This window comes from Macaca mulatta, chromosome 2 (genome assembly GCF_049350105.2).
Source record: "Macaca mulatta isolate MMU2019108-1 chromosome 2, T2T-MMU8v2.0, whole genome shotgun sequence".
Classification (NCBI taxonomy): Eukaryota; Metazoa; Chordata; class Mammalia; order Primates; family Cercopithecidae; genus Macaca; species Macaca mulatta.
The window spans coordinates 50,367,204-50,438,422 of NC_133407.1; the positions used below are offsets into that span (position 1 = coordinate 50,367,204).

Genomic DNA, 71,219 nt, shown 5'->3' on the forward strand with positions numbered 1-71,219 from the left:
AACTGGGGAAAACCCGAAGAGCTTGGCTCATCCTCAACCTTACACGCTCATGGATCCTTCCCTTTCCTGTAATCGCAACTGCAGATCATTGTATTCCTGGCAAATTCATCAGCACTTCTCCCCATAATTTTCTTAGAAGTGAGGGACACACAAACTGAGGTGATCACAGTGGATTCTCAGATTTTGGAATGGGAATTAAGAATTTAACATGCATCCTATTTGAGCCATTTTCTTGGAGTCGGATGTTGGCAAAGCAGAAAAAAGTGGAGGGGGGAGAGTGAGGTAAAGAAATTGGAAGTTTACTTTGAAAGTCTGAACAAAGATCAAACTTAGACCCTGAAGCCCTTCCTCTGGAAAGGAAGCAGGGGAGAGAGGTTGGGTGGTGGTGGGGGGGCATTGGAAGCCACCCAGGATCCCACTTTTCAGCACCAGCCCTGACAGGATTTAGTCTGGTGTGTGAGTTTGGCTGCCACTTCCAGGAAGTCCTCCGAATGAACCCTACCCAAAGTAACCACAGCTCTGCAGGCTAAGGAACAGAGTGTGGCAAGGGCAGGTTTTCAAAAGGATTTGGCAATTTGAGGACTCTCAGCCCAGAAGACCACTCCTCGCCAATCACTCACTGGCAAGGATTTGGGGGTATGGTGGGAGTGGGGACCAGAGAGATCCTGCAGGTTGAAGGTTAACTCTAGGGTGATACTGGCTTCAAAGAACCTACTGCAGTGAAAGGGGAGGTAATCACTCTGAACTGGATTTTCTGAGCCCCAGCCTTTCTACGCGGGGAGGCGGGTGGGCAGGCAGTCCAAGGAAACAAAACAGTGGACCCTTTGGCAGTGCACTGCTCCAAGTGCCTGCTCTGTTACTTTCAGGCTGAGTGACTCCAGCAAAGTTTTTTAACCACTACCTCAATCCTCCATTTTCTCATCTGTAAAATAGTCATAAAATAAAATCTGTTTCAAATCAGTTTTTTGTTTGTTTTAAACAGGGCTGTGAGTACAAAGCATTTCCAGCAAATCCACAGTAAATACTGGTGTGTTGTGGGTGTTGCCACTTGTTGTTTTGATTATAAATGCTGAAGTAGGTTTTGCCGCGATACTACCACAAAATATAGGTTTCTAACGAGCGGTTCGTTGGACCCATGCCCTCACTCTATTAGCTCTGAAGATTGAAAAGTGTCCAGAGTTGGACACCGAGAGCCCTTCCTGCACTTCTACCATTCTGGAATCAAACTCACAAGATAAGAGCCTCTCCCCGACTGGGATCAAGCCCACAAGCTGAGAGGTGTGAGCCGCGACCCAATCGGGGTCTGGGCAACTCCCTCCTTTCCCTGCGCTGAGCTGCAGAGCTCCCTAGAATACCTGAGGGTATCCCCAACCTGGTCTCTCAAAGATGCCCCGACACTGGAAGAAACCTTTAAAGACGGACTGGAGAAGCTCTTTTGGAAAAGATAAGGCGCTCACTTTTCTACTTTTGGGAAGTAAAGTAAGAGAACCAGAGGAAGGCGTCACGGCAACGGAGAGGCTCCCACCAGCGCACACAGCCTACTTCAGGTTCACATCACCAGTCTTCCCACTGAAGTTTTTTTTTTTTTTTTTTTTTTTTTTTTTGCAGAGAATGCCGGGAAGAAACCTCTTTTTCCAGGAGGACTGCTGGGGGTCTGGGTTGGGAGAGTTTGGTTCCTGAGTGGGAGTCGCGACCTCCAGCTGCCCCCAGACCTGAGAAAAGGAGGCACAACTGCAGCTCGGAACCCAAGACACACCTTTAAAATACACTGCCAAAATTAATGACCTCATATTGTAGGACAAAGGAACTAAACAAAACAAAAGAAAAGAAAACCCACAAGATTTGGGGGCCGGTTTACTTCAACTAGCACTTAGTGACACGTAGAGGAGAGGTGCTTTGACTGCTGCTTGGAATTCCCCCACTTATTTGTAATGTTTGAAGTGAGAATGGTTTGAAGTGCAGAATGGTATCTACCAGAACTCAGGATTCAGTGAGGACTAAACTTTCTGTCAATATTTTCCCAATCTTGACTGCCACAACGACTCCCAGGATGTCTCATGCCTCAGACTCAAAATGGAGCCCTGCCTGGCACCCAAGTTAGAAATTGAGCAGGTACTCAGCGTCCTCAAGAGAAGGGACTATCAAGAGTCTAACACTACTAGCCCTGGTTTTTGACTCTCTCACCTGCAGCAAGCTAGGGCCAAGAGCTGCTTGCTTAGGCTGCAGCAGTTCGTCGGCTAGCCACCCCACCCCTACTGCTAAGGCTCCTGACCTTGTAGATGATGGAATTCCCAGGAAAGTGTCATCGGAATATTCACACCCTGAAGAATGGAGATAGAACAGAGAGAAATTCATGGACAGAAATTGGTGTCTTGGTTGTTTGTAGATAAAGAAAATCCCGAAGGTTCCCATAGTTTAAACTCAGAAAAAACAATCTGTCTGTGCCCAATAGATGTGTGTGGAAGTGGGGTGAAGCTGACTTAAATATCTGTCCTGACAGATCCCTGAACTACTGAGCTGAAGATTTCTCTGACTAATGAACTTTGCTTTGTGCTTTACAATTTTCATGGAACTATCAGAAACTATACCCACTTAAATACTTGACCAGTTTTGTACTTCACAAATTGTGGTATATCCAAAGCACTCATTTGCTTCACCTCAGCTTTTGTGGCACTCCATTTAGACAATTCCAGAGACCCCAAAAGTTTGCACAAGACAAATCATGTTCCCACTCCCAACCCACCATCTCTCTCTTAATTCTCACTTGTTTGTGGCTTTCTATGTTGGGCAGTATCAATGGAAAGGAACTTGGGCATTGGGTGGCTAACATTCCTGCCCACCAGAGCTGGGGTCCCGGCGTTAATTGTCCCAATAAATTGAGATATACTGTGCATAATGCAATGGAGCAATATGGTTATAGTCCACATGTATGACTTAATTAAGCTATTTGCAACTTGATGTTGCAAGTCAACGGGTGTGCAAGTGGATTAACAATTGTTGGCTTCCTTATCCTCAGAATGGTGCATAATTACTTTACTAGTGGTACATATCAATTTTTGATGATTGTGGAAGCCATGTCCCCTGCACCAAGAAGCCGTTTAATAACTCTCCATTGCGTATTAAAAAAAAAAAAAAAAAAAAAGTAGTGTTTGGAAATATTTTGAAGTCCCTCCCAACATTTGAATACATTCTTATTGTGGCTTTTAAAGGGGTGCTGTTTTATTCCTGATGTATTTTTTATAAAGGGGCAAAGGCTAAACTCTAAGTCCTTGCTCTGAGAGGGAATGGGAGTTCTCTTGCCTTCCACGCAGAGAATGCCTCTCACCTATGCTCGATGCCAGGTTGGCAGAAGAGGATGTAGTGCACCAGAATAAAAGTATGCAGCTGAGCCGCTGCCTCTAAAATTGTCTGTCTGGCTCCATCTCTCTCTCTTTCTAGATAGATAGATAGATAGATAGATAGATAGATAGATAGATAGATAGATAGATAGACAACACACACACACACACACACACACACACACACACTTTCGCTTAAAGATAAGTGAGGACTGGAAATGCTCTGCTCCTTCCAGCACCCCTTCCAAATTTCACCAATGCTACAATATCCCAAATGCTACAAAACTCCTCATGGTTGAGGCTTAGGAAAGCACGGAGTCTGGCAGCCCCACAGGGTAGTGTGTACTAACACGGGTTGATGAAATTTGCAAGAGAGCTAATAAAATTACCCAACCTGATGACAGAGACATCGACATTCCTACTTCCTGGGCTCCTTGCCCTTTGTTTAGAGTCAGATGGCTCCAAAACCCCAGCTCACTTCCATCCTGTCTGGGGATGGGTGGTGACGATGTGCATTTGTTCCATGTGATTAACTATTTAAATCTTAAGTCAAGGTTGATAATTTGACCTCTCTGGATTGAACTAAATTCATCACCTATAATTTTGTTACAAAGCCCAGTGGCCATCAATCATAATGGGAGCATGGGGAGCCAACATTTTCCAGGAAAATGTGTCATCTTCATTGGCACATGGTGCTTCCACCATCCCTTTTCTATCTTGAGTTGAGCAGGCAGGTACCTGGGGTTTCCTCTGAAGATCCAAGGTCAATGTAACACCCAATGGGTGGTGGCACTTGGGAGAAGGGTTTTTTTAGTTATTATTTTCCTTGACTGGATGAGATGGTGTCCCACTGTCTGTTTTAAACCAGTTCTAAACTAGTTCCCTACCTTTGGACTAGTGAGATAATTTGGCAACTGTGTGTCCCAGCCTTAATCCAAATGATATTTCATATAATTCCAAAAGGTGAAATCAGGATCAGGGCTGATCTTCACCATTTCTGGTAATGCTGTTGTAAATCACTTTGAAATCATAGTATATCAGCCTGTACATATGCAGAAGTATTCATGTTATTGCCTGCTGGTGAAATAAATATAACAACACTCTCATTAAAAAATTTAAGAAGGGTAAAATTTTCCAGCGATCTTTTAAACCCAACTCGGCATTAATTCTGTAAAACTAAGGTTGCAGAGTCCCTGTTTTTAATGTTTCCTGGTCAAAGTCAATTTGTTCTTATACCTGAAGCAGGTGATGTTTCTGTAGAGACATCTGAATGACAGCGGGAGTGAAGGACAAATCTAATAAAGCCTAATAAAGCGTGAGCGCCAAAATGTCATTAAACTTACAAAGATGAGACTCAAAATCACTAAAAAGGTAAATGTCTTCATTAGTCTGATCTCTGAAGACTGTGGAACATTTCATTAATTTATAATTTATGATTGTTTGACAAATATTGAAAAGTATGTAAATATGAGCTGGATAATGTCTTTTCTGCAGGAGATGAGGAAATGACCCAAACTGTACGTGCCTGCAAGATTACACACAGGACCTAGCTTTCTGTTATCAAACTGTGCCGCCCCTTTAGCCAACATATTGTGCAAGTGACAAGTGAAATAGTGCAGATAAACCAATGGTTTAAAACGTAATAAAGACAACAGCCATTTGCATTTTTTACATTTTATTACAAAGGTAATTTACTATGACACATTTCTGAATGTAATTTATGAAAACATGTTAAAGCAATTACATCGTGTATACAGCCCTCAGAGCTACAAAATTCAGATAAATAATAATATTATAGATCTTTAGAGACTTTCACTATTGAAAACATATCATAAAGGGAATCTTTTATATAAAAAATGGTTTGTACAGAAGAAAATAAGGACATTAAAATTAAAACTTTAGATAAAATCTTGAAGAACAATAGTAAATGAATACTATGCTGGAGTTGCAAAAATAAATCTTCATGATGCCAATTTGCTTATTTCACAGGGTGTATTTTCAATTTTTTTTTTTTCTTTTCTGGAGTTGTTAGGTGAAAAGTATTAAAGGCTTCTTGGGAGGGAGATACAAGATGAATGTATGTTTCCTTTTTCAAATTTGTGAGGTGATTCCTTCTCTCCATTTCTCTTTTCTAAAGTACAGGGCTGTGCTAACTTTGAAAAGTAAAAGAGATATCTATTCCATTATGATCAGTATTGTGCGAACCAACCCTTCAAGCACACTAGCCTGTCAGGAGTTATCAAAATGGGAGAAAATTTGCTGGAGGAAGATGAAAGGAAAGTTTGCATAATAAAGCATAAAATGAAAACTAGAAATATTTCATATCTCCTCCTACTCCCCAGATCAAAATTTATATTGTACTGTTTCCTTAATATGTTCTAAAACTGGCAGTGCATGATAAGATACTATAGATTCAGTCTCAAACTGTTCTTAACAACTTTTTTTTTGAAAGGAGAGAATCTTCCTTTCTTCTGTATTTATAGGTAAAATACTTTTCTTAAATATTTTAGCTTTAAAAATCAATCCTAATGCAAGCCTGAAATGGGACCTTTTCCTGCCTATGGGGCACTGCCCTGAGTTTATTTCATAACCTTGAGACAACCTACTGGGCCTTCTGTACTTTTATCTGAAATATCCCTAGGGAACATTACCTGCTGTGACAGACTTAAAGCCACAACCCCCTCCCACCTGTATTAAATATCTTCAACCTAAAAAACAGGCCCTAGACCCAACTTAGATCCAAATTACAGTGGCATTGGAAGTATGTGACAGTTGCACTGGTTTCTTCTCTTTCAGTTGGCTCTCCTAGCAACCCACAGTAAATGGCCTCCAAAGCTTCACCTTCCTCTGCCGTTCAAATATTCAACATCCTCAAGTGTGGGTGTGGATGCAAAGGTACTGGAGCCTTTGAAGTATGTCCGTGCCCATAGAGCCCTTTCAGCTACCAAAGGTGGGCCATCGCTAAAGTTGGACCATCGCTAGGTTCAGGTAGCCAACTCTTTCTTTGAAAGTGTGGGCAGGTGAGTCCCAGATCTACCGAACCGGACTCCTGAAGTCCTTACTATAGACTCTTGCTCTAACCCGCCTTTTCCTGCTAGGTGTTTTGCGACCCAACTGGCCATGCTGCTCACGCTACTATCACCCTCAGGCAAAGCTAGCGCCCCTCTCCTATCAAGGATCAGACAAGTCGGCATTCCTGGCGGATAGACAGGCATCTCGAAAGGCTTGAGCTCCAAGATGTGATCACTGACCCCCTTTCTTGCCTTTCATTGGCGTGGGTCACCCTTCTACTTTGCATTGGAACCTATTTTCACATTGCCACCAGAAATTGCCCCACCACCGATCCCTAGCCCAGCAGAGGCAGGGGCCTAAGTAAGTAGGAGAGCTCCTGACCCTAGGAGGGTCTCAAAGCCCCCACATTACTCTGCAAAAGCTCTATCGGGCAAGAGGGTGAGCTGTGAGTTAGTTTTAACCAGGGTTAAAGTCAGTCCTCGGCTCCAGCCTTTGTCTCTCTTGGAATGTTTAGGGGCTGCATATGCTTTTGTGTTGCAAACAGCAAGCGGGGTCCCCAGGAGTCCCTGACCCCATGCCTTGGCTGGAGCGCCGTTTCCCTGGACGACTGTGGCTGAGCTGGCCTCCCGGCAGTAATCTTGCGCAGACACACTGCCACGCGCAAGGACGCCAGCTCAGACAGGCCGTGCCCCGCGCATACAAAGGAAAGTTCCCTCTTGAAAAGAAAGAAAGAAAGAAAGAAAGAAAGAAAGAAAGAAAGAAAGAAAGAAAGAAAGAAAGAAAGAAAGAAAGAAAGAAAGAAAGAAAGAGAGAGAGAGAGAGAGAGAGAGAGAGAGAGAAAGAAAGAAAGAAAGAAAGAAAGAAAGAAAGAAAGAAAGAAAGAAAGAAAGAAAGAAAGAAAGAAAGAAGAAAGAGGAGGAGGAGGAGGATGGGGGAGAGGGAGGAGGAAGAGGAAAAGGAGAAGGAGAAAAAGGAGGAGGGAGAAAAGAATAATAATAGATATAAGAATGCATTTGTCAGATGGTAAACTACCCACGAAGGGGGAAATGTAGTGGGGAGGAGTGTTGAGTAAAAGGAGAAGACGAGAGGGGAAAAATGATACCTGCTGAGGTGTCAACACCAATAGTCAAATAATCTCCTAATAATAAATGAAACAATGAAATGGCTGCATTGTTTCCTATTAAGCTTTTGTACGTGACCCCACCTAAATCTGCACCTCCATGCTTTGATGATTTACAGTATATGCAAAAACAAAGTTTCCCTCAGTGTTTCTTTTTTCTTCTTCTTCTTCTTCCCCTCTACTTGTCAATTGTTTCCTTCCAAACAGTCAGATGGTTTTAGAAGAAGGAAAAGGAGAGGAAGAAAAAACCCTCCACCATCATCACCACCCAAGAAATGATAAATAGCATCGCATAGCTAATCGCTGGAGGGCGCATTTACCAATTCATAATCATTTACTCTTGGTGATGTATGGCTCTTACTCCTAAATCTGAAAAGCTTCTATTTGAAGGTGTAAATAGCTTTTTTTTTTTCTTTCCTGCAGTAAACCTTCCTGCATTAGCAGTGATTGATCTCATGTACAATTCGTCCCAGAGTGCTATTTTACAGGGGGAACACTAGCTTTTGGAGATTAACTGGGGAGTCTGTTACATATTAATGAAGCCGGGAGATATACTAACGTTTTGGTAATTTAGTTATTTGTGTCTATAGCTATCGTCGTTATTTTCTTTTAGACCCCTGTGGTTGCTATCCATCGAATTAAAAAGTGGTCCTTAGAATTTTTTTTTCCACTGGCAACTCATGCCATTTAATGTGAAAAACAAATGTTGACTCCTCTCCTGAAGGAAGTGTGTTTCTTGGCAAGACATCAAAGTGTTTTATACTGTATTAGTAGGTTATGTTAGTTTTCTTCCCAGAGCCTGATCTAAAGTAATAACCAAGGAGGAAGAAAAAAAGAAGTCTTAGACATCTCATTACTAGAAAAATTATTTGATCTTCTATGATAAAGGGAGGAAGTTAAAACACTAGGAGAAAAGTGTTCTTGGCAAGAGGGTCCTTAAAACATGTGAAAATCCAAACTGAATCAATGTTGGGAGTGGAGGTGAGGGAGGAAGAGCAGAGGTTGCTCATTGATTTGCAACCTGATAATTAATATCCCACCAAATGAGACATCAACGTCATTAATGTCCCTGTGTTCCTAGAGAGAGACTGAGTGAATTCCCATCCGAAGTGAAAGCCAGATCCAACAGAGGTTGCTTCTCCACCCAGTATAAAATCGTATTAATCCTCTGTTTTCCTGTAGGATTTGTATGGGGTGAGAGTTTTCCTAAAATACTCTGTGGCCCCCCACAAAAGATCTGGGGTATTGTCTGTGGGCAGGAAGCCCCTCCATATGCCCCCACAACTCCCTTGGCTCTTTGGAGAATGCAGGACTACAGCCAATTGAGGGAGTGAGGTGAAGTGGGAAGAAAAGTTTGCAAAACGCTGTGGTCAGAGTGCAGTGAGCGCCAGCACCTGCCTTGTGTAAGAAAGGTGGATTACTCCTTTCCACTTTCATGAAGTCCAGAAACTGCCTGATGAGTTCCGGTTAGCCCAGGAGATCTGCCTCACATTCCTAAAAGACACATCTTCCCCTGGGTTCCTAGTATATGAGTCTTAGCCCCATTGCTCTTCTGAGTGTCTACATCCCCCACCCACTAAAAAGGAGGCCCCTCTACTTTCCCCTTTAAGGGGCCCAGTCGCCATCATCCTCCCAGAAGCCCAGATCTGGAGCTCTGGAGAACTGGGGCCTTCCAGCCCAGTGTTTGCTGAGATGGAAGCCTCAAGAACCAACAATCTTTCTGGAGCCCTGAAACGCTGAAGCGTGATAGCGCCAGTTGGCCAGGGCGCGCCCCTTTTGTTTTCGGGGGGCGATTTATGTCCTTTATAAAAATGTGGTTTGGAAAAATAGAAAGGGCCTTGAAAACGTTGTTACAATGAAAAAGGGACAAATTAGAAGACATTTTCCGTGATCAAAGGAGAGAGGGAGAGCGCGCATGGACATTCACAAAGCTTGACTTATTCACTTCCCTCCTTTGCAAGCCAGGGCAACAAGCGTGTCCCCCATTGACAAGGAGCCCTATTCAGACTGCAGGTGCGAAGTGGGCCGGCGCGCCCGGCCACATTATGTCAAGGTTGTTGGAGATTAGTGTTCGGCCCTAATAACTAAAGCGCTTGATTTACATTGGAAAAAAGCCCCCTCAGCCGTGAAAACAAAATCGTTGAACGCGTGATCATTGCGAGGGCGGCTGATATCCTAATACTTGCATTGTCTGGGCCTGGCCCAGGCGCGCCCAGCCTCCTTAAGAAGGGCAAGGCCTGGGCTGCTGGCAGTGGACCAGGTCCCCAATCACACACCCTGTCAGGGTCTGAGAAGAAAAGGTGATGGGTAGGGCCTGCTTTAGTGACGCCCAAGGAAGGCAGAGTGCGGTCTTCCCTGAGAGTCCCGATCTGGGATCCGAACTGTGGCAAAGCCGGAGATAGGAGAATAGTGGGGGCTCCAGGGCCTCCACAGGTCTAACGCAGTCAAGTGTTCCAAGGCTGAGGCAGCTCCAGCTTTACTACGGTGGAACAGCTGGGGAACTTGCCTTGAAGTATTGTGAGTAAGAACAATTTTACTCACAGGTGAAGAACACTTAGGGGTAACTAAGGAGCTGAAAAACTTACAAAGGACTAAGCCACCCCCATTGGGTTTGGCTGCCTCCAAAGCCACTATGGAGTGTTCAGGCCAAATTTATTTCCTGCAAGAAGAGTCCACTTCAGAAAAGCCAAGAACAGCCTGCATCCCATGACTTGGGTGTTTTTTTAAACTTGTTTTTGCTGTTGTTGTTTTGAGTTTTTTCTGTTTAGTTTTCTCAGGAGTGGAGGGGTGGGGGTGTTCATTTTGGCCTTGGTTCTGTGTGCCCCTGTATGCCTATTTCAGGGCAGATTTTATTCCCTCATCTGCTTTCTGTGCCTCCTAGACACCACCCTCCCCCACCCATGAGAAGAGATCCAGAGAACAAGAGATCTGTAGTTGGGACTGAAGAGCAGGCATTTCAATATGGATATGTATCCATTCTATCCATTCTAACTGCAATATCTTTTGTGAAAGTGAAGCTACTTAAGGCAATTTCCATAAGATCCGTCCTAGAAGAAAAGGTTCTGTGGAGACAAGGTGAGAAAGCTGTTAACTATTGTCTGGCCCTGAAAAGGTCGTAAGTCAGAGCCTCAGTAGCTGACCTGTCAGGGCAAGGTATAAAGGCTTTATTCATGCAGTTGCTGCAGTGTTCTCAGCTCTCACAAAAGTGTTTTTATGATTCGATTTTCTTACCTCTTTTCTTAATTAAAAAGCTGAACCGTTAGAATAGCACCTGCATCGGTCTTGACAGTGCCTGCATACTAATTCCAGAGTCTTTACAGCTTGTAATTATAACATAAAATCAGAGATTGAATAAAACAGAAGGATTTTGCTCCCAAAGCCCTGCTAATCCCCTTTTAAAAGGGTCTGGTGAAATAATTCACAACAGTTTCCGGAAGTTGGATTACCACTCCGGTTTTTTTTTTTTTTTTTTACTTTTTACAATGAAATGATATTTCACATTTTTAAAAAGGCTGTTTTTCTACAACAGGTTTTTATTTATTTATTTTTTTTATAAAAGAAAGTTTTCCAGCCTTGGGGGCAATAGAAAACATTTCACTATAAATTTTTTATTAAATGCAGTGGCAGGAAATGTAGGGAAAAATTTGTGGTATGTTTGAAACTATTTTCTCAGGTGAAAGTGGCTAAAGTGTGATGAGGAACTGCTTATGTGCATCAGGCAACTCAATTCTCTCAGAGGAAATAAATAAGCAAATATTTTGGGGGCAGATGCCTATTTTTCATAGCTTAGAAATATGAACATTTCAGGAAAAACGTTTTTCACCAAGATGCTGGGTGTACTCTTTAGAAGATTAATGAATACATTAATCAGTTCAAAAGCTAGAGGCCTCTGTTAAACCCTAAGTAAGACCTTGCAATGACACAAAGCAAGGACCTTGAGGTGTCTGCAGTTTCTCCTTAGTTTTGGCAAAGAATACTATTCTCATGTGGCTAATCTGGTCTTGCATGGGCTAGCCTTCAGTCATAGAAAAGGGAAAACTAAATCATCCTTCTGATAGCCTATATACATCATCTAATGTTATTGGTGGATTATTTTTTCTTATTTTTGCAATTCTACAACTACATGTCACAGCTATAATGATAGATAATTCTCTAATTTTGCTTTATTCTCTCTGCAGACATTTCCCAAGGCTGTTCTGATTCAAGATCATGTACAGCCTTGCTCACCTTGTTTTGCCCTGCATTTTGGCTCACGTAGTCTACACTGGCTCTAAATGAGGGAAAAAAAGAAAAGAAGAAGGCAGGACAAGTTTCAAAGTGTATCCTCATGGTCACATTTACACTAGATGGACCTGTACCCATGCCCTAAGGTATTTTTTTTTCGTTCTCTTCTTATCCACGCAGTTGCTTTGGATGTTTGCAAAGCCACTAGACAGTTTGGACAATTCAGGGACAAAACTCAAGACCTCCCCAAAGTGTCTACTGAATTTCTGTTTTTCCTGAAGGACTTTGGGTTCTGAGCCCCAAAACATTCCTAGGAAACTCCCACTTGTTTTTCTCATTGGAGATATTTGGGTGAAAAGGCAAACCTATCCTTATTCGTAGAAATGAAGTTGGTAAAGTATGTAATTTGGGGATCTTCAGTCACTTGTCGATCAAGATGTTATTAATTTTTCTGAAACGAGGATTTAGTAAGAAAAAAATCATGATTGTGAAAAAGGTCCCGATGTCTTCTTGGGAAAAAAGTACTTTTGTGTGACTTTTGCCCAAACACCCTGTCCTCAGACCCTTAGCTGCCTGTCCCCTCTCTCAACTCACATTTTCCCACCTTACACACCCAAGACTTGAAAAACCCAAACCGCACAGGCTTATGATAAGATAAATTGACACAAGGCAGACTGAACCATTGTGTCTACTGCAATGCCAGTCTTAACAAGTCATAGAGGTGACATTAAGGCAATTGGTTTCTTCAGCTTTGTTCCTCTCCAAAATAAACTCAATTCTTTCTAACTTTTCTTGTATCTTTAAAAACTAATTTACATTTTTGCCTCAGTGCCTGGGTGCCCTGGGCTCTGGAACTCTCAGATAATAAACTTCTCAGAGAGTTGATCTCAGAAAACAAAGTGACATCGGGGCTTTCAGTTATCCTTCCGACTGCCTGAAGGAGGTGCACACTGCTATGGAGTTTAGGGTCCCTGAGAGCGCCACTATTTCTGCTAGGGACCGAAAATATTCACCTGATTCAATGAGGAGCTAGGGGAATGTTTCTGAAAGACAGAATCCCAAGATAAGTAATAGTAATAACAACTAGCACTAGCAAGTACATTCTAAATGTTTAAAGGATTATCTCATTTAACACTCAAAACAAGCTTGCAAAGGAGTTTCATTTTAATTTCATTTTACAAATGAAGGAACTAAAGCACAGAGAGGTTTCATCATTTATCCAGGGGCACAGGGCCAGTAGGTGGACAAGTGGGCAGACTGCCTCCTCTTATCCAAGATCTTTTCACCAGGCCAGCAGTTTCTACCTGGTGCTCTAACGAGGAATAGCGAAGAAGAGAGCAGGATGAGGTGGAGGGATCATTAGATGACTAAAGCGCACCCAAGCTTCTCTGAGCATTGTCAGTTCAGGGTGGGGGGTGGGTAACTTCCCCAGAGAGCAAGTGAGATAATTCTAGGGTGAGGCTAGCCAAGGGCACTTGGGGACCAGTAAATTCAACCCTCTGTCAAAGGTTACACTATTCAACTCTGCCAAACAATAATGACTCAAAGGAAATCTCAGCTCTCCTAGTGGCTGGGGCACTGAGGTGTCTAAGAACACTTTCTCTTTCCTCTTCTACTGCCTCACAGTTCGAACTTGGAAGTTTTGAAGACAGGCCTTTCTTTCTCCAAAACCCTTTCACGGAATGTCAAGGACAGCAGAGCCTCCTGGGCACCCTGTCTTTTCTCTGCATTCTAGGGAATGATTCGGACCTCAATTCCTGAGTGCCCTCTCATGCCAGGCTTTCCTGGGAGGAATGGGAAGGTGTGGGTAGAAGGGCTGGGATCCTCTCTGGAGCCATGGGCAGGAACAGCTGTGAAGACTCCAGGCAGCAGGATTGAGCAGAGAGCTCCGAGCCCCAGAAAAGCCTTGACTGGAAGTCCCGAGTTCATTCCTAATCCCCACTTGCTCCTCACCACAATGCTCAGTCGGTTAAAGGGCTTTAATGAGTGCTCTTTCTCAAAGAGGCCGGGTTGAGGAGAGGCCCCTCTAATCCGTCCCTGAGACAGAGGAAGGGGGCCCTTCCGCGAAAGGAACGGGAGGGGGCGCTAACTCCAGTGTTAACGCCCATGGACCTCCTTTCTCAGGGATCCCATTGACTGGGACACGTCTTGGTTTCCCCTCATGGCCGCCTTTATCACACCCGTGCGTCTCTCTCGCACCTTTGCGCGCTGGGGTCCTTTCTCCCAATGTTTTACCCAGGACTGCAGCCCTTGCCCTACGAATTGAGTCTACAAGGTGTTCTCTAAGGAGACTCAGCATTCCCACCCCAGGAGTCGTTGTCTTCCCACTCCATCCAGCCCTTTGCCCCAACCAAGCCCACGGGAACCAACTTCTCAGAAGTTAAAAAAGTGTCAGGCGAAAGCCTCCTGAGCGGTAGGTGCAGGGGCAACAAGGTATGCGGGTATCTAGAGGTCTAGTGGCCACACAGTGGAGGAAGGAAAATGGCTCTGGTGATTCATTTGAAATAAGTTTCCCAGCGGCTGGGCCAGGTAACAGTGGCGTGTATCAGATGCTGAAACTCACCACATATCTCAATCGCGGCCCAGGAAAGTGTCATGTGGGCTGTAGCCCCCCAGTCTTCAGGCATAGAGACCTTCGCAGGTATCTGAAGGGAGCCTTGAGGTCTGAGCAATCACTTCTCTCAAATGGGGCAGAGTCCAGCTAGGAAGATCTCTGTGGGCAACTGTGCCTGAGACACTCCACCAGCGCTTAGTCAGGTCTTAGAGCGGAACTGTCCTGTCTTTTTCTTTCCTTGTTTTCATTCCCACCAGCTATTGGACATTTCTCTGGGAATTCAGACGTGGTTTATTAGATGTTGCTGTGAGCTGGAAATGCAGAAAGGTAGCCTTTCCTGGCAGACACTGAGAGCATCCTTCCAACTTTTTCCATTCTATAATGTATTAATAAATTGGTTGATGATGTCAGGGTCATTAGGGTGAAATTGGGATGAGAGAAGTCTTTCTCATAATGGCTTCTTTAGGGAGTCCCTCCTTTTTGCTGTCCTGAGACTAGGCCCCCAGAGATATTTGTGTGAATCAGTGAAGAAAGACTGAGGAGAGAATTAGAGGCTTCTGGAGGGCCTCAAATCTCTCCCAAGAAGAAGAAACAATAACAGGACACCAGGATTCAAAAGAGGAAGGGGAACATCACATCATTTATTTCCAAAGAAAATAGCCAAATGGAGTGCCATGTACACAAAGGCCTTTGGAGGGAAAAGGAATCACAGATTTAATATCATTTACATTTACATATTTACAAGATCAAGCCATGGCTTTCAACTTTGTTGTTCATTCAACAATCACTTTCAGTCAAACAACTTTTTATTTTCAAGTTAGTTCATAATTTAACTGACACTAAGGAGACAGATGATAAATCACAAACAGTGTGGGTAGAGAGGGTACAAACAGTCTAAGGTTTCAGCCAGGCTTTTGTGTATATGTGAATTATGATTACAAAATGTTTGCCTGTCTGTATAATTCACATTCATTGCGATTATTACATTTTCTCATAAATTAGCAATATAAACAAACATATGGAGACCTCCAGTTAACAAATAAAATCAATATCAGAAACAACATTTTGCAGCAACTATAATAACAGCATGGGTTACAGCTCGGAAAAACTTTACAAGTCATTTATTCAGCACACACAGTGTAGCGGGACCAGCACATCCTTATTTATTTAAACCACCTTTAAAACCACAACAGGAGTTTTGGGGAAACCTGAACTGGGTGAAAGTTTCTTTCCTGGGCACAATATAAAATGAACAACTGCACATGTGAATGAGGGGAAGGATGGGCATTTGCATGCATTTTCGATCACTATGTTGTAGACCAAATCTTCTAAGTTTCAACTGCCAAGATTCTGAAGGAAACAGGAAATTAATAAAACATCTCTCTCCTTCAGCTATTCTCCTTCTTATTAATGGCAGAAAGGGCTTGTTGATTGCTGCTAGTGAGAAGAAATACACAATGGGTCTATTTTTAGCAGAGGTGGCTTTGAAGGAGCAGGAGATATTAACAATTGCTTGGCTGCAATCTTAAGTTCCAAGGATCCTGGGCAAGAATATTAGCAGCTTGAGGGGTACCCAAAGGAACCCATCCAGGTGAACCAACTTGGGCTGATTGAGTGCAAGTCGGAGCAGAAGAAAGCAGACATACAATTATGGGCTTAGGGTATGTATTCTGCTTGGACCCTCTCTGCATACTTTTCCTCATGTCCCAAAGCTTGTCCCGAGGGTCCCCCAACTTCTGCATACTTCACCAGGCCAGGCCCTGACCCTGATGTCTAGGCATTGCTTTTGTTTATCCCTTAGCAAGACTTAGTCCTAAAGTTATGTATTGGTGCAGTGTGTGGATATTTTTTTAAAAGAAGTTTGATTTTTATCTCTTTAGAAACGGTTTGAAACTAACGGGGCAGAGGGAGTTTGACAGAGAGGAGAACAAATCGCTGACAAAGAACCTTTTACGTTTCATCAGCGTTGTTAGGACGACAAGCAGGAATGTCTCAGATAATAACTCCCACTTCAAAGATTTCTCAGCTCAATAGAAAGCGGACCATCCTTTTTATTCAACCACAAGGACTGGCACTAAAGAAGACTCCACTGTTTGATTTTTTTTTTCACTGTGTTTATTTTTCCCCTATTCACTGGGGTACTTGGATAAAATAAACAACAAGACAATTAAGGGAACATGGACTTCTAACTTTCCTGCCATCTTCCCCATATCCCCTTGGCCTTGGGCTCTTGAGTTTGCATCTAGGACAAGTCCAGGCCTAACGGTACCACACACCCTGCCTTAGAAAGAAACAAGTTTGAGGGGCCGCAAGAGACTTATGGGATGGAGAGGAAGAAGAGTGGTAAGGAAAGCCAGAGTGGAAATGTCCCAAGGGCACAGACTGAACTCCTCAGACTCCCCCAGGGTGGCTCCCTTCCCCACAAGTCCCCATTAAACTTAAGCCTCCATCCTACTCAAGAGTCAGAAAGGCGATTTGCACAAAACTGAGTTTGGAATGCTCATTTGTTAAGCTTCGGAGGCTGCTTTAAAATCTTTCACTCCTGATCCTGGAGCTCTTTGGTGCGCAGTCAAGATGCACAGAGTCCTTGTGCTCCTCCCTTTCCTGAAAGTGTCCCCTGCTCCAAAGCCTCCCACATCCGGGTGCAGGGTGAACCCCTAAACGCGGGCAAGTCGGGTTCTAGGAAGGAAGTATATACTGGAGAGCGCAGTGACAGTATTAAATGGCGTGAAAGCAAAGGTCAGCGCAAATGTATCTTAATAGAGTGTCTGTAGTGAAGTGTGCCGCCTTTGAAGCGGCCGCTCCCCGCGCGTATTTCCATGGCGAGCCTAACGCGGCATGCTGATGCACCGTCAAACTCACACTTTCAACCCCAAAACCCGACTCTTTGAACAACCCAAGCTTGATTAGACCTTTCTCCTTTTCTTTCCCCTCTTACAAACCATTTCCTCGCCTTTAGAAACTCGCCATCAAACCCAAATGCGCCCTCTGATCACCGCAGAAAGCAGAAACAAAGGGGGCTGAGCGGCGATTCAAGCGGCTCTTTTCTTCCTTCACATTATTATCCATTTTTATTATGATCGGGTACAAGTGCCCATTCGCGTGGGTTTTGTTTACCGGAAATTAAATGAAAATGATTTAGTCCGCGTCAAACAAAAATATATACTTGTATACACAAGAAAAAAGGTCTGTTAGACGTAAATATTATGTCCTTAATGAAAAGCCTGGACGGGCTCCAGGCTTGGCCTTTCAGGATTTCAGTGAGACTTGCCCATTGCCATAGAAATCCTAACTTACCATGAAGATGCACCGTGGCGAAGAAACACTGCTTTGTGCGCGGGCCCTTTGATGTAGCAGGCGCAAGATGCGGGGCGCTCAGCTGCGCGGAGCGAGATTACCTTGCGAGCAACGCGATGGACATCTGTAACAAGCAAATGAAAAATTAAAGGCGATTAGTGGCCGACCAAACATTTTTGTTTTGTTTCATTATTTTAGATTAGGATAGAAGGCAAAATGGGGGGGGGAGGGGCTTAGAAACAGAGGAGAAAGGAAAGAGTCCTACTTCAGGAAGGGTGACTTTTTAAACATAGGCAGAAGCAGTAAGTTCCGCAAATGCCCTCTGCACCTTAGCGGTGGGGTTGGCGTTTGACTATGGGAAAGAGTTGTTTGTTGCCGACTGCCCGCGCTGGGTCAGGCAGCCTCTGGGCCCTATTGTATTAGGGGGAGGCAGGAATTTCAGTCTCCCTTTCTCAAGGACGGATTCACTAAGGGTGTATTTGGAAGATGGCATTTTTTATTTGGAGTCAGGAAAATAGTTCCACTCCAGTTAGGACGTTATTTCATCTGATGAAAGTTGTGGGGACTGTGAGCAGGAGTGCTAATTGTCTAATGCTGTCTGAAGAGGAGAGAGCAGAAGAAAATTTATTAGTGGCAGGGCCAGGACTTGTTTGTTGGGCTCAGATTTTAAAATTGAGCTCTTTTGTGGGGCCCTCCCCAAAGAGAAAACCCACCTCCCTCCCCAACACACACACTGATTTTCAAATTCTTAGGGAACTGGGATGAATCTGCCATAGCTTTACTATTTTATTTTCTTTTACTTCTTCTTCAAATCGTAGCTAGGATTTTGGGGCAGCCCTATTCTCCCTGCAGAGTGGGGGAAGGGGGGGAAACAGGACCTGAGTTTTTCCCTTTGGCAACAATTGCAAAGGTCTTTCTCGCCCCCTCCTTCAACATCTGGTTCTTTTTTTCTGGAGACTTCATACGCAGCATATCAAATACACATTCCATCTAGACTCGCTGGTTTGTTTGCCTTTACAATATTTATTATTGTTGATCATTTCTCTAGTCTCTCCTACACTTTTTAAAAAATAAAACCAACATTGTGCAATTACTGACAAAGACCGTCACCGAATTGACGCGATTCACCCAGACACGGCCGCCTAGGTCAGGTCCCTCCACTTTAGAGGCCTCGACTCAGTGACGTCATCAGCTCGCTCTACACCCGGAGCCCAAGAACCTAGAAGACTTCACAGGCAACGCCTCTACAGGGGCTGGGGTGGGAAAAGGGCCCGGGGAGGCCTCACAGCATTGAATCCTGAAGCCTCTCTGGCGTTCCTTTGTCTGTATTTCTTGTTGTTTTGAATTGACTCGCCACCCCAAGTATACAATGTATATCGAGTCTGTGGACGACAGGCAGATATCTATCTGTGTGCCCAGGCCACTACATAGGGGTGGCAGCGTGTAACCACCACCCACACACCCCCTGCTGAAAAGACAATGAATCTCCCTTATCTCCTTTATAGAGGAGGTCGGAAAAATTAAGACTTGTGTATACTTTGTTTCAAAGGATACCTAGGGAAGGGGAAACCATAGGCAGGCAAAGAGGAAAGAAACTGGAGTCAAGAAAACGGCTCTGGAATTCCCTTTGCCGCCTTCTGTTGATCTGAACTTCTGAGGTTGGAATTAATGTGGGGGAGGGAAGTATTAGAGTGGGGGTGGGAGAGGCCCAGTTCTCGAGAAAAATATTTCCCATCCTGCGAAGCATGCGGGAAATTTGTGGCTTTACTTTTGTCATCTGAAGTGGCCAGGATTGCACCTAAATTCTCCATTTTTTTTCCATCTCCCTATCTTTTCACCCCTAACACTGGCTTTATGATAATCATGAAGGCGCGTGTAGGGGTGATGGTGCTGAGTGTGACTATAGAATAAATAGGGAGACCATATTTATCTTTTAAAATAATGGACATTATATTAGCGTATTCAGTGAGCTCTAGCAACTATTACAGGTGGCCGGCCTGCCTTCCTTCCTTCCGCCCTCTCCCTCTTCATGCCTCAGAAACGTGGCCTACTCTGCATCCGGTGTGTGCGGAAGCAACAACCACAGAGGCAGCCCTAATACCGGAGGCGGCGGCGGCGGCAGCAGCAGGGCCAGGTGGTAGCTCTTGGCTGAGGATCGCGGCGGGGGCAGCCGCGGTGGGGCCCAAGCCCTGACACACATACCATTCGCTCAAGTCGGCACTACGCGCCGCCACCGCCGCCGAGGAGGCCACCTGGGACTCGTGGCCGCAGTCTGACGAGGGCGACACGAGGGCAGACGGTGTAGCCGAATCGTAGCCAGAGCTGGGCGGCGGCGAGCGCCCGTGCACCTTCATGTGCTTACGCAGCGAGCTGGGGTGCGTGTAGCACTTGTCGCAGCCCCGCACCTTGCACGTGTATGGCTTGTCGCTAGTGTGCACGTGCGAATGCTTCTTGCGGTCGCTGCTGTTGGCGAAGCGCCGCTCACAACCCTCGAACTCGCATCTGAAGGGCTTCTCGCCTGGCGGAGGCAACGCAGAGACATTAGTGCTCGCCACCCTCCCTCTCCCCCCAATTCGTCTCTCATTTTCTGGAAAAGAACTACAAAAGATTTTCAGAAATCTCTTTCCAGGTGCTCAAGTCGAGCACCCCTTTCCCTCGTGCAGAGAGCGCCCCCGATGCACTCTCCTGAGCGCCTCCATCCCTCCCGCCTTCCTGGTCTGGGCTCAGGGGGAGGGTAGGGAGGAGGAGCGACAGTGACTCCATCTTAGTCGAGTTTTCATCCTCGAAAATCCTGATCCACTCTGATTGTTTCCTCCAAATTTTCTCCACTTGGAACCAGAAGCACCTCTGTTTGGAAATACATTAACGGAGGAGCTCACAATATAGTTAACGGGGAAGCTCACATCTGCTCGATTTAAAGTTGCTGTTTCAGCCAAACGTCTCTGCCCCTACCCTGCCCAGCCGTTCATCTCCCCCCCACTCCCAACTCCCATCCTGGCCCAAATTGTTTACTAAAGTAGGTTTTGCGCAAACGCCAAAGCGATGAAATAATTTAAGGATGCGCAGCCGATGCACATGATGTGTGCATAAAGTGGATTCGTGCTGCAGGGAAAGGTATTCTGAGCAATGATTCACTTCAGAGGAGATTTTTACAGGATGTGGAGCCCCCTCCCTCTTCCCTTCTACCCCCCGAGGGCAAACATTTAGCAGCATTCTTCAAATATTGCCTAAACCGTCCGGGATCCCTCCAGATACGCTCGCCAGCAATAATATTTTATTACGCTGCTCCAGAGGCCTCCCGGAGACCTTGCTGTGGGCAGCTGGCCCTCCCAGTCCGAACTGACTTGCGATGTCGACCAGTCTCCCTAGACCACCCCCACCTGGCTGTCGGGTCTCTCGGGCCTAAGACGAGGGGTTGGCGCAGTAGGGTCCGCACAGGCCGAGTGGGATCCGAGGTCTCTATCGCAACCACGCCCTTGAGCGCTGAGGCTTCGGGAAGAGAACAGCTGCAGCTGTCAGGGCAGGCCCGGCTCTGCAGACTGGAGGGCGACCGGGTGGCTGGGATAGGCCCGGGAGGGGCTGGGATCGGTGGCTGCGATGCCCTGTAGAGCCGAGGGAAGGCGCGAGTGCACGTTAGAGTGATAATATTGGCCGGACTGAGCCCCAATCGGGGAGCTCACGGCCACCTGAACTCGCTGACGTGTGGGAGAGGAAAGGATCCCGAGAATCCGGAAGCCTAGATTCCTGCCGGAGCTGCTAGTGCTGCGGAAATGGGGGAAGAAGGTTCCTGGGCGCTTTAAACAAATGGCTGCCTCCCAGCGCTCTGAGTTAAGGGACCGGCTACCTAGCGTCTAGCTAAGGAGGAAGACGCACAGTTGGAGAACTGCTGTCTTTGTAGTTGCTTCTCCCGCCGCATCCAGGAAAGACAGGCGCTTTCCTGGGGCTGGTTAGAACAAACAAAGCCCCAATTCCCGAGCCCTGTGGAGGCTCGGACAGAGAGGTTTGCGCACAATCCGCACTTCTGCGCAATCAGCGCCTCCTGAGCCCGGGTCTCCGGCACCACCCGGTTGCTGGATTCCCACCCTACAAGAGCACAATTAGTACACTGAACCCTCTGGAAGGTGTTGGCACCTGCCATTTAGCGGAACACCGGCACCATTTTATAAAACAGTGAGAGAAAGATGCGGAATAAATCAGTGTTCCTATTTGCCCCTCGTTTTATCTCCTCTGATTCCTGCCAGCATTTGCAAACCCAAACTTTCTTCCTTCTCTTTCAAAAAAAAAAAAAAAAAAAACAAAAAAAAACCTTACAAAAAAAACCGTACAATTCAGGGCCTGCAAAAGAAACCAAGGTTAGTTTGAGAAAACAGAGGTGAAATGGAATTTGAGGTTGGTGCCCCTCCCCAACAACCCCTTCCCGCCCCCGCGCCACAAAAATCCCGCCAAACGCTTATCCGATCTCGTGAGCGCCTCGCTGGACATTCACGTAAAACAAAAACAATTATTTCGCTCCAGACGAGGAGCAGAGGAGAAAACAGCAGTGCAATGAGTGATACCGGCAGCCGGGAAGTTCGCAGGCCCCTTGGAGGCCAGGTGAGGCTGCGCCCCAGCTTGCTCCGGAGCTGCAGGAGGCGCCCTGGTCTCCGCGCTTGACATCACCCCCGCCCCCCGCCAACTCCCGGCCTCCAGTCCTTCCCCCTCCCTCCAGCTCCCTGCACCGCGCCCTGGGTGGGTGGGTGAATGTGAAGAGGCAGCGTTGGGCTAGGCCCCTGCAGCCCTCTCGGAGCGTCCTAGGCCTGGGGCTGAGCTGTGAGAGACCCAGATTGTCATCCCAGAGGCTCCGCAGCCCGGAAAGGCCTCCTCTCCGACCCTGCGCCGGGTCCGCGGGACAAAGTTCGGAAGCTCGGGGCAGCTGGGCCAGCGCCATTTTCTCGCACTTGTGGCTGGATCTGGTTGTCCCGGCGACTGCGCCCCGGCGCGGTCTCTTCTCCTCTACCTCGGATCCCCAGCACTGACTCGCCCTCAGAGGCCGGGGAAGGTGTGACGAGCTCCCGGCCCCGGCCGAGGGGTCCCAGGAGAGAAGCTGGGTGGCGGTGGCCAGGCAGACCGCGGTAGCTGGCCCTCGCCTCCCTCCTCGAGGCACCATTGTTCCGGGATCGCTGTGACCGCCGCAAAGTGAATGCTTTCGGTGCGGACAGTCGCCTTCAAAGCCAGGCCCGGGATTCAGGTCAGGGAGAATCTCAACTCCTGAGAAATTTGCTCCTGTTTGCCACTTCCGCGACTCGAGGAAATGAAACGCCATTAATATTTGAAAAGGCAATTATTTTCCTGTTGAATCGAGAACTGTCTTCATGAATAATTTGTACTGAGGTCTATTGCCATTTGAGAAACATTTTTTTTTCTCTCTCTCTCTATCTCACTCTCTCTCTCCTCTTTTTATTACTTAGGAGGCGGATTTGAGGGAAATGCCCGAGCAGGCCAGACTCTGTAGTTTGTTGTTGATAGTGTGTGTTTTTGTTTGTTTGTTGTTGTTGTTCTCCCCACCACCACCCCCACCGGGAATGAATCAGGGGATCCGAAAGAACGCACAAAATTCTGTCCTGAAAAGACGAAAACCTGAGCCAGCCGCGGGCGCACTGAACTTGCTTCTCTGCTGTAGGTCGACTGTGCTAAGAATTTAACCATTTTCTGCTTCACAGACTTCAAACAGTGGGCCGGCAAAGAGCTGTAAAAGTTTGTTTGTTTTAAAAAACAACAACTCTGCCATTAAAGATGAGTTCCTTCTCCAGCTCAGGACTGCGAATCTACCTTCCGGGTGTCCGCCGCCAGCTCCCGGAGTAGCAGGCCTGGGACCAGGATTCGAGAGTGACCTACCGCCCCTTCCCGGAGCTAAAACTTCGGGTGAGGGGGTGAGATCCTTGCGACATTGTGGGAAACCCTGAAAAGAGCTCAGGGAAACTGTACACTTCCAGACACGCTTTAGAAATAAAGTGCCAGGTTCCAAGTGGACTTTGGTCTGGTCTCCGCGTGTGCCAGTGTCCGGGCCATGGACCTTCCCCGGGAAGGGAGAGTTTGGGGAGAAGATAGGCTTTAGCACAACTAGCCTTAGTCAGTTCTTTGACTCCAGCAATTGTCGATGTTCCAGCAAGAATAGGGGCGAGTAAGGCAAGGCACCGGGCAGTAGGAGAAGTGGGGCACCAAGCTGGAATTTATTTTATTTTCTCCTGTCCCCACTAGTCCCCTTCTCCTGCCCCCAAAATGGGGGAGGGGAGAAGATGTTGATTTCTTAAACTTCCAGGGAGGAGGAGCGAGAAAACCCTAACTAAGGAGAGTACAAACAATGGCTGCTAAACTAATTAATGTAACTTCACAGGCTATCCTGGAAGTGTGAAAACTTTCTCCTTGCAGTTGCATTAATTAGAGATGCTCTGGCCAGAGGAGTTCAATTTTGCAGGCTCTTAAACGGGACTCCTTTTTTTCTGTTAACTAGAAATAGCAGATGTAGTTGACACATGTCCCCATTTCCCTTAACAACTTGGTAAATGATATTTAAGGTGGCTAGGTCCCGTTAGGTCTGTGCTAAAGCAAAAGTGAGGGTTCACCAAACATCCCTAGTGTCTGGCCACCTAGGCTCAAAAATAGGTACAAAGTTAGCCCATTCGACTCCCAACTCCTAAAGAAGGCTCCAGGGCCTGGTAAACCCTCAGACCAGGTGGGCCAGGTTATCAGGAGGACAGGTGGAAGAGTTCTGCCCCGCAATTCCAAAGGGACCAGGAAAAAAGTTAGACAGCTGTTCTTATGTCTTTACGACTTTGGGGAACAATGCTGTTTTTAAATATCTCAAAATCAAACTCTTAAGCAGAGATCACATGTCTGCACACACAGGGTCTTAGGCACGTTCACCCTTGTCCCCCCAGAACGGAAATCCCGCACTATCCTCCCTACACACAGCCTCCGGAAACTTCTGTGATTCTAAGAATAGAAGCGCATAATTAATATTTTATGGCCTTGGCTCATGGTAACAACACCGAAATATCTTCCCCCTCCCCTCAGTTGGGACTTGAGGAAATCCAGACCCGAGGGCCTGCTTCCCCAGAGGGTCCGCACGCGACAGACAGCGCCGAATACTGACCTGTGTGAGTTCGTTTGTGTATTTTGAGATTTTCTGATCTAGCAAAGACCTTCCCACACCCCGGGAAAGGACAAGGGAAGGGCTTCTCGCCCGTGTGCACGCGGATGTGATTTACAAGTTTGTATTTGGCTTTGAAGGGCTTGCCCTGGCGCGGACACTCCTCCCAGAAGCAAATGTGGTTGGCCTGTTCCGGGCCGCCGACGTGCTCCACGGTGACGTGCGTGACCAGCTCGTGCATGGTGCTGAAAGTTTTGGAGCAGAGGCTCGGGGGCGCGGTGCCGTCGGCCGCCAGCCACTTGCAGATGAGCTCCTGTTTGATGGGCTGGCGCATGTAGCGGAAGAAAGCGCCAGGACCGTGGGGCGCAGCGAGGTTCACCGTCAGGTTCATGCCCCCGTAGCCATGCAGAGCTGCGGCAGCTGCCAGGGCGTCGCTGCGGGCCGCAGGCCCTGGCGGGAAGGGTTCTGGCCGCGCGTACATGTCTCCAGGGAGCCCCAGACGCAGGAGTCCATTCAAAGGATGGCTGTGGGAGGCCTGGGGAGGCTCCTCATGGAGGGTCGGGAACACCGAGGGGCTGGAGGCGGCGGCGAGCTGGGGGCCATGGTGTCCAGAGCTGCTACCTGTTGTCGAAACAAATAGCACGCATGAGAACCGGTGGGGTGGGCTGCGCGCTCTTCCCTGGGCCCCGGGGGGCAGGCCCAGCCCAGACGCACTACGGACTCTGCAGTCAGCCGTGGAACTCAGAGCCAGACCGCGCCAGCAGTGAACCCGGTGGACAGAGCAAGGCCAAACACCTCCGCTGCCGTTGGACCGGATTGCTGTTCGGCCAGGTCACCTGCGGTGCCATGAGCTGGAAAGGGATGGTAGCCACACAGTAGATGTAAGGGGTAATGGAAGGCGCAGGGCTGAGTCTGTGGGTTGCTGGGGGTTCTGCTCCAGAGGGGTAGGACCTGAGCCCTAAGCGCACTTTGGCAGCCAACACCCCGGGGCGCTCCGGGGCACGGTGCCCTGCCGGGGAGTGGAGGTGATAGAAATGATGGTGTTGGAGGTGGTGGTGGTTCGGAAGCGCCCCAGCCATATATATTTTCAGTGCCCCGCTTGGCTAGGAGAGAGCGACCGGCTGCATGCCGGCCCAGGTTCCCCGGAGCTCCCTGTACCGGGCCACTAACACCACTGCCACCTGACAGTGGGGAGGGGAAAGGAAAACCACACAAAAAACTTCTGTAAAGTTTTTTTTTCCCTTTCTTTCTTTCTCTCCTTCTTCTCAAGGTTTGGATTTGGGCGCGCCTACCCCCTTGGCTATTAATGCCTACGCGAAATCCTGCACACTACAGAAGTAGCAGCAGGGCGCGTTAGGAAGTCAATAGAGATTCAGGGCTGTGGCCGGGACCCACAGAGAGGAACAATTGCCTGGGTCGCCCATTGGCCAGCGGCCGGGTCCTACGTCAGTGATGACAGGTCCTGCCGCACGCGGACGGTCTCTCTCTCTCTCTCTCACTTCCTCGCTCCACCCCCAACCCCCTCACACACCTCTCCCTCAAACACACACCCTCCTTCCCTCCCTCACCCCACCCCCACAGCATCTCACGCTTCTACTGCTCATGCGCTCTGACCTGGGCACAAATCCTTTTCTCTCCCCTTGAGCCTCCTCCCCCTCCTCTCCGGAAAGCTGAGTGCATCAGTTTTGACTCAGGGCTCCTGGAAGTACTCGGGACTGGGTTATGCCACCCTTCACCACAACTTTGGGGAGGGAGCATTGCGCTGCGCCTAAAGTCCTCTCGGGACCTCAGTCGGGGCTGATGGCTAGCATAGTGTGCGCAGAGATGGCGGTCTGGTTGGGCAGTTTGTCCCTGTAGACTGCAAGAGGAGGGGGTCGGGATCGAAGGACCAAAGGAAACTGCTGACTCGGGGGCCAGGAGCTGAGAAACTCCTAGGCTAGCAGTCGTTGAGCCTAATTTTATTTTTTGGCTTTCTCCGAAATGTCTCGTTTCCCTCATCTTTCGGGTTCTTTTCGTCTCTCTTATTTTCCCCGAACCCTCTACCTCACTTCGTCTTCCTTGCTTCTCCCCTCCCCCTCTCTTTCCTCTATACTCTCTTCCCATTTAGCCTTGCAGGCCCCTCCTCCCCGGTGTTGGAGAGCTCAAAGACGCGCGATACCCAAGGATCTGCCCCTTACCAGGGACAGGATTAAGCGGGAAGTGGTGACAGCCTGGAAAGGCTGGGCTCGAACCCATGCCTTCCTGAAAGGACCCGCCCCGCCACAAGTCACACCCACCGGCGGGCCGGCTTTCCAAAGAAACAAAGGAGTCTGGCGTGCATCCAGGAGAAACAGGTTTTCGCTCCGGAATCTCCCTGGGCCAATCAGGGATGCTGAGCGCTATACCCTGCCGTCGTAAGGAGCCTCTGGGAAAGGGGATTTAAGGGTGACTTCCACTTTCAGCTTCGGCTACTTGTTGCCTGCCGTCCAAGCTGCCTCTGCTTCCTCCTAGCTCGTGTTAGGCCTCTTTAGAGAGTGCACGCCGCGTTTCCCCGTCCAGGCTCTGAGAGGGCCGGCAGGCTGCCTCCCACAAGATGCCCTCCAGTGTTAGGGGGGCCACTTTGGTGCGACGGGGGTCGATCGGTTGAAAAAAACTTAAGTTCTGGCCCAGTCGAGTGTGGCAAAAGCCGAGAGGCGGGGGATTGGGGGGCTTTGGGGGCAGGAGGGTGTCCTTTGTCTGAGCGGACCGGCTAAGATCAGCTGCGTCGTCCGGGGATTTAAAGGGCTGCTGGCCAGGACTCCTACCTTGTCGCTGCAGCCGAAAATGCCAGTCTAAGTGCTTGGACTTCCCTGGCGGCCATAAATAGTGCCCCCCAAACAGAGAAAGGCTTGTATTTTTAAGAAAAGTTTTAAAGATTGAGTAAAATATCCCATACCCCTTAGCAGAGGCTAGAAGTTCCGGCAGATTACCAGCAACGCTGAATATAAATGGAATGAATTGCCCCTCCCCCTATCCCCAGCACCAAGGACTATTCTTTTACATTTCCTGGTCGGTAAATAAGGGTTAAAAAAAATTTCTTTTTTTAAATAATTAACTGATGTATAACAGTTGGCAGATTCTTTGAGACCTTCATTTAATACATTGTTCCTCCCCTGGGTGCACTTTAGGGAGGGATTAACTTCCACAACAATTTCTCTCCACTTAGACACGTCCAAGTCTTTCTGCTCCTCCTACAGGAAGAGCTTGGATAACTCTACCAATAGATACTCTGTCAGTATTAAAAACAAAACAAAACAAAAAACAGAAGAGTATTTGACTGCCAGACCCCCACTCCCTACTCTCAAAACCAAGGGCTTCCACACAGCAGTTTTGAGACCAGACTCTCAGGATATGCCTCCCTGGCTTTCACCTTCTCCCACGGTTTACTCCTCCACCAACAGCCACCAAGTCTCTGATCCTTCCCCTGTCTTCCCTTCATCCAAGCAGTGGTGTGGCCAGGTTTCCAGCGAAAGGTTTCCACATCTCAATGAGTCATTTCACATCTCCCCACCTCACAGGTGTATGTTGAATGATGCAATTGTCTAGGCAACTCTGGACTGAACCCATGAAGGGCTCCGAAAAGCAAAACAAAAGCCAGAGTGCGTTCTTCTCTGAAACCCCTTGCCCAGCTGTTTTTACTATCCACATCTTAACACCGAAAGTATTCAGCTTCTGTGGTATTTAGGTTTAAGTGCAGGGGCACTTCTGCAATTGTCTGGCAATTAAAATATTTTTTCTTCCCTGGAACCTAGGTAATCTACAACTAACAGTTCAGAATGTTTGTCAAACTCATTCACTTTAGCTTTAAGACTCTGATTTGCACAAACATGGATTTTTTTCTTTCTTTCTTTCTTTTTTTTTAGAGAGAGTCTCGCTCTGTCACCCAGGCTGCAGTGCAATGGCATGATCTCAGCTCACTGTAACCTCTGCCTCCCAGGTTCAAGTGATTATTCCACCTCAGCCTCCCAAGTAGCTGGGATTACAGGCGCCCAACATCATGCCCAGCTAATTTTTGTATTTTTAGTAGACACGGGGTTTCACTATGTTAGCCAGGCTGGTCTTGAACTCTTGACCTCAGGTGATTTGCCCGCTTCGGCCTCCCAAAGTGCTGGGATTACAGGTGTGAGCCACTGCACCCACCGGATTTCTTAATATATACACTGTGACCCCACCTCCATCAAAAGCTTTGAATAACAGTATGGACAGACAGGAGAAGAAGGGATTTTGGTTGTTTGAGGCTGTGGAACCCTTAGGAAGCTTGGTGAGTCTGTTGAACTCCTAATAGTCCAGTATTTGCTGCACATATTCATCATAGAAGAAAACACTAACTTTCTAATAGAAGGTTGTGAAAATAAAGATGCGTTTTTTTCTCATTCAAGTTTATGGGCCCTCTGGAGTTCTAACCACTGACTCTCTGGACTCCAGGGATAAGAAACAGAGGTTTTATACACATAGTCTGCTAGCATACTACACACTCTCTGTTAGTCACTTTGCCTTTGAAAAGCTTTGAACTTGTGTATGACTTTTTTGTGCCAGCAGCAAAAAGGCAAACATATCTGATTCAGCCAAAATCATGGAGAGTAGGCTGGCCCCATGGAGCTCCTTCCCAGATGCAGCTTTCTCTTGAAAGCTGAAAACATCTGGACCTATTTTGGGTAGCTGCTTCTTGCTTGAGTAGCCAGGGGTCAGTAGGCCTGCAGGTCACTGAGGTTGCCTGATCTTTGGAAGTTCCTTAGAGGCATATGGTCTATATCTTGGTTGGCTAAACCCAGCAACGGGACCAGACATTCTCCTAGAAGGGCATTTCCCCAGAGACAGCAATAAGGGAAAACCAATTGTACAACTAATATTTACAGACAAGGAACTTTGGGCAATTACATAGGGGTCTTCAAGGTCTATCTTTGAAATAAGCCCCAAAGCAGTATCCAGTTAAAGGTGATAGGGCATCAACATCTGAGAGGCAGAGTGTAGTCTTTAGAGAGATTATTTTGAGTCTTCCAGAGCCTGGGAAGCAGGGAACCCAGACTACAGATATTATCAATTGAGCAGGCTAAGGAATGGTGTCTCCTCAATGGTCTTCAGAATTTTTTTTTTCCAGAAATATCTCACTATACATGTCCCCAACACCAAATGCTTGACTGACACATTCTATTCCTACCCATGCCTGGAGCTATAGCATTGTTAAGTCTACTTTTCTGCTTCATTTGTAGAGAAAAAGAATATCTCACAACCCACAGATCTTTAGCAGATGTCAAAATGAAGCACTGGGAGCTTGTTTTCATGGGGACCTATTTGGAGCGTATTGCATCACTAGACCCCAAGTGTCTCTCAGTCTTCAGAGCCTCTGCAAACCAGTGCCCAGAATCATGCCCTAAGCACTTTTGCTCACCCTACCCAGACAAATATAATGGCATAAACAAGTGATTTCCTAGTTCTACTTTCTAGAAATAGAACATTTGGTGGCCCTAGCATCTGCCAGAGCTCCTTAAATCGCTGGTTTGAATGTCTGATCTCACTCTCTTGCAAAGGAAAAAAAAAAAAAAAAAAAAAAAAAAGGAGGATATTTCAAATCAACAGCTCGGCTATTTTTCCATTTTAATGTTTTAAGCAATGCTAAATTAAATGATGATTATTAGTTGTAAGTTATGCCCAGATCAGCAGCTGGGCCCTACTCATTTGAGGGCCACTGTATAGAACCTGGCTAGAAACAAGTCTTGTCATTTAAATGTTCTGCATCTGAATCAATTGTCACTTGTTCAGTTCTTTCTTCCCTGTTTCTGTCCAGTTGCAATCCTAAACAGAGGTAAATTTCTTTAAAGGCTAGTCACAGACAGACTTCAAGATTCCTACAGAGGGAGGCTGTCTCTATTTTTATGCAAAGAAATAACGTAAGCCCTAGGAGCCCATCCATATTTCTAAGCCCAAATTGTGCAAAGGAGATGAGATCTATTAGGATTTTGGCAATAAAGGAGGATATTCTTTTCCTCTGCTATGGAAATTTGAGTTTTAAACATCATTAATGGAACTGAGTATGGAAGAAAATATGCTTGGATTGGCTTTAATTTCCAAGCAAGGATTCTACAAAGCATCCTGTGACAAAAGCTTAGGAAACATTGCTTTTGGACCTTCCAAAACAGCATTAAGGAATCGAAATAACTGAATTTACATAATAATTCATACCTCTCTTGAGACTTTTGCCATCAAATAATCCCCAAATAATATAGAGAGCCATTTCCTGAGTTGTCTATTTGACTTTGGTTAAGAAGGTTCCTTTGCCTACCAATGAGGGAACATCTTTGGAGGCAACCATCAGCTAGTGATATAGTTGAAATGAGGAAAACTAGACGCCTGGAAGGGAAAACACCCAACCCTAAATCATATGCTTATTCTAAATGGAATATTAAATTAAATTCTTCACAATGAAGGTATTCCTGACAGAGCAGCTGTCAGTCACTCCCTGGTCAGACACCACATTGTGGGAACCTCGTCGCTACCACATTGCACAAGGCTGGTATCCCTGGTAAAGATGATGTATATCATGTAAACCCCATCATTCAGATCAAAGTCTGCTTCTTTCATGGAAGCCAATACATGTCAAACCTCATTCCAATCAAATTGTCTGGAAATGAATTCAAGATGAATATGTCATAGAATAACGTGACAGTGGAATTGCAGAAGGTCAGGGGTGGTAGTTTCAATGAGAGAATCGTCAAATATTAATTCTGGAACGTCCAGATGAGTAGGCATTGAGGGGGATTAGCCGGCTGCTGGTGGGACGTTGTGTCATTGATTTGTGTGCAAATGTATTGAACACCAAGGTGTTCTAAGTTTCATTTGAACTCAAGAAACTCCACCCAAACTCTCAACCCAACATAAACGAAAGACAAAACAAAACTTCCTACTTAAAAAAAAAAAAAAAAAAGAAAAGAAAGAAGAAGAAAAGAAACTAGCAAACCAATATTCAAAGGAGGATTTTAACTTACTTGACTCTTTCAGAGTGTTTCGGTAAAGCCGTAATCGTTTCCTCATCACCAAGGATGTCTTGTATCTCATTTTCTGACTTTGAGCCTGTTTGGGAAGAAAAGAGTGACAGTCACTAGTTAAACAATTTTATACATCTGTGTGGCAACATTCTGTGGCTTGAATGTATGAACGAAAGAAGGTGTTGATCTGAAGATCCTTCAGTCTTTCTTTGATCATTTTCAAATTTTGAAGCTAAAGAAAAGGATTCTGCCGGGAACTGCCCATTTTGCAAAATTATATATCTTTGGTGATAAAAACATTGAAAAATTATAATTTCCCAGCTAGGTTTTTATTTGAAACTCCTTTGTTGTTCTGCCTTGCAATCAGAAGTAAGCTCTCTTTTAGTCAGTGCTCAAAAATCTGTAGCTTTTCGAATTTGAATTAATTGTATAAGAAATCTTATTATTTTTCTGAAGTTTATTAACTGAAATTTAGTGAGGTGTGGTGGGGAGAGTCTACTGAACTCTGAGAGGTTAGCAGTTAAAATTTGATTTATAACTGTTGGAACCAAGAAGAGAGGAATTTCTTTGCAGGTTTTCAAATCCTGCTTTGCCTGTGGTGGTGCAGAATTCCTTAGCCTCACATTTCCCACACCCCAGACCCATTTGGGATTCATCACCGGTTGACTTTTTAAAGTTAATATAAAATTTGTCAGATTAAAAAGGTATAATTTTAATCATTTGGTTCAAATCATCCACATTTCATATTTGAGAAGGGTAGAAATAACACCTCCCATAAGATGCACACATTACTTATCAGATTCACTTTGCAGTTAAAACTACCAAGCCATTGGCCGCCTTAAATATTTAAAGCCATCCTGAGGACCTCTGCATCCTGTCAGGCAAGGCTGAGGCAGTTGAGCAGCCAAACAGAAGCATCTACCCGGCCCCCACCCTCAATTTGGCCTAGAAAGAAAAACAGTCATTGAAAAGGTCTCAGGCTGGACAAACACAGCAAGTCCTCTGTCAATGGGGATGTCTGCCCACAGAACAAGCAGTTGTTTAACTTGTTGAACCACGGGCCAAATCCAAGTGGGACTCTGTTATCTTAAAGGGTATCCAGTTCTCTGTGCACAAAGATCTCTCTCTCTCTCTCCCCCTCAACCTCCAACAAGAATTCCAACTAGCTTGGCAGCTTTTACCTTTCTATCTCCCCTCTTTTCTAGGTCCAGGCCTGGGAGGCAGGGGGGTAGACTCACCTTTTCCCACAGGGTATTATTATTTTCAATTATTTCTAACCAAAAGGCATTCTTCCCCAAAGGTAATAAGCTCCTTCCAGTGCAAATCAGGAAAGAAAGGAGGCCTAACTTTGCATTCCTACAGAAGGGCGGCATGCTGGGCGTCCTCGCTCTGAAATTTCCTCATGGCAGGATGTCTGGCATGGAGAAGTCCTGGTTGGTTGGCAACAATAGAATTTACTCTTTTGCTTCTGGGGGAAATGGGTGTGAGGTTCCCTAGAGATCTCTGTCCACCCATAAGGCTGCTCCAACCCAACTTCTAAGAGGTATGGATCACTTCTGCTCCAGGTCTTGTCAGCCTTTTGTGCACTGCAGACCCATAGACACGCAAACAAATGTTGCAGAGGTCGGGCTAGGGCAGGCAACTGGGACCTTAGGAGTCTCTCTGTAGCATTTCCATCACCCAGCCTACACAGGGAACCAGGGTAAACATCTCCTTTCGTGCAAACTCTGACACCGCTTAGCAAACAAGCCAGTCATCTTGCTGAAGGAGAGGTGAGAAAATTTGGGAGCAATCCTGAGGCCCCTGGACCTGAGGTCTCAAATAACCACGGCATGTAGAAACTCAGTTTCGTTTTCCCCAAAGGCTTGCTCCCCACCTCAACCACGGCCTCCTAATTACCAGTCCATAGCACATCCTGGAGACTTTTTGGAATCTGCCCTTCTGCCCCCACCTTGAGAAGAGGAACTGGTGCCAGGGAGCTCCAGTGATTGATAGTGCCGGAGGAGAGCCAAAAAGGTGGGACAGTGGGTAGGTGCAAAAAGCACCATTTTTATTTGGGGGAGCCTCGGAAGCTGCAAGTTGTGGGGCCGACCTAGCCGGCGCAGGACTACCCAAGGTCAGAGGTCAGCTGCAGTTAGAGACTTCAGTTCCCGAGCTGCTGCTTACTGATTAGCCGGCAGCGGGAAAGGCATGCCCACCTCTCCGCTGTAACTTGTCGCTGGCGGGCGCAGAGCAAAAACCCTGAAAGCTGGCTGGGAGCTCCGAGCCAGAGAGGAACCTGACCTCGGCCTTTGCCCGCTGCCTGATTTTCCCATCTGCACCCCGCACCTTCCTGGCTTCCCTCCATTCGACCCTCAAGGGCCAGGAGTTTGCTGAGACTGGATTGTGCAGGGGCTTTTACTCATTCTCCTATTCTCTAGAGGGAGAAGCTTGGGTTTCCCAGCTCGGGGCTGAAGTAAGTGTGGGCAGCCTCCGGGTGCCCAGAATAGAGTTTGCATCAGTAGATCACCTGCAGGATCAGGCTTGGCATTTCGCCCTCCTTTTGAATCACCCCTCCCCCAACCTGCAGGCGGGTAAGAGGAGAAAAAAGAGCGGCGTGCAGTGGTGTGGGTCGCTGCCAGGCCAATACTGTCGGAAAGCGGGGAAAACATAACCTTGGAATCCAAAGAGAGTTTCCTGAAGACGGTGACGGTCGAAGTGCAACCCTCCAAAGCCCCCCCGCTTTCCTAAGACTTTGCCATGGGCCATCCATCAGCCCCAACTTTCAGGTCCAACCTTTGAGCCAGTCCTAGCTTTCTTTCACAGCTCAGCTCTGTCTCCTCCTCACTTGCCCCTAATTTCCAATGTCCCTGGGCCTAGGCTAGGGGCCAGAATCCTAGGAGCTGCGGCCTGCTCCCCAGAGAGCTAGTTGCTGCTCTTGATCGCACTGGAGATAAAGAAAGCCAAGTCCCGAACCCACTGCTGGCCGCGCGCAGAGAGCAGATCCCAGCAGTCAGCTTCCTGAGGCAGGACCAGGATGAGGGAGGGCTAGGAGCCGCCCGGAGGTGACTCAGGCGGCATCTGCCGTCAGGTTGGGGCGGAGAAGTTCCGTCGTCTTGCTGCCATCTGGGCTAACTTGGCTCTTTGACCCTGGAGAGGGGAAGCAGAGACCCTCCTAGCCATCCCCTTGGGGGCAGAGCAGAGATACCGCCTGTAAAGCCCCCCTCCCGGCACCCGCCTTGTTCATTTTTCGCGAGGGAAGCTCTGGGCCACGACTTCCATTCTTGTGCCCACGGTGGGGCACCCAGGCAATTTACAAGGAGAGAAGGGAAGACAGGCAGGCAACAAACTGCTCCTGGTTCCTGTACCAGTGGGAGCCCCATTTCTCCCCCTTTTCCCTCCTCCTGGGAAGAAGGGATGGACTCATCCTCGGCGCTGCCCCTTTGCAGAAGGGCCCCCCTCCTCCCCTCATTGTCAGTGGGGTGGGGCCTGTATCCACGGTTGTGGGGGGGGGGTGAAGGAGGAGATGGGGCAGAAAGACTGGCTGGGCCTCTTCCCCCACTGGGGTTTGGGTGCCAGTGGCCCGCTTGAGGGCACTTGCTACCCGGTCGCTGGAGGTACAGGTCTCATCTGTCTGCCCCCTGGACTCACGCACTTACCCCACTCCACCTGTTGCCAGGATCGCCTCATTTCTGCACATCATTTCGGGGTGGCTGAGAGGGGACCACAAACCCCTCCAAGCCTCTCTTTTGTGGTTCCAGCGAGGCGGTCATCCTTCATTTCTCCTTTTCCAGCTTTCGGGAAGCAGTTAGGGAATGTATGATGAAGCAGAAATGAGCCGTCAGGATGATATTTTAATGGCTTATATGTCACGTTGGTGCATGTGGCTTTGAACTGGAGCCGCTCGCGTTTCCTGCAGAGAGCGCCGCAAATCCCACTTGATAACTTCTACAACCCACAACTTTTTTTTTTTTTTTCTCACATTCACTCTTACCCCTGTGTATTTGGATGTGTTTCCTAAAAATATCCTCTTGTAAACGTCCCCGTTGGATTTTCCACAGACTGGAGAGGAGAAGACTGACTTTTCTTTTTTGAAGAATTATTTTCCCTCTCCCCCTCCCAACAGCTACCCTTCCCCCTTAGGTCCCCTCCCTTGTTGTGTGTGTGTGTGTGCGCGCGCGTGTGTTTCCTGAAAGGCGGACGAGGTGGGTTCAATATATGTTCTCCCTAGTGAGAGGAATACAGCCTCTAGAGAAAACTTCTTGCAGATGAGGTTTTCTCAACTCTAGGGGAAGTAGGATCCAACTTCCCCTTGTAGGTAGAAAGACTTAGTTGCTCCGATATATCTTTTTTTTTTTCTAACGAAGTGTATAATAATTTTTGAAAATGCCTCAGTCCTTTCCTTACCTCCACTCCTCATTCCATTCCACTCAAAGTTGGTGGGAAATGCTGGGCTGCTAGACTCAGACTTGTTGATGGGAACAGGACAATTTTTTTTTTTTTTTTCTCGAATTTCTATTTCCCAGCACAAGCACAAATGCTCAGTCAGGTCCCTTCAGGCACCGGGAAATCATCTCGGATACCCAAGCCGACTTGTGAGCAAGCACAGCCCATGGAAAGGGCAGTCCGGCCGGCCAGCCCCAAGCGAGAATCTAGTCGGTGAGAAGACCAGAAAACCAGACAGGCGAGGAGCGGCGGACGCTGACCCTGCCTTCCTCCAGCCGGTGCAGTCAGCGCTGGCGTCAGGGCAAAAAATATATTCATTTTCATTTTCCTCTCGCTGGGGCACTGGTGAGTTTCCTAACCGGGCCGCCTGTGAAAGGATGAGTTGAGGTTTCTTTGTCTGGAAAAAGAGTTTAGGGCTTTGATTCAGCTGCAAAGAAGCCAAATGAAGTTAGAAACAAAGGGTAAATTGAAGGATTCCGACTCTTGGCTTTTTGTGTTTTCCTTACTAGAAAATAATTAGACCTAATGAATATGCAGACGCTTCAGCTAAACCCTCGGCCAGGACTGTTGGGTTTTAAACAGAGCTGCGGAGAAATGCAACCTTCATCCCCACAACCCCCCCGCATCCGCGTGCATTTTTTGAAATGCATAAATGTTGCTCGGCTTAATTGATTGAGTCACAGGGATTTTTTTTTTCCTGCTTTTAAGTACCATACTCCCCTACCTTTCAACAATCATTTTAATATATAGTCAATGGCTCTTTGTGGAAGGGACAAAAAGAAACTACGCGCAGTTGTTGAATAGACTTTGCGCTAGGCAAAGACAGGTTAATCGAGGGCCGCATCGCGAAAACAAGCGAGTGTTGTATGTTTGCACTGAATCCAAATGTCTGCATTTTCCTAACTAAATCAAAGGGAGTGTTATTTCTTTTTCTGCTCACTCATCTGAAGGTAAGTAAATTTTCTCTGGCGATCAAAAGCCTGGTCGGCAACAAAGACCGCGCCCGCTTTTTCCACCGTCCTGGTGTGGCGAGTTGCGGAATTTCAATAACTGTGACAAGGGTGACTGATTTGTGAACTAGAAAAGGTTTGAATGTCACAAAATTTACATTGGTCCTATCTACTGGGGATTTAAATACCAAAAAAGTATTCGGGGATCTCTAGGGAGCTTTGGGCAGCCCAAGGGAACAATGGCGCATTGGGAAATTTACAGTTTTACCTGAATGAAAGGGGCCCAAGTAGGGAACAGGAGTGAGGAGAGACAGGGTTAGCGGGGGCAGTCGAAGGAGACAACGGAAAGGGAGAAAAGAGAAAAATAATGCAAGACAGGGAAAAAGTAAAGGAAACTGACAACAACATTTCAAATTTGCCATTAAAAAACTCAAACCTCAATAACCTGGGAACTTAAGCGTTCATCCACCTGTGTGTGTGAATGTGAGTGTGTGTGTGTGTGTGTGTTTTGGGAGGGGGTGCGGTGGTGCAGGAAGTCTGATTAGATAAAAGCGAGAAATACAGAGGCTACCGGTTACACTGAGAAATTACATTTCTTGTAAAGAGAGCATAGTGCCCGTGTGCTCCCAAGATCTTAAATTATAAACAGGAGGGGGACCAAGCAAGAGGGAAACAAACTTCAAAAGGAGCAAATAACAAAAGCCTCTTTTGCTGCCCTTGAAGCGGGGGGGAAGGGGGAAGAAAGAAAAGAAAGTTGCTGAATCGGGACATTCTGGAAGTGCCTTTGCTGTGTTTACCAGCCCCATCCCCGCCTCCTGCACCCGGAGACGTCCGAAATCTCTAATCGCTCAGGGAAGAGCAGGTTTCGGGAAGGGCCGCGCGGGGGTGGTGGGGGCAAGGGAGAAGGAGGAATGTATATGACTGTGAGAAGGAAAAGACATCGTGGCAAAAAAAAAAAAAAAAGAAAGAAAGAAAAAAAAAAGAAAAGAAAAGAAAAAAGAAAAAAAGAAAAGAAAAGAAAAAAAAATTTCCGTGAGAAGAGGGAAAAAATTTGACTAAAAAAAAAGTTGCTACTCCTGGCAGCCCTGGTTTGTCAAAAGGGGATGTCAAGCGCTTTACAATACCTGGGATTGATGAGGCGGGCGGGCCAATGAGCTGCGCGCGGCGCCTCGGCGCGCCCTCCGTTGGCGCGGCAGCTGCGGGCGGGGGGAGTGCAAACGCACCAATGGGCGCCAGCGTCGGCAGCACGTGACACCTCCCCCTGCTCCCATTCATCAAGGGGGGGACGGTGTCGTCCTTTCAATTCATTTATCTGCAGGAATGATTGCTGCTATCAGTCTCGCGCTCACCGCCCGGCTGAGGAGGTGAAAGTTTCTCCCCAGGAAGATAAACCGCAAAAGACAATATTGTGCATGATTTGCGCCTTTTCTTTGGCTTTTTCTTTCTTTCTTCTCCCCCCACCCACTTTTTTTTTTTTTTTTTTTTTTTTTTTTGCAAAAAGCAGAGAGGGAAAAAAGGAGAGTGAAGGAGCGAGGAGGCGAGCGTGAGAGAAAGGAGAGAGAGAGAAAAGAAAGAGCGAGGGGCTAGTGGAGAAGTGAGGAGGGGCGCGCGGCGCGAGGCGGAGAGAGAGCGAAGCTGTCGCGGCTCTGGCGCTCACATTCCTCTATGCTACAAATCCAGGAGGAAGTTTTTTTGGGGGGCTGAGATGCTCCATGCCTTTCCCCGGGCAGCCTTGACGCGCGGCCCTCCCGGCAGAGACTAAGCGGCGAGAAAGTGCGAGCCGGGCCGGCAGGGTCTGCCTGGCGGGCGCTGGAGCCTGTCTTACTCGCGGCCCGCAGCCGTCCGGCTACTTTGCGTTTGGCCGGGCCAACGCCCGGGCGCGCCGCGCCGTTGCCTGCAGGCTAGGACTTCGCGAGGTGGGTCGACTCCCCCTCCCTCCTCCTCTTCTTCCTCTTCTTCCTCCTCCTCTTGTTCCTCCTCCTCCTCCTCCCGATTTTCCCTCCTCGGCTGGCGAGGGTGGGGGGGGCGGGGGAGGCCGGGGCTCGCCCCGAGCAGCCACGATGCTCCTGGACGCCGGCCCCCAGTACCCAGCGATCGGCGTGACCACCTTTGGCGCGTCCCGCCACCACTCCGCGGGCGACGTGGCCGAACGAGACGTGGGCCTGGGCATCAACCCGTTCGCCGACGGCATGGGCGCCTTCAAGCTCAACCCTAGTTCGCACGAGCTGGCTTCGGCCGGCCAGACAGCCTTCACGTCGCAGGCGCCAGGCTACGCGGCTGCTGCGGCCCTGGGCCATCACCATCACCCGGGCCACGTCGGCTCCTATTCCAGCGCAGCCTTCAACTCCACGCGGGACTTTCTGTTCCGCAACCGGGGTTTTGGCGACGCGGCGGCGGCAGCCAGCGCACAGCACAGCCTCTTTGCTGCATCGGCCGGGGGCTTCGGGGGCCCACACGGCCACACGGACGCCGCGGGCCACCTCCTCTTCCCAGGGCTTCACGAGCAGGCTGCCGGCCACGCGTCGCCTAACGTGGTCAACGGGCAGATGAGGCTCGGCTTCTCGGGGGACATGTACCCGCGACCGGAGCAGTACGGCCAGGTGACCAGCCCGCGTTCCGAGCACTATGCTGCGCCGCAGCTGCACGGCTACGGGCCCATGAACGTGAACATGGCCGCGCATCACGGCGCCGGCGCCTTCTTCCGCTACATGCGCCAACCCATCAAGCAAGAGCTCATCTGCAAGTGGATCGAGCCCGAGCAGCTGGCCAACCCCAAAAAGTCGTGCAACAAAACTTTTAGCACCATGCACGAGCTAGTCACGCACGTCACCGTGGAGCACGTAGGTGGCCCGGAGCAGAGTAATCACATCTGCTTCTGGGAGGAGTGTCCGCGCGAGGGCAAGCCCTTCAAAGCCAAATACAAACTGGTTAACCACATCCGCGTGCACACGGGGGAGAAGCCCTTTCCCTGCCCCTTCCCTGGCTGTGGCAAGGTCTTCGCGCGCTCCGAGAACTTAAAGATCCACAAAAGGACGCACACAGGTACGGAAACAGCTGCAGGACCCCTACCCATTCCCACTTGGGCCTGGGACCCAAACCGAAAGTCAGCGGCCAGGTCGCCCAAACGCAGCCTCGGTGGGATCCCGGGCGTCAGGTTCCGGCAGGCAGGCAGGGAAATTGTGCGCTGATTTTTAGTTTGGGGCTTGAAATTACGGGAAAAAAAAATCATATATGTGTATATATATATATCCACACAGAGGGCGGACGAGAAGGATCTGGGGATACAGATTGTTTAAATGAGAAACATAAAAGGTCGGAGAACAGGAAGCCAAACCTGGTTTGGCGGAGACCTTGGTGCTTTCGAAGCCGGGGAAAGTGGCTGGCTCCGGGCAGCCACGGAGGCGCCAGCTGCTCAGGCTGCAGACAAATCTAAACGCTTGCTTGCTGCCAACATCTCTCTCCGTGCACTTCACTGAGGACTTTGCCAAAGGAATGAGCTGAGGAAATTGAGGAGGCCGGATTAAGGGCGTAGAAAGAAACAAAATAGAGACAGAAAGAATTGAGACAGAGTGGGGAAAAGAAATAATTTGGGATTACGGAGACTTTTGGAGATTTATGCACATTTGAAGAGTTCAGTTTTAGTAGTGAGTAGTTTTAAGAGTGGGCTTGAGGGGTGGAGAAAGTCCGAGGAAGGCAAGGAAGACCTTTTTGTCTGTTAGACTCCGTGAGGGTGGTTTTCAAAACACCGGATTCCCCGTTTTGGCCTTTAAAAATAATTAAGACACAGGTCCGGAACAGTTAAAGAAAAAAAAAAAAAGTTCCCGCGAGCTCAGGGTTGTAGCCTGGCATCAGGCAAAACATTCTGGGCCCCCTGCCCCCACGAGGCCAGGAATTGGGTCTGCTTTCCTATTCTGATTTTCCCGGGTGAGGTCTGAGAACCGTGCTTGGGACTTCGGGTTTAACGCCCGAGTCAGGGAAGAATTTGCGGCGTTGAGTTCTCTACCGCCCAGATTACGCTATAAAATGCGAGTGTATGTAGGGAGTGGGGTGGGTTGGAGGAGGCGACGAGGGGATGCGGAGCGTCGGGGAGGGGGCAGGGGGAGGAGAGAAAAGCAATAGGGCAGGAGAATAAGCCGCAAACGTGAAAACTAGAAATCGGGAGCCAGGTGGAAGCAATTCGAAATCGTGTATATAACTCTGGGTAATACGAGTTTCCAGACCTGATGCTAAAAACTGACTCCTCCTCCTCCTCCTATTTTTTTTTTAAACCTAAAAATAAAATGTAGATCTAATTGTATTAGGGATTAAAATAGAGTTAAAATATTTATAATTCAACTGCAGATATAAGAATTTATTGACGTTCCAGGTTTTTAAACTTGCAAAAAGCGCTAATCCTGGGCTGCTGGCTTTATTTATTTATTTATTTATTTATTTGTTTTATTTTTTTTTTTACATTTGTTTAGTTTTTGAAAAACGGCCGCGGGATTTTTTTCTAATTAGACCCCTCTCATTCTACTTTCGCACCAGGGGAGAAGCCCTTCAAGTGCGAGTTTGAGGGCTGTGACCGGCGCTTCGCTAACAGCAGCGACCGCAAGAAGCACATGCACGTGCACACGAGCGACAAGCCCTATCTTTGCAAGATGTGCGACAAGTCCTACACGCATCCCAGTTCGCTGCGCAAACACATGAAGGTAATCGCCGCGCTCTCGTCGTCCCCTTTGAGGCAGGAGCTCTCTTGGCTCTCGGCTTGGGGTCGAGCGGCGAGTGGCAGCCAGGCGGTGGCGGGAGCCAGAGGAAGCAGGAAGGCAAAGGTTCCACTCAGTGGAGCTGGGCAGAGAGGGTAGGGCGGGACCTGGAAAAGGGGATGGGAGTGCCCAAGGCCGTTTTAAATTCTTGGTTTCACAATAAAAGTTAAAAGAGGCGAGTACGAGCAATGGCCGCCACTGAATTTGGCCCGGAGCTAGGGCTTTTGCTGGGGGTTGACGCTGCCGAAACTGCGGCCCTTGCTGCTGGCCGGTGAGACTCAAGAGTTGGACTCCTGCGCCCAGGCCTGAGCTCCGGCTCACCTAAACACGGGCAAGCAAAGTTCAGGGAAAGAAGGTGCAGTCTCTAGCCTCAAATCCACGCTCCCCCTTCCGAGACCTATTTTTCTTTTGTGAGTCTTGGGGACGCTGACTTTCCCGGGAGCACGGTGTCTGCAGGCCTGTGAAAGGGCACCAAGCCCAAGGTCCCGCTGATCGGGCCTCGCCTGTGTTCAGGGGGCTCCAAGAGGTCCAGGAGGAAGGGCACTCGCGGCAGTCGCCACTCTAGGCGGCCGCCACACTGGCTCTTTATGTCCGTAAAAACGCGACTTTATTCCTGCAGGTCCACGAATCCTCCTCGCAGGGCTCGCAGCCTTCGCCGGCCGCCAGCTCCGGCTACGAATCCTCCACGCCTCCCACCATCGTGTCTCCCTCCACAGACAACCCGACCACCAGCTCCTTATCTCCCTCCTCCTCCGCAGTCCACCACACAGCCGGCCACAGCGCGCTCTCTTCCAATTTTAACGAATGGTACGTTTAAAATCAGAAACAAAACACCGAACAAAACCCTATTTAAGAGACTGATCACACACGTATACACAACATTACTGAAAGAACCCTGCGAATCAAAACAACCCCCCACACAGACCCCGCAATCCTTTTTAAAAAATCTGCCAATAGACCCAGGACGAGTAACAGAGGAAGTATCAACCTTTAAAAATTTCCTTTCGCTTTCATTATTTTTCCTTTTTTGGCGAAGGCTTGGTACCCAAGGTGCGGTAGGGGGTCTAGGGGGAGGAGGCCACCTGACCAAATGCCGCCTACCCCGAGGGCCAGTTTCTTGTCGGATCCGTACGGGCTCTCTGGGGCTTCAGCTTTTTTTTCTTTGTTTTCTTGTAAATACAGAATTATTAGCTTAAAACTGTACTGTTGAATTCTGTAAATAGTTATATCGCGGTTGGAGCGGGTGGGTGGGATTGTGGCGTTGTGGTCTTTGCATTGGGGGAGGGGGGAGGGGCTGGGCGGGTGGGGGGAGGGGGAGGGGTGGGCGGCCGAAAGCCAACTGTTTGTACTGAATGGCAAGAATGTTCTAGTAAATGTGTACCAAAATGTGAATTACTTTGTACGATTACAGTCTCCACGTCGACCTAACCGAATATTATTGGTATTAATGTGCTTTTTTTGTATAAAGTGCAAACATTTCGTCCAAAAGTCTAAGTACTTTAGTGCAGTAAAATGTTGTTTCCCGTCCTGTCAAGAATTCGTATAGTACGAGCCTGGATCTGCGTGTCAAACTGTTCCATTTGTTTATGTAAAGTGATATTAAAAAAGATATAAACTATAACTGTCCGTTACTTTTGGCAAAAGATACAACCACATAATGTATATAATTCCTAGTTTCCATATTTATCCGCATGTAAAGGGCCGGTTTATCCATGTTACAGCTCTTCAATATTTATGGTTAGAAGAACTCGTATGTACACTTTAGTTTCCAGAACTGTTTGGTAACCTTTCGTACCTTATTAAAGATTCTTAAATCTCAGTGATTGTGGTAGGAATTTCTTCTTCACCCACCAGCAACCTGCTGCCTCTTCTGCCAGTCTTAAAGGGTCTCCGGAAAAGCTCTGCAGTCTCCCTTGCCTTCCCTTTCTGTCATTGCAGGTCGTATAAACGTGATAAATGAATGCTACCCTGCTGGCTCTGCGAGAGAGTGTAATTAGTATTTATATCAAAATTTATGAAACAAATTTTCGGTCGCGGTATAATTTAAATGACCTTTGCAGATGTAGAATAACAACCATAAAAATAACAGAAATAGATTGCACAGGCGACATCAATATTAATGTAGACGAATTGTCAGAAGCTCAGGGGCTCGCTCTGCAACATTGCAAATGAACTTGCAGCCGAGGGTTCCGCTGCCCCGTAGATTAAATTCCCCTGGCTGAAACCGAGTTGCAGATTTACAATATCACATTTTAAATTGCTGTCTTCAATTAAACCGTTTATGACCATAACTAATTTTCAGGATGTCGATGCATGCTTTTCCAGGCCTTCCTTCTTTGTACAAAAGTAAATGTCCATAAAGCGTTTCACTTATATTCTTCAAACATGATGCTAATTTAAATTAATTACTTCCTATGATATGTTATTATTCCTATGATTTTGCCAGTGTTATTAGTTCTCTCAAAAATACATCTAGGGAAGAGGATTATTTTAAGTAATTTGATTATCTTTCTATCTCTTTTATTTATTTCTCATTTACTTAAGAAATTCGTTCCATTGGTTGGCGTTGATACAGTAAATTTGTAAATGAGGAGACAATATAAAAAATCTAAATTACTTGTGCTTAATGACTGTGGCAGAACGCCTTTTCTCTAAATCAGATTGTCTTTCTTGCAGTTTAGTTTGATAGATTTGCAAGCTATGCTGCTTCCATGAAGTTAGCTGCGCTGGTAGGAACGCAGGCTTCTTTGTCTCTGGTTGTAGCTTGCATGATCGCCCCATTAGGCAGACAACGTAGCCGGAGATCACAAATCAGGCCCTTGGCTGTAGCTGCTAGGGTGTGGAGGTGCAGAGCAGGCGGCAGAAACTGACCTCACTGGGCAAGGAGGGCCGTGGACCTGATTCTTTAATATACTATATGTGTTCAGGAAGCCATAGACCATATTTGACTCTGAGAAAGAAAACAAGAGGAAAAACCCCACAAAGTATAATAACCCCTTAGGATACATCTATTTTAAAGTGAAATTAATTTTTCAGATTAAACCATTGGCCCATTACAAGATAAAAATGTTCAGTTCTCTTTAAGAATCTTTTGTTGACTTGTCTTTTCATGTCTTACTATTTATATTTGTCACTGTTAGTCAACAAAGTCTTATTTGCTGAGTAAGGACTTTGCTGCACATCAAACACTGGGGAGGGTGGTGTTTAACTTTTTAAAAATGTTATTCTGATTATAACAATAATATTGGCTTTTTCATGAAAAGAGCGCCACCTTGCAAAGTTTAGTGAGATTTATGGAAGTTGAATACCTAAGCAGGAACTGCTGCTAGCTCCAAAAATTTGTGAAGCAAAAGCTAGCCCCAGTTGGTTTGGAAGTTTGAAATTGATTAACAGAGTTGCATTTGAAGTGACTCCAGACATTAAGTATAATAGTTAAAAACAGAAAGAGGAATAAAGAAATCTCTTCTCTCTAGAAAAGATAACACTGCAATTAATAATCCTTCCCACTTTCATTGAGATCAGGTTGTCTGATAACCTGATATGAGTGTGATAATGACAAACATGGTAATAATGGTACTTTTGTAATTTCGCTGGTTTTTAAAAGAAAATAGTAAATGATGAGTTCGTCTTTTCTTTGAACATTCCTATTCCTAAGTGTAGTTTACCTCAAATTTGGAATTATAAGTGTCTAATTTTTGTTATGTATCTGATGCCCCTTTTGCTTTAATATCATAGTGTAATAATTAAATATCACACTATGACATATGATTTAAGTAGGATATTTTAACGATACATTTTAGGGGTAAGTGTGTACCTCAAAATGACTTCATATTTCAAATATCTATTTAGACTTTGAAGGCCAAATAATTTTTAAGAAAACATTTGAAGAGTAGTGCGTTAGCATTTGTGAATAATCTCACTCACAGCAAATAAATGTAATAGAAGCCAACATTTAAGGCAACCCTCCTGTGCATTCTCTTTTCCAACACCTATCACAAAGAAAAAGTCATTAATGATGTAGGTGGCCTAAAATAATGCTTCGAACTTAAATGTAGTCTATTATTTTGCTGGCACTTTTAATATTTGCTTCTTGAGATGTATTCTTCATACTTTTTTTCATGGACTATTAGGTTTTGAAATACACAAATGTGAATAGCAAAATATATTCTTAGACTCTGTTTAGCAGGAGCTGAAGATGCTGCAAATGGCCTGTTTCCTGTTTCTAGATTCTGACTTAGGCAGAATGCTTTCCTGGTTCGTTTTGTAATTGCATTGTATTCTGAATAATATCAAATGATTAGAACAGCTAACAAGTTATTAAAAAGTTATGTTGTGTCAACAGAAAATGCCTGAGTACAAGCAATCATATTTGAGAAATGAAGAGAAATGAGTTGTGGTATGTGTGTATGTGCATTTATAGAGCAAGCATATAAATATACAAGCACCATTTATGTGGGGGCTAAGTAATTTTCAAACATTTCAGATCCTTTGTTTTCTTCTTCAAAAGCTACCCCCAACTGCTTTAAGCGTTTGCAGCTGATGATTTTGATTTTTTAAAGTCAAGCATTCAAGTTAACCTTTAAAAAGCAAACCACCTCCAAAAGAAAGATGTAACCTTTCAATTGCCCCATCTGCTTATCTTTTTTTTTTTTTTTTTTTTTTTTTTGCTGACAATGAAAGTAGCACTAACCTTCTTTGCTGATGGGCCTGGCATTTAGATGCTTTTATTGTGAAGTTTTCTCAGAACTTTTAAAGGGCTGGCCAGAGAATTATACCCTCAAGTACCTCACCTAGCCCCCAAACCTTCCAGAAGTTTTCTTTTTGAGGCCAACATTAAATCAGTGTCTGGGACCCCTTGTGAGTCAGTGCTGTTGGAGTTGTTACCTGAGCATACTGCTGTTCAGGAAGTGAGTTAGAGAAGGCCCTAGACCTTAAAGAGAGGATTTAGTTTAAGATGTTATGAGGAGTTACTCTATGTGGTCTGGCACGCTCAAAATAAAGGCACTTGTGCCCTTGGCTGTGGACTAGATATAAAGACATCAGCTCTTACACATTCCTAACTTCCATTTCTTTTATTTTTCCAACTTAAAATACTGATTACAAATTTATCTCCTCCTCTCTCAGTACAGAGTTCTGTCTTCCTTGTAGCATCAAATGTAGTTAGTTCTTAGAATTATGTGTTCATATTTGAGGGGGTAAAGCGTTTTCATAAAGATAGTCACAGTTGATATCAACTGTTTTAGAATTATTGAAAATAGTGTGGCAATGGAAGGATTGATCTTGTCTGTGCCTCAAGCCGCTAAAGGTACAAGTTACCCATGAGAGTCTCTCTTTCAGCTTTTTAACCACCCTGTCCATCTTCTGTAATATGTACCATTTAAACTAGTTAAATATAGAAAGTAGGGTTATTATGGGTAAGCATACAGCAATTTTTAAAAAAATGATAACCACTATTTTGGGCCAAGAAATACAAAAAATGTTAACTTCCTATGTCACAGTCAATCCTTTTCCTCAAAGTTTATTGCAAATATAATGGCGTAATAGGTGCAAATTATGAATACTGTTCTCCTTAAATCTATGCAAGGCTGGTTTGCTCCAGAGTCTCTTCCTTAGCAAGAGGAAACACACCAGGCCAAACCAGAGGCTATTTTTACTGTGGAAGCTGGGATCTGTCATCAGTTCCTAAAGTTGATATCCATTTTAGAGTGAAGAACTAAAACAGTATGAAGTTTCCAATTGATGTTATATACTAAAGGTGAGTTTTTAAAAAACCGGACTTAGCTATCTAGAGTGGAAATATCATTTGGCAGTGAAGATGCTACAGACTGTGTGTCAACTGTTCACAATACTTTGGTTGCCTCTGATGGTTGTGAGACATCTCTGTAAGCATGTGCAGGAAAATTCACGTGTTGTGAAAGTTACACAGTGACATTTTCACCTACAGTACACACAAGAATCAACTATTGAACATGGGTATAAACATATTGGAATCAATCTTTAAAAACAACAATAGCAAGCAAACCCAAGCCGTCCGACCTTAGCAAACTTTAAAAACCTGTTATTTTACATCTTTCTTTTGTGTATCAATGTCCATTAAGTTACAGAAAGCGGGAACGTAAACGGCGAGAGAAACTTGCATCGCGATTCCTTTCTAAACGTGTTCCGTTCATCCGGGAAAATCTAGCCTCTGACTAAGAAAACTGAAAGTTGTGGAGAAAGGACAGGGGTGAGATGAAGTGCGAAAAGGGAAATTTTTGCATTGGTGGATTTATTGAAAGCATGGAAACAGTCTTCGGGGGTAGGTGTAGGGGGTGCAACAGCGAGACTTCCCCACAATACCTCCACGGAAAGCTGGGTCGTCAGCATTTGAGGGACCCTCCAGCCACCCGCAGCCCGGCGGGGCGCTTTCCAAATCGTGGCGGCAGGCTCTGGCCAGGCAGGGCGAGATGTGCGCATGCGCGGCCTGCGGCCCGCGGTTCCACGTGCTGATGAATATGCATGAGACTCCCCCGCCCTCGCGGGCTGGAGAGAGAACCACGCAGAGGCTCCGGCCTGTGAAAGTCTCTGGCTAGGCTCCCAAAATAGTGCGGCAGGGTAGCTGCACGTGTTTGTTTTCAAACCGCGCTGGTTTAAGTGAGTTCACAATGCCGAGCCGACAGCAGAGGCTAGAGCAACCTGGGGCTGCTGCCATTGGAATGGCGACTTGAGCGGGCCTGTCAGGGCCTCTCCTTCGCTGAGGGCCGGGGGCTGCGGCCTGCTGGAGCCCCAGCCGGCCACACCGCAGTGCTTCGGGTGGCTGGGCTTCCGGTTCACACCGGGCCTATCAAGGAGGCCTTCTTCTCTTATCCTCTCCCAAGCCGGAGCTGTAGCCCCGGCTGTTCTCATATCCCTAGCCCCTCGGAGAAGACTTAGCCTGCCCCTAGTCAGAGCTCAGGCCCGAGGTGACCGGGCAGCGGCATGGGGGAGGTTTCCTAGGCCCTACCCTCATCCTTTGCCCAGATCTAAGTCTGGGTGTCGGCTTGTCTTTGTCTCTCCGCCTCTCTCTCCCACTCTTTTTTCCTAGTTCCTCTTGCTCTCTGGCATTTCCCCAGCCTCCCACCGCCCCCTTTGGGATACTAGAAGCCATTTGCTTGAACGACTGTTCCATGGTTTCCACTTGACCCTTTGCAAATAATACTAGTCAGCTTGCCTGTCTTGGAGTTGAAATGGTGCTGTTAAATCCAAACGTGCTTAAGTAGTGCAAACGTCGGGACTGGTGGAGGATCTGCCCTGGCCTAGAGACCAGAAAGTGTAGGGTTTGGTGAGAGACACCTGAATTCAGTCGCTGGATTATTGCTTTCCTCTGTAGTGACGTCCTTGGGGATCTGCATGGTATTTTGTGGCCAATGTGCTGACATTTCCAGAGTGAGCGTATAATCTGTCTAGGTGGAGTGGCCAACGCTTGTAAACAAAGAGGAGGGGCAAGGGAGGGTCCCTGGGTCACTCCAAACTCTGACCGAGGAACATCTACAGCCTTTGGGTGTTTTAGTCAGCATCCTGGGTCCCATAACAACAGTAGTGGTTGCCGACAGATTCCAATCCTACTCTAGATTTTTACTTTCAACTGAAGAGATAGACCCACTTTGTGGAGTCTATCATTTCATTTCCCCTTACTGGGAACAGGAGATGCCTAGGTCAGTGCCCGGCTCGCACTGCAGTTTATCCCAGGGCCAGCTCCATCTGTGCCAGTTCTGGAATACGGGGACCACAGTATCATTTCACCTGACAACCACAACTCCCCAAGCCTTCAGCGTGGAACCTGAGGACGCAGGGAGGGAGGCTTTGGAAATGTTCCTTCCAGGACAGTGCCTTTCTTCCTACCCAAACTCCCGAGTCTCCGAGCTCAATAACGCAAGGATGGCTGAAGAGCATCTGCTCCAGGTCTCTTTGCCGGACTCAATGACCCTCACCCACTGCCACCGAGTGCTAGGCCCACAGAGGCCTGGCAGAAGCCACTCACCCCTCACTACTCATGACTAGGAGGAAAGTGGCCGGGGCATGAGGATTTGAGTTCTTCTGTCCTAGGGTTCTGGAAGCCAGGGCTCCCAGCGTTTAGTCAGGGGCTCAGAAACCCTTGTTTCTCCAAACCCCCACCACAGGGACCACCTCAGAAGAAACCCATTCGTGATTTGGGTCCTTTTGTGTTTGAGTATTGTGAAGAGTGGGCTATTTAGACTCTGCGGACTCCAAGCTAACGATGACCTGTGTGGGCCTCGCTCTGAACGGAAAACTCAAACCCAGCGTGGGTTCTTGCGTCTTTCCCAAAAGGCCAAGGCCCAAAGAACCCTTTTCATTTGGCGAGGGGCTTGAGGGAAGGGAGGGGCGGGGGCGGGAGCGGGTCGGGGTCTGCAAGCCAGCGGCCCGGCGCAGAGGACTTGTCCGGCTGCTCAGCTTGGCAGCTAGCGTCCGTGCCGGCAACGCGGGTACCCGGGCTGGAGAGTGGCGCCGTCCCTCCCCCGCCCCCAGGCGTCCCTGGGGTCGGCGCCAGAGCCTGGGAGCCCCGGAGGCTCTGGCTCGATGGCGGCGAGGCGGGCTCTGGGTCCTCTCCCGGCCAGGCCGAGCTTAGTATGTGGAGGCGGCGGCGGGAGTGTGGGCATGGACCAAGGGAAGGGGGACCCCCCCAAACCGCACTGGTGCTTTCCTTTCCCTCCACTCGCGCCGTAGCCCTCCCCAAATTGCCCGTCTCCGGTAGGACTGAATCTGTCTGCTGGCCTCTCAGCTACCAACTTTGCCCGAAATCTAGATCCCAGACCTGGTAAGTCGCGTTCCTCCCCTACCCCGCCCCACCACCTCACTAGCGGACGCGGCCCGCGACAGCGTGCGCGCGCGTGGCCTGTGGCGCGCGCCGATGAGTTGGGCTGATTTGGAACTGCCGCGCCAATTCGTCCTCTGCCGCTGGGGTGTATACGTTTACACGCGGTACACTCCAGGGTAGTCAGGATTGTCTCGGGGCCCCCCAGTGAGGCGGGAGCGAAAAGAGTGCAGGCCCACTCTTCTGGATCCTCTTGGTCCTGTGGACACCAAAGCCATCTTTTAAGAATGAGCTTTCTGCTGGTCTCTAAAAGAGGAAAGGGGGAGCGGGGGAAGAGAATTGTCCCTTTCCCTAAGCAGTTTCTAACCACTAAGGTCTCCAACAAAGTTTACTGGGCGGTTTCCATTTGAATGCTGTGAAATTGTTACTATTACTATTTTAAGTTAAGGTTTCTAAGAGTCATAGCTTTTCAAATATATGTGCCTCTTGAGGATGCTTCGACAATTACCTTGTCCAGTGACTGCACTCCCTTCCCACTGGAAAAAATAAACTTAATTTTTCAATAGTTGCTTTAGGTCATGTCGTTTACATGTCACTAATGTGAAGAAAGAAGTCAATAAAGAAAAACAGCCTTGGCGTTTCTAGTTGGAGCTCCGTACGCTTTATTATTGAAATGTGAAAGATGGATTTTGGGGTGGGAGGGGGAGGTAGGGCGCTGGAAGACTGCTTTTGAACCACAGTGCCCTGTTGCAAGGGGCTGACCTTTGGCTGACACGGCCACGGAGCGGGCCGTTCGTTAACGAGGATTTGATACATTAGACATTCGAGCTGGGCGTGTAAACCTACACTCTCAATCCAGATTTCGCTCAAATTAGTGTTCGAGGAAATGATCTTTCTAAGTCCTGAGGCTTAATCAAGTGCCAGGCAGCCCGATTGCTCCCTGAAAAGGGCAGCGAAGGACACCGGGTAAAAGACACATTCCTAGCTCCTTAAAAACAAAACAAAACCCCCCAAATAAAAACGACAACAAACATGCAAAACAAAGCAAAACAACAAAACAGAAACATTTTTTGAATAATTCCTAAAGTCCTTTAAGTCGCCACTTTGAGGCAATGCTTATAAATAAGGTTAATCACCTCTTTTTAATGAATTCTGTTCTGAGAAATCCTAACACCAGTCAAGACTGTGAAGACAGTGTCACAGTTATGGCAATACTTTTTTTGAGATTCATATGTGTGTGTGTTTCTGTTTTACTCGCTGGAGATACTAGAGTGTGACAATTTATATCCACCAGGCAGTGGGGCACATGGAAAGGGGATAGTCACAGGTTTTTAAAGCCTTTTGAAAGTAGATGCGTCTCGATTTAATTTGGTTCGACTTATTCCCAGACTTTGGAGCTCAGAAAGGGAAGGCAGGCTGGCCACTAAGTCCCTGGTCTGGTGCTCTGCGGCTGAACCTGCAGCGTTTCGGCCTCACAGATGGGGCTGGAGTTGGAGACGTCGCTGCGGCCAGGACTGGGAGGCCACTTGCTTGGCGGGTGAGGCGGCTCACCCAGTATTTATTGACCGGCTCGGCAAAGGGGTTCTTTTACTTCAGTTGTCATTAAAATTCTAAGTTTTAAAAGCGCATTCCCAGAAAATGCTTTTATTCTCTTTCCCCCAATAACAGAGCCCGCTAACTGCTTTCAACTGGAGAAGGGGAGAAATTCACTCCTGCCCGAGTTCCCGCCACTGGTGGAAGCGGGAGGGCGAAGCGAAATTGTGTTCTAGCTCTGAGCCCCGCAGCCCTCCAATGGCTGACTTCCTTCAGCTGCTGTCCTGGGGTGCAGATCGCAGCGGCAGAGGCAATTTTCCGCACCTGAGTGTTGTTTTCTGCCGCCGGGTTTTGCCGGAGCCATGCAGGCGCGGTTCCTGGGACCTGAATTTATTCCAAGAGAAAACGCAAAAAAACATCAGTTGTGGTCTCAAATCTTTATTCAGGGAGTCTCTGCCTCACTCCCCCCTGTCCTCCGGCTGTAGATGAAAAGATGGAAAGTTAAATGAGAAAGGCAACCACTATCATGAAAAAAAGATACTCTGAGGATTCCAGGGAAGAGAAATTATTCCCCAACAGCCTACGCTGAAGAAATCCAGAGAGGATAGGGCCCTTGAGAGCTACAGGGTTTTTTCCAGACGTAGTTCTGTAGACTCAGTCCCAAGCATGCGCCGATGGCTTCCCAAACTCGGGTCCCCCGACTCTCAGTACACGGGCAACTGCGGGAGATTGAACACACTTTTCTAGACGATAGAGTCCAAGATCCCCCTTGGAAAATCAAACCTTTCAATAATCTTGATAACTCCCCAGTGTGGGAGGGTTGTAAAAGGTGAGAAGAATGGGGAAAGAAGGAAAAGTTGGAGGAGGGTGGGAGAGTAAGGAAAGAGGGAAGACTGTGGTTAGTTAAGTGCGAGGTCAAGTTCATTTTCCCTCAGTGGCGGGTTCCAGCACCAGCTCACGGATGAGAAACTCTCCGGGATCTCCAACTTCCAAGTTGTGTCAAGTTGAGGTAGAAACGGTGGGTCCATTTCGTTTAAGGTCCACGTTTTTGGAGTCAGTGGAAAACAGTATTACGTTGACCCATGTAAGAGTGGAGGGAAGGAAGCACTCACTGTTCATAGACTTGCCCTGTTTCTCCCTGGTTCTTTTTTCTAGAACTTTAACCCCGTTTTACCCCAGGAGCCTATAACGGGTTTGGGCCTCCAGACTCTGTCGCAGTCTAAAGTGCCTGTGAGTCCCCCGGAGCAGCAAACGCTGCCATTCTAACTGCGACAGGACTTTCGGGCGAGTGCGAGGAAAGCCCCTTTCGCCAGTTCTGAGGTTTTATCCGACCCTGCACAGGACTCCCTCCCCGCATGCCCCCGGAGCTCCAGTCCAGGCCACCCGGGGGCTGCTGGGGACCTGACGCAGGCAGCTCAGCCACTGACGTCAGGGGCTGCCGGCGGCTGGAACCCGAGTCCAGGCCACAGGCGCCCGGCGTGGGCATCATTAATTATCAGGCACGAAATGTTGCAAAGAAAGCTCAAGCTATTCTGCTGGCAACCGATAAATATATATATATTTTTCTTCTGGCAGGAGGCAGCGGGAAAGGAAAAGGTAAAATGCAATAAGAAACAGTGATTTGGTTTCTTAAGGCGTTGTTACTAAGTTCTCACCCTCCTCCCTCCAGGTCTGCCCCTTGGGTCCACTCTTTTGTAGGTATGAGCTCCGCACTTTCCACTTGGTGTGGGGGATTCCTAGTGGAAGTGTCAATATTTGTTCTTGTGGGAACCACATTGCTACAATTTCCTTGTAGATTCCAGCATGAGGGGCTGTCAGCCGAAGGGTATTTGCTTCCTAAAGCTGGATTTATCTTGTTCATATCACCCCTTCCGTTTGGTCAGATCCTTAGCCAATATCTGATATTATTATTGTTATTATTAAATAAAAAGGAAACAAAAACAGCCCCTCCCCACACCAACAAGGCCAAAAGAAATGAACAGTGAAATTCGGCATCAGGAACATAGCCTTTCATTTGTTACAGCAAAAGCACTTTTCCTTTTTTTCTTTTGTTTTAAAAAGAATTATAAGAAGTAGCTTAAAAAAATAGAATTTTAGGGAGCAATAAAGTCTTCAAAATCACATGCGTTCTTGGTTCTAGTTCCAATGCATTTTCAAAATCCTTCTTCTGAGGATCATTGCCGAATGAATACAGGACAGAGCAGGGTTGTTGTGAAGCGAATTCTCTCTTGGGCTCTTCCTTGCAAAGTGAAAAAAAAAAAAAAATGTCATTCATAACGGAATTCCACAGGTGATAGTAAAGTGATTTGCTGGAAAAAGAACAAAGAGAAATTAGAATTAAACGTTAAAACCTACCCAAATTTAGATAATTTTTATATAAGTGGAAACAATGCTCTGCAAATTCCAGTGACTTGACTATTATCTCATTTGTCATAACTAATTTCCTTGAAATTAACTGACTGAATTAAAAACTCCTCCTGGAAGAAATTGTGTAAAAAAATAGAACTCACATGTATCACTGCATATTGTCAGTAAATAGCAGTTCTTGAAAATATAAGATTATCTTTGTAAGTATGCATGTAAATGTATTTGTCAGTTATCTACAGGGTCAGAATAAAAAGCTCTTTAGTTATATTTTATAGGAGGTACAAATATCCAGAAAAGTACTTTATAGGGCAACTTGTTTAGTGTTTAATAGACAGAAAAATCAATGAACTAAATTTTAATTTTCTTTTGGAAATTTCATATCACTGTAGATGGGCTTTTATCCAGAATTATGTTGGTGGTGATTTTATTCTTAACTTAGTGATTTATTTTTAACCATTAATTACATGGTAAACACTTAACACATATATATTGATTTCTCAGAAATGTGTAATAATTACTTTATAAAATAGGAGTGAAAAGGAAGCTCATTCTCATATAAAGGATAATATATTTGTGGTATTTAAATCTTTATGAAGGTGAATTTTAGAAAGCTAAGTTGGTCACAATAATACATGTATAAAATTTCATAAACATGCATCAATAAAAACATTCAGGAGTTGGTGTGTTAAGAGTATTAGAAAAAAAGAGATACCTGCACAAAAATAAGAACAATGAAAAGAAACCTCATTTGGGATAAATAAAAACAAGTAAAAGTTCAGCATCCAAATTTTTTTCTTTAACGATTATTAACTATTTTTACAGCTTGTAATGCCTAGACTTTTATTTAAAATTTCAAACATGTGTGTTAATGAGATTGAAAAATATTTGGAATTGAGGGCAACAGTTAATCAGCATTCAGGAACTTCAGTGCTGTGTTTCTGTTTTATCTACCACTTCTTTCACGTACTATAAATCCTTCTTGAGGACTCTGCTATTTTTGGTACAGCAGGCTGAAATTTGTGGGTCTACGATATATTGCAGACTATGTGTATAACACTTTGGCCAGAAAAAAATCCCAGGAAATCCACTAGATTAAAAAATTCAGCTAATATTATTATGGTTTTCAAATCAATAAATATTTACAGATTTACACCAATAATTAAATGGAAGTGTCAAATTTTAATGTCATTATGTGTATTTGCCTTCAAATAGGTGACTTGTACAATTTAGACAATATTCTATTGGGGTTATGTGATTTTTGGTGATGTTTCAGTTATGATTTCACTCTCTGATCTGGTAAAGTCAGTTGATGTCCTTAGCTCTTAGCTTTTTTACTTGTTAACTTCAGTGTCCTGGACAACATGCTTTCTACATTTTTGTACAGTTCTGAAAGGAGTGATTTGGCTTACTCTTGCTTATCGATTAAAAGAAAAGAAACTTTTAAAGATAGTATTTTATTCATAAAAACATTTAAATAAGGGTAGTCTACTTAATTGACTTGGGTATAAATGCAGTTAACTAACAATTCATACTGTGAAACCTCATTGTTAAAATTTTTCTTTTTCTGAGAGTCTTGTTTCAGAAATAAGCACTCTGTTAAACAAGGGAAATTACAGAAAACCTACCTTTCTCTCTTAGTTTGAAAACAAAATACTGTCCTAATGTTTTATTTATGTGAATAATAATGCATAATATTTTTCCGAATAGGGGATAGAATGTACCTACAAGATGGAAGCAATGTTAAATTCAGTTGTTAAAGGGCATGCATTTGGTAGAGTGTGAACTTTAGGTTCTGGACATTCATAAATATATGTGAAATATGTTTGCTATATTCACTGAACGCTATATAAATCTCACTATGTTAAGCAATAAAAATAAGAGGAAAGCATAACAACTCTTCTACATATTCTTATCGCTGGATCAGTGTGACGAGTAAAATATGTTGAGTACATTATTCAACCTACAGGTTCTGCAGCTGTGGCTTGTTACTTACCTATCAGCTGACTGCACCTGAATGGATTGATTGATTGATTAATTAATTAACTCAAAAAACATTAAAGACAAATATGACCATTGTTATATAGACTATTGCATTTCAAAAATAAATTCCAAATACTTTCTTCACGCCAGGAATTTAACAGGAGAGACATATATAGTTAAACCATATACAAAGTAAAATATAGTATTTGCCAGAAGAGAAGCATACATGAAATTAGAATTTTTAAACTTTTTGATTCTCTTTAGAAGATGTTGGGTGTCACGTGCTCTTTTCAATAAGAACAAAATATATCCCAAACTTCTCCTTCATCCATCCCCTGTTCCCTTCCCCTTCTGGCCTCTTCCTCCTTCTCTTCTCCTCATCCTAGCTCTGGAACCTAAGGCAATATGAAATTTTTAAAAGGTGCTGTGAGCTCGCTGTCTGAATCCTCTCTAGGCCTCTGTCTTTTGGAGGCAGTTTTGTCGGCGTGCCCATCTGCAGTCAGCTAGCTTGGACTCCCATGATGGGCTTAGACTCTGTGAATGCTGGGCCCCAGGGCTGGTCAGAGCATTTTGCTCCCAGGATGTCCACTTCATGGTTGAAGGGTGTCAGACCAAGCAGAGATCAAGTTCTAACAACTCCAGAAAAAGATTTGAAAAAAAGACACTGCTTGGCCATCAGAACACTTAAACTTTGCAGAATTATGCAGTATTCCTCCCCCTTTTATTACTTGTTAGATTTAAATACAGATTTCCTTGTCACTAGCAAATAAGCCTTTTCTTACTTTTATTACAGTTCAGTTGTTCATTTTTATTCAGCTTAAAGTATTTACTATAAAAGTGTTGGGACTCACAAATTTTTCATAAATTTTCAATTTATTCTGAAATATTAAGTCACATTTTTCCTTTCCCTGAGACTGACTTGTTCTCTGGCAGTATTTTTAAAGAAAATGTTATGTCCTGCTTTTAACATCGATAGTAACCCTCATGAAACCAGGGAATAATTCATGTTCTCTGAAACTGGTTGCATTCAAATTCTATAAATTCCTGTTTTCACTCCTTTGTTGCTGTTCTTTGATTCAATTGGAGAGTGGTGTAACATACAGCAGTTCGATTAGTACTTGCTAGCTGTTTAGATGAGTGGATTTGGGCAGGAGCATTTGCAAAGAGTGTTTGAATACTTTGTTTTGTGTATATTTTGTCGTTTTCATGTGATTCATGTTCTCTTTATAAAAAATTATTTTGAACAATTTTAAACATATACACAAATAGAGAGAATAATATAATAAACCTCTATCATCCAGCTTCAACATTTATCAATTTATGGTCAATCTCATTTTGTATATACTTCCATTCACTATTCTCCTTCAAGATTATTTTGAAGCATATCCTAGATATCATATTATTTATATGCAACTATTTATTATTTAACTGATATATAGTTAATGATTGTTACCAAGCAAATGGCTTTCAAAGACAACTAGTATGTTTTCTGAACACTGCCTGGTTTGAGGTTTTGCGTCATTATTCTCACTCCTTTTAACAAAGTGCTGCATTCGATACCAGAGCCTTTATTAGCCGCTGGAATCAAGAAGCTCTGTAGTTCTCTAGAGGAAGAGGATAATTTAGTTGATTATCATTATAATCAATGAAAATGGAAGCTTCAAGTGGGAAATCTCATAATTCTCAGGGCCCAAGAAGTATGGTAGAATAAAAATAATTCATTCAAAAATTTCTGAGTGTAAGAAGATATGGTAAGAATTTGTGGGTTTTTTTGAAAAAAAAAATCATATGAACTTGTACTGGTATAAAGAAAACTATGGTGTGAAAAACTGTCACTGAAAACCACTGGATTTCAGCCTTGAGCTACCTACAGCAACTTCCCAATTATCAATAAAACAATTCATGTGTTTATGCCTGAGATTTAAATGTAATTTTTAAACGTCATTAAATTATATAAAACCATATGTTGTGGCTTTTTTTTTTTAAGAAATAAAGCACTTATCTTTTAGAGATCTATGCTGAACTATTTATGGATGAAATGATATGATACCTGGAATTTGCCTCAAATAGGTGTGGGTGAGAAGGGAGTGAGTGAATGTAAGAAGAACCAAGATTTTCATTGCTGGGTGATGGGTACTTGGTAATTCATGATAGTATTTTCTCTTCTTCTTCATAGGCTTAAATTTTTTCTTAAAAATTGTTAAATATGACATGTAAAGACAGGAAAAATCCCCTAAATGTTGACATATCCATTTCTCTATCAGCAGAGAAGTCAGAAGTTTTAATGAAAATGTTTGAACTTTAAAATTTGAAGGTTACAAGTTTGTTTCTCTCATCCTGGGCAACCTAGATATGTAGTTCAACAAAGCAGTGAACCTCTCTCAATCTTGAATTTCACATGTATAAAAATACTCCCTCTGGTTTACATAGGGACTCATATTTTTCCAGGCCTTCTTATATATTACATATCAATTTGTAACACCTTGCAAGAAAACGATATTATTTAATAATTTAAACTTGCAGTTACTTGAATGTTTGTGATCTAATTGTTCTGACATCTATGGAAATATCTAGTTGTTACATTCTGCTAGTAGTTTTTTTCCGCATTGATTATGACAAAACTTCTCTCAGTATGTGGCAAAAATAATGATAGTTATAGTTTTTAAAATGAGATTATTGCTATAGCATAGTGCTGGGCCATTCACTTTCCTGGTGGGAAACGTGGAGTTTTGAAGTTCAGAATTAACTCCTGCCTCATTGTTTCTTCTTCCGTAACATAGTTGATCTTTACACTTTATTTCCAGGTCATTCCTGCTGGAGTTTGAAAACACATTCACATGCTCAGCTATAATTCATTATGAAATGTGGGATTAAATGATAATCTTCGGATTTGGGTTTTTATGGTAGGCCTTTATTTTTAGTTTACATTGTTGTTCCCCATTTTATAACCAGATACGGAATATTAGAGATGAGAACAAGCAAGTCGTGCAAAGTGGCAAAATTATCTTTCTGGCTCACAAAGTGTAATACTGTCTTAGTTTTCTTCCCTGAACTTGCTATAACTAGCTTTTACTGTCTGAGACCTTAATATCTTCTAAGGTCTATAGCCCTAGACCCTACCATGAGACCAGGACATTAGAAGCATCCTAGTTCTGTCCCCATTGGAGCTAGGTCCTGGTCAACACATCTCCAGCAGCAGTGGTTCTTCTTATAGAACTCAGAAAAAGGGGCTTATCACTGTGTTATGCCTGCCGTAACAGAGCTTTGGTACCAAACTATATCTGAACAGGCCCAGTTTGGCATCAAATTACTGACCTTCCCGCACCCATTCTTTGCAGTCAAGTAAGCTTTCTCTAGACCAGTGTTTCTCAGGACTTGCATCCAAATCACCTAGGAGGTGTTTGTTAAAAATTCCTGGGCATCACTTTAAGTCTAATAAACCAGAATGCCTGGGGTAGGGGTGGTCATCAGAAATCTGCGTTTTAATAAGTTATATTTAATATTTTTTTTGAGACAGAGTCTTACTCCAGTCTCACAGGCTGGAGTGCCATCAGTCTCGACTTCTCAGTCAATCATCCCACCTCAGCTTCCTGAGTAGCTGGGAGTACAGGTGCACTACCACACCTGGCTATATATATATATATATACACATATATATATTTGTATGTTTTAGTAGACACTGGGTTTGACCATGTTGCCCAGGTTAGTCTCAAACTCCAGGGCTCAAATGACCCACCTCCCCCAGCCTCCCAAAGTGTTAGGATTACAGGTGTGAGCCACTGCTCCCTGCCTAGTATTGTGCTTTAAAACTGCCTGATGCTTGTATTTTCTACAGTCTGAATTTTGTTAGACATTCAGAAAAAGCAAAAGAAGACTCTAGTTGGGCTCTTAGCAAACAAAGTTGGTGGTCTCAAACATACTACTTGTACTATGCCCCTTACTGCAATCCCTAGCCTTCTTTTTGATCTAGCATTAGAATGAGAACATGTACATGTTATTCATAATAATAATGTACATGAAAATGCCTCTAAATTTTTAAAGTTTAAATTAATATATGATAATCATATATATATATGGTACATAGTGATGTTTCAATACATATAGTGTACAGTGATCAGATCAGAGTAATTTTAGCATATCCATCATTTCACTTCTTTTTGTTGCTACGTATCAATTCTTTGTGTTGGGAAAATTCAATATCCTCCTTCTAGCTATTTGAAGCTATATATTATTTCTAACTACAGTCATTCTGCAGTAGTATGGAATACTGTAACTCTTTCCTCCCATCTAGCTGTAATTTTGTACCCTGAATAAGTCTTTCCGTATTCCTCCCTTCCCACTACCATTTCCAGCCTCCAGTAACCTCTCTTCTACTTTTTACTTCTATGAGGGAAAGTGCCTTTTAAAAAGTTAAAAAGCATCTTATAAATGCAACGTATTATTTAACAGTCAGTTAATGAGCTCATAGTCTATTTGCGGGCACTTTTCAACTTTGTCCGTGAATATAGTATCAAGAAAGTGAAGAACATACTTTCTGCCCAAGGGAAACCCATAATGAAGATCACATGCAGACATAATGTTACAAGAAAACAACTGGAAAGCAACATACTTGATTCATACCAAATATACTATTTAGTTATATAATTCTGGGTGTCCCAGGAGATATAGAATAATTATGTATCAACATTCCCATCTGTTGATGTATCTGTGACTATCTATATTCATCTTTTCCAAATATCTACTCTTCGCCATCTCTGTATTTACCTGTTTTTAACATGAATGCAATGCAATTAGAATGTAAGCTCCGGCCGGGCGTGGTGGCTCACGCCTGTAATCCCAGCATTTGGGAGGCCGAGGCCAGTGGATCACAAGGTCAGGAGATCGAGACCATCCCAGCTAACATGGTGAAACCCCGTCTCTACTAAAAATACAAAAAAATTAGCCGGGCGTGGTGGCGGGCGCCTGTAGTCCCAGCTTCTAGGGAGGCTGAGGCAGGAGAATGGCGTGAACCCGGGAGGCGGAGCTTGCAGTGAGCCGAGATCACGCCACTGCACTCCAGCCTGGGAGACACAGCGAGACTCCGTCTCAAAAAAAAAAAAAAAAAAAGAATGTAAGCTCCGTGAAGGTGAGGATTTTTGTCTATTTTGTTCACTGATATATTTCTAGTGCCCCGAACATGACTGTTACATAATAGATACTCCATAAATAATAGTTGATTGACTGACTGACCAAATGATTGAGTGAGTGAAGTTAATCAGAAAAGGCTCCCAGAAGACGATGAGTGTAAGGGAGATGTCACAGGTGCCTATAGACTGGTTGAGAATGGTTACATAGCTGGAGAACTGCAGGACTGAAAGATGGAGCTGATCTTAGTAGTAAATATCTCTACATTTGACAATTCCAGTCAGTCAGCTATGGGCAACTCAGTAACCAATGACTTTTGGTGGTAGTAATTGTGATTATCGGACTCATAGAAGGACTTTTTTTTTTTTTCTTTTAGATCTGAGACTGTTATGAAGTGTGACTTAATTACATTTGGGGATGTAGGCATGGGAAGGATTTTTTGGATTGGGAATTTTCTTCCTCTAGGATTTGTGTCTGTTTGCATTCACATATATGTTGGATAGTGGCACATGTTTTTTTAGGTCTGAATAGCAGAGATTCCTTTCAATTTCATTTTCCAATTTATGCAAGAAAATGTTTTCTCTTAGAAGCAAGGTGAGGGTAATCAGAGTTGAACAGCTACTGATCATAAGCTACTTGCACACAGACAAGATTCTAAATGCATTTAAAAATATAATTTGGCAATCTTTTAATCTATATTATGTGTGCAATTTTATTGTAAAAAACACTACTTACACATATAGCAATTTAGTTTGTTGTCTGTATCCCAATACTGAAAAACAGCGATACTATGTGTGAGCATATATTTTTAAACTGCAATATTCAATGTTTTATTCACATGTTTAACAAGCATTTATTAATGCTTCCTATGTGCCAGGACCTCTTCTAGGTTATGGAAATATAAAGATGAATAAGTCAAAATTCCTCATGGAGCTTATATTCTAGCAGGGGGATGGGTAACAACAGAAACAGTGAAATGACAGAAAAAGTAACTTCAGATAGTCACAAGTGCTTTCCTTGAACTAAAACAGAGTGATGGGATAGAGAGGGTTTTAGAGGGTGGAGAGGCTAGGGTGACCAGTTGTGGCCTGTCTAAGAAGGCAACATTTGAGCTGAGACCTCAATGATGTAAACGAGCCAGTCATGAAAATAACAAGAGTAGGCGAGTCTAGCTGAGTAAAGAGAAAGGTAAAGGCCCTGGGGCGGGGGGCACCTAGCTTGGCATGTTCATTAAGCCAGTCATTTATTCCTCTGAACAAATATTTGCTGAGAGCCTCTTTTGTGCTAAGTATAACATATTCTACTGGGTTGTGCTGGGGGAATGGTGATAAAGAAAACAGCTTCTTGGGTTTCAAGTCTCAGAGAACTTATGTTCTGGTGGGAAAGAAAGACAAGAAGAGAAAGAAAGGAAAAAGAAACAAACAGGAAATATTGGATACTGATAAGTATAATACTGAGACAGAACAATATGATAGACATTTTTGGTTGGTTACCTTAACCTGAGAGGATAGAGACTGCTTTTCTGAGTAAGCAACCTGTACAATAGGAAGGTGGCAATATGAAGCTCACACTAGTGTCACATACTCACTTTGGATATTCCAGGGTAAGGGTTGGGACATAGTAAACTAGACTGAGGATAATGTGTGACTCTGTGGAGCTAGCTGTAACCCCCACTAATTTCTCTTCTACTTCTGAACACATATGGGAATTTATAAATTGTTTGAACTCATAGAAAGGAGAAACAGCTAATAAATTTAGGTACTTCATTATTAGTAGTGAATTACATGCAAATCTACACACCAAGCATTTGGGATATTGAGGCTGAAAATAGTTGTTTTAATTGATGGGACAGTATGGCAGGATTAAGGGATTTCCATTAAAGAATAGTTTTAATAGCAATTAACCTTAAAAAGAAATAATGAGAGTAGTGCAAATTAACATACATTTGAACAACTCTGCAAAGGCAAGAATCCACCTTGGTTTTGGCCTTCTCATACCTTTTGGTTAAAAGCATGTATTCAGCATTGAGTACATTTTCTGGTATTTTGCATTTTTTTTCAACTGTTGGGGTATTGCCTTAGTTTATCCAGAGGAGAAGCTATTGTGTATTTAGGTTAAGAATCTACTATCTCAAGGAATAAAATTCTATTTAAAGTAGTTCAAGTTGAAGGATGCTTATGAAAGGAAAGAATGTGGACAGAAAACAAAATGTAGTTTCTACACGTGAATGGCACTGAGAAGTAGGAGGCCATGTGCTTTCTGTCTCCACACGTCTGATGCAGCTATGCTCCTGTTTTTCCTTTCATGTAAGCTTTATTTCCTTATTCATGGTCTCTTTATCTCTCCATAAATTCACCTGATATGTGGCATTAGTTGACCTTTGTCTCAAATTCATGTGACCTATGGTTCTAGTCCTCACAGTTCTCTGACTGACTTAGTCCACACTGACCCAATTCTAAATTAAGTTCCTGTGAAATATAATCAGATTTTTCTTTTTTCTTTTTCTTTTCTTTCTTTCTTTCTTTTTTTTTTTTTTTTGAGATGGAGTTTTGCTTTTGTTGCCCAGGCTGGAGTGCAATGGTTCAATCTTGACTCACTGTAACCTCTGCCTCCCAGGTTCAAACAATTCTCCTGCCTTAGCCTCTCGAGTAGCTGGGATTACAGGCATGCACCACCACGCCCGGCTAATTTTGTATTTTTAATAGAGACAGAGTTTCTCCATGTTGAGACTGGTCTCGAACTCCTGACCTCAGGTGATCTGCCTGCCTTAGCCTCCTAAAGTGCTGGGATTACAGGCGTGAGCCACCGCACCAGGCCAATAATCAGATTTTTCACAGCTTGAATTAGATACACACCCTGGTCCACAGGCATACTGTAATATCATGCATTATATTATCATTAACAAATAATAACTTCATTATATAAAGATAATGACTATATCATATTTAAAAACTGAAAACAATAGAGGGAGAAAGTATTTTGATAGTCTCCTTCACTCCCTGCCAATCATGACCCATTTACCATTATCCTACTCCCGACTCTCCCTAAGCTAAACTTGGTTTGAAGACACACACACGCTCCATAGAAAATATATAGTATCATATAAATTCATTTCTCTACTTAATACATATTAATTGAATGCACTGGAGATTCAATATTGAATGAAATGAACAAAAATTCTTGCCTTCATGGAGCTTAAATTTTAGGGGAGGCAAACAGATGTAAAATTAAATAAGTAAGTACAGTCATGCATTGCTTAACGATGGGGATATGTTCTGAAAAATGCATCATTAGGCAATTTTGTTGTCTACAAACATCATAGAGTACATTTACATAAACCTAGATGGTATAGCCTATTGCTTCTAGGCTACAAGCCTGTATAGCATGTTATTGTACTAAATATTGTAGGCAACTGCCACACAGTGGTAAGCATTTGTGTATCTACATGTATCTCAACCTAGAAAAGGTACAGTAAAAATACTGTATAAAAGACAAAAAGTGGTACACCTGTACAGGGCATTTACCATGACTGGAGCTTTTCGGACTGTAAGTTGCTCTGGGTGAGTCAGTGAGGAAGTGGTGAGTGAATGTGAAGGCCTAGAACATTACTGTACACTAGTATAGGCTTTATAAATATTGTACACATAGGCTACACTAAATTTGTTTAAAAAATCTTTAATAATATATTAACCTTACGTTAGTGTAACTTTTTTACTTTATACATTTTAAATTTAAAAAAATTGACTTTTTTTGTAGTAGCAGCTTAAAACACAAACACATTATATAGCTGTACAAAAGTATTTTCTTTCTTTATATCCTTATTCTACAAGATTTTTTCTATTTTTAAAATATTTTATTTCTTTTTTACTTCTTGAACTTTTTTGTTAAAAGCTAAGATACAAACACACACATTATCCTAGGCCTACACAAGTTCAGGTTCATCAATATCACTGTCCTCCCCGTCCACGTCTTGTCTTACTGAAAGGTCTTCAGGGGCAATAACATGCATGGAACTGTCATCTCCTAATAACAATGCCTTCTTCTGGAATTCCTCTTGAAGGACCTGTATGATGCTGTTTCTAGTTTATATATATATATGTGTATGTATATATATATATGTACATATATTTGTAAGTAGAAGGAATACACTCTAAAATAACAAAAAAAGGATAATATAGTAAATATGTAAAACAGTAACATAGCCATTTATTATCATTATCAAATATTATGTACCACACATAATTGTATGTGCTGTACAAGCATACCTCAATGATATTGAGGGTTAGGTTCCAGACCATTGCAATAAAGCAAATATCAAAATAAAGCACAATGCATAAATATTTTTGGTTTTCCAGTGCATGTAAAAGTTATGTTTACACTATACTGTAGTCTGTTAAGTGTGTGATAGTATTATGTGTTAGAAAACAATGTACATACCTTAATTAAAAATACTTTATGACTAAAAATGCTAATGATTAATGAGCCTCCAGTAAGTAATATTTCTTTTTGTTGGTAAAGGACTTGCCTTAGTACTGATGGCTGTGCATTGATCAGGGTGGTGGTTGCTGAAGGTTGGGGTGGCTGTGGTAATTTACTAAAATAAGGTAATGAAATTTACTGTAGCAATTAACACTTCCTTTTATGAGATATTTTTGTATAGCACAAGATGGTGTTTAAAAGCATTTTATTTTATTTTTATTTATTTTATTTATATTTTTTGAGAGAGAGGCTCATTCTATTGTCCAGGTGTAGTGTAGTTGCATAATCATAGCTCACTGCAGCCTTGACCTTCTGGGCTCACAATCCTCCCACTTCAGCCTCTCAAGTAGCTGGAACTGCAGGCACACACAGCCATGCCCAGCTAATTTTTGAAATTCTTAATAGAGATGGAATCTTGCTATGCTGCTCAGGCTGGTCTTGAGCTCCTGAGCTCAAGCAATCCTTCTGTCTCAGCCTCCCGAAGTGTTGGGATTACATGCGTGAGCCACCACTCCTGGCCATGAGCATTTTCCCACAGTAGAACTTATTTCAAGATTGAAGTAAATCCTCTCAAACCCTGCCACTGCTTTATCAAATAAATATATGTAATATTCTAAGCCCCTTGTCATTTCAACAGTGTTCATTGCATCTTCGCCAGGAATAGATTCCCTTTTAAGAAACCACTTTCTTTGCTTATCCATAAAAAGCAAATCCTTATCCATTCAAGTTTTATTATGAGGCTGCAGCAATTCAATGACATCTTTAGACTCCACTTCTAAATCTAGTTATCTTGCTATTTTTACCACATCTGCATTGACTTCTTCCACTGAAGTCTCGAGCCCTTGAAAGTCATCAATGAGGTCTGGAATCAACTTTTTCCAAATCCTCTTAATGTTGATATTTTGACCACTCCAAGAATCAAGGATTTTTTTTTTTTTTTGAGATGGAGTTTCGCTCTTGTTGCCCAGGCTGGATACAATGGCGTGATCTTGGCTCACTGCAACCTCCACCTGCCAGGTTCAAGCGATTCTCCTGCCTCAGCCTCCCGAGTAGTTGTGATTACAGGGATGCGCCACCGCGTCTAGCAAATTTTGTATTTTTAGTAGAGATGGAGTTTCTCCATGTTGGTCAGGCTGGTCTTAAACTCCTGACCTCAGGTGATCCGCCCACCTTGGCCTCCCACAATGCTGGGATTACAGGTATGAGCCACTGCGCCCAGCCCAGGATATTCTTAATAGCATCTAGAATGGTTTATCTTTTCCAGAAGGTTTTCAATTTGCTTTTTCCTGATCCATAAGCAGAATCCCTATTTGTGGTAGCTATAGACTTACAAAATGTATTTTTTGAATAATAACATGTGAATGTCTTTATCATTGATCTATGGGCTACAGAATGGAAGTTGTATTAGCAAGCATGAAAACATTAATCTTGTGCATTTTAATTAGAGCTCTTGAGCAACTAGTTGCATTGTCAAAGAGCAGTACTATTTAGTTCTAGAAGGAAATTAAAAGTGCTACTAGTAAATATGCAAATCATATATATGTATACAAATATATACATATATATAAATCATATATAATATACAAATCAGTAAATATACAAATCATGAGAATGTGAAACAGTCTTATTGCTGATATGGAGAAAGACCTATTTTTTTTTCTGAGCAGAAGGTCTCAACAGTGAGTTTAAAGTATTTAGTAAACCATGTTCTAAACAGGTGTGCTGTCACTCAGTCTTTCATCTTCCATTTATGGAGCATAGGCAGAGTAGATTTAGCATAATTCTTCAGGACTGTAGGATTTTTGAAATGACAAATGAGCACTGGCTTCAATTTAAACTTACCATCTGCATTAGCCTCTAACAAGAGAATCAGGCTTATCCTTCAAAACTTTGAAGCTAGGCATTGACTTCTCTCTAGCTGTGAAAATCCTAGATGGCATCTTCTTCCAACGGAAGGCTGTTCTGTCTACACTGAAAAATCTGCTGTTTAGTGTAGTCATCTTTTTGATCTTCTGGATAACTTGCTGCAGCTTCTACATCATCATTTGTTACTTTACCTTGCACTTTTATGTTACAGAGACGGCTTTTTCCTTTAAACCTCATAAACCAACCTCTGTTAGCCTTGAACTTTTCTTCTGTACTTTCTTACCTTTCTCAGCCTTCATAGAAATGAAGAAAATTAGGCCTTAATCTGGATTAGGCTTGGGTTTAAGAGAATGTTGTGGCTGGCTTTATCTTCTATCCAGGCCACTAAAGCTTTTTCCATATCAGCAATAAGGCTGTTTCACTTTCTTATGATTTCTGTGTTCACCAGAGTAGCACTTTTAATTTCCTTCTAGAATTTTTCCTTTGCATTCATAACTTGGTTGTTTGGCACAAGAGGCCTAGCTTTTGGCCTGGCTTTTGACAGCCTTCCTCACTAAGCTTAATCATTTCGAGCTTTTGATTTAGTGGAAGATGTGTGACTCTTCCTTTCACTTAAACAGTTAGAAGTCATTGTAGGATTATTAATTGCCCTGATTTTAATATTATTGTGTCTCTGGGAATAGGGTGGTCCAAGGAGAGGGAGAGTGACTGGGGAATGGTTTGTTTGGGGAAAGTCAGAACACACACTTGCTGATTGTTTGTCATCTTGTGTGGGCATGGTTTGTGGCATTCCCAAACAATTTCAATAGTAACATCTAAAATCTTTGATCACAGACCACAATAATGGATATAATAATAATAATAAAACAGTTTTAAATATTGTCAGAATTACCGAGATGTGACACAGAGACACAGAGTGAGCACATGCTTTATGCAGGATTATCACAAACCTTCAATTTGTAAAAAAAAAAAAAAAAAAAAAATCTGAAAGGCAAGAAAATGAGGTAGACCTATACTTTTCTTTTTCTTTTTTTTTTTTTGGTATGGGCTCAGCTCACCGCAACCTCTGCCTCCCGGGTTTAAGAGATTCTCTTGCCTCAGCTTCCTGAATAGCTGAGATTACAGGCATGTGTCACCACGTCCGGCTAATTTTGTATTTTTAGTAGAGACGGGGTTTCTCCATGTTGGCCAGGCTGGTCTCAAACTCCTGACCTCAGGTGATCCACCGGCCTCGGCTTCCCAAAGTGCTGGGATTACAGGCATGAGCCACTTCGCCTGGCAGACCTGTACATTTATACAACTGGCTGTGCAGTAGGTTACACCATCATTGCTACAAACATGTGAGTAATGTGTTATGCTACAATATTACAATGGCTAGACATCACTAGGTGATGGGGATGCTTCAACTTCATTATAATTTATGAGACTACTGTCATATATGTAGTCTTGTCATTGAAACATCATTATGTGGCATATGACTATATGTCACTATGGTACTGAGGAAAATGCTGTGCAGAAAAATAAGTCATGAAGATATATAGGAAATAAAAAGGGTGGTCATAGGACAGTTCAACGTGCAGGTAATATTTGAGCCAAGACTTCCATCATAAGCAGAGGAAACAGCAAATGACCTGAATGCTCAGACAATATTAAGGAGTTCTATGAGTCTGAAGCATAGTGAACAAGAGAGGGGAGAGTAGGAGAGGTCAGAGTCATTAAGGAATGTGGAGAACTGGGGGAGAGAGATAACTGATCATTTAGGTTCTTGTTGATAAGTGTAAGGACTTTGGATATTATCCTCGGTGAGGTAGAAGACATTGCGAGGTTTTCAGCAAAGTAACCTGATCTGACATATTTCAAGTGGATTATTACGGCTTCCTTGTTGAGATGAGACCGAAGGACCTAATGGCAGGCATATGTTAGGAGGCTATGACAATGATTCAGGCAAGAGAGCTTAGTAAGTTTGACAAAGAAGTAGCAGAAAAAGTGGTAAACAGTCAAGATTCTGAAATGATTCTGAAGGTAGCATGCACAGTGATTTCTTATGGATTGTATTTGGGATGTGAAAGAGAGAGGTCAAGGTTGACATGTTTTTGACCTTGACTAATAGGAAGAATAGAGTTTTCATTAACTGGCATATGGAAGATTGTGGAAGGGGAAGGTTTTGGGGGTGTGTATAAGGTGAAAATCAGAAACTTAGTTTTGGGGGTGTCAAGTTAGTTGATGCCTTCAGACATTTATATGGAGTGGATTTTTGAGCCATCTGCATAGTCATAGAATTTGAAGCCTTGAGGCTAAAAGAAACCACCAAAATTAATACATAGATAGAAGTTTAAGGCCTGAATCTTGGACACTCAAACATTCAGAGGTCATAAAGATGTGAAAGAGTTAACAAAGAAGACTGAAAATATTGAGTGAAGAGAAGGAAAATCTAGGAGAGGGTTGTGTCCAGGAAGTCGTATGAAGACAATGTCTCAAGAAGGAGGTAGTGATCAGCTGTGTCAAATATTGATGGCAGGTCAATTCAGATTAAATAAGAGAGCTGATCATCCAATTCAGTAACATGGATGTTAGTGACTGAACATGAACATGAATAAGGGAGATATGATCATGGAGATAAGGATGTCTTTGGAGGGGGTTTGAAAGGAGACAAGAGGAAGAGAGGACTCTCAGACTGTGAGTACATACAATGAATTAGCTAGCTACATTAGGTATCATGCAATTTTGTCACTGAACAATATGTACTGAGATTCATGAGTTCTTTATAGCTCTAACTTATTTCTCTTAATGATTGCATAGTTTTTAATTGTGTGAATGAATACAAAGTGTTTAAGATGGGTATCTAAATAAGTGTTAGCTCATGTACTTTAGCACCAAGAATTTCAATAACCCATAGTCTAAAATACTAATATAAATAATATTCAGTGGAAATCCAGAGATCGGGTGAGGCTAAACATTTTGAATGGTCACGTAGAGACAAATGTGGACACTAGCCTGACTGCAGTGGAAATTTCATCATGGAAACCAGTAGGAACTAAAGTCTTCCAAACTGGCCTCTCTGGTTCTTCTTTTCTCTGCATTAGGACCAACACAAAGAAGGCAAACAGTTCTTCACCTCACAAGATACATCAGTTTAGGTCACAGATACTTTTGTCAGAAATATATGTATATATTTAAAACATTTAGGTCACTCTTATGAAACCCGCAGTATTTTGATTCCTTTGTGCTAAAGATTTTTGTTGTTGTTATTTTGAGATAGAATCTTGCTCTGCTACCCAGGATGG

The 71,219-nt window shown here is 44.6% G+C and overlaps 2 protein-coding genes across 2 annotated transcripts; one reads left to right on the forward strand and one right to left on the reverse strand.

Moving 5' to 3' along the window:
- Positions 1 to 14,859: 14,859 nt before the first annotated feature.
- ZIC4 (Zic family member 4) lies at positions 14,860 to 34,804 on the reverse strand. Its single transcript, XM_028843761.2, has 5 exons — positions 32,914 to 34,804; positions 31,676 to 31,760; positions 24,678 to 25,295; positions 19,748 to 20,063; positions 14,860 to 17,669 (listed from the first exon to the last, which is right to left on the reverse strand). Coding segments are annotated over exons 1-5 (1,155 nt in total). The 5' UTR covers positions 33,049 to 34,804; the 3' UTR covers positions 14,860 to 17,668.
- Positions 34,805 to 38,351: 3,547 nt separating this feature from the next.
- Positions 38,352 to 43,614, forward strand: ZIC1 (Zic family member 1). Its single transcript, XM_001105173.5, has 3 exons — positions 38,352 to 40,092; positions 41,578 to 41,741; positions 42,415 to 43,614. Exons 1-3 carry the CDS (start codon positions 39,111 to 39,113, stop codon positions 42,610 to 42,612), a joined length of 1,344 nt encoding a protein of 447 aa, XP_001105173.1. The 5' UTR covers positions 38,352 to 39,110; the 3' UTR covers positions 42,613 to 43,614.
- Positions 43,615 to 71,219: the final 27,605 nt, after the last annotated feature.

Excerpts from the sequence above, each read along its gene's own strand:
- ZIC1 (XM_001105173.5), top strand. The coding sequence starts at position 39,111 with ATGCTCCTGGACGCCGGCCCCCAGTACCCAGCGATCGGCGTGACCACC. Across the intron at positions 40,093-41,577 it reads CCACAAAAGGACGCACACAG|GGGAGAAGCCCTTCAAGTGC; the intron begins GTACGGAAACAG and ends CTTTCGCACCAG. Across the intron at positions 41,742-42,414 it reads CGCTGCGCAAACACATGAAG|GTCCACGAATCCTCCTCGCA; the intron begins GTAATCGCCGCG and ends TTATTCCTGCAG.
- ZIC4 (XM_028843761.2), bottom strand. The coding sequence starts at position 33,048 with ATGCCGCCCTTCTGTAGGAATGCAAAGTTAGGCCTCCTTTCTTTCCTG. Across the intron at positions 31,761-32,913 it reads ATAATACCCTGTGGGAAAAG|GCTCAAAGTCAGAAAATGAG; the intron begins GTGAGTCTACCC and ends CTTCCCAAACAG. Across the intron at positions 20,064-24,677 it reads ACACAAACGAACTCACACAG|GCGAGAAGCCCTTCAGATGC; the intron begins GTCAGTATTCGG and ends TGCCTCCGCCAG.